At 39.3% G+C, this 72089-nt stretch overlaps 1 protein-coding gene and 1 pseudogene across 9 annotated transcripts; one reads left to right on the forward strand and one right to left on the reverse strand.

Moving 5' to 3' along the window:
• Positions 1–22033: 22033 nt before the first annotated feature.
• On the forward strand, positions 22034–24827 carry LOC133832608 (calcium-dependent protein kinase 1-like; annotated as a pseudogene).
• Positions 24828–48659: 23832 nt separating this feature from the next.
• LOC133830911 (uncharacterized) lies at positions 48660–54560 on the reverse strand. 9 transcript variants are annotated; one of them, XR_009892286.1, is made up of 6 exons: positions 53859–54531; positions 53360–53594; positions 52055–52131; positions 50143–51053; positions 49517–49599; positions 48660–48939 (listed from the first exon to the last, which is right to left on the reverse strand). XR_009892286.1 is itself a non-coding variant. In XM_062261027.1 (5 exons), the coding sequence occupies exons 1-5, from the start codon at positions 53955–53957 to the stop codon at positions 48908–48910; spliced, it is 336 nt and encodes a 111-aa protein (XP_062117011.1). In that variant the 5' UTR covers positions 53958–54550; the 3' UTR covers positions 48660–48907. The 9 variants fall into 9 exon arrangements, 3 of the variants coding, with proteins under 3 accessions (XP_062117011.1, XP_062117012.1, XP_062117013.1); XR_009892287.1 differs by having other exon boundaries at positions 49509–49579; positions 53859–54525; XR_009892285.1 differs by having other exon boundaries at positions 49517–49579; positions 53360–53651; positions 53859–54522.
• Between the last annotated feature and the right edge of the window lie 17529 nt (positions 54561–72089).

A 72089-nucleotide genomic window follows, 5' to 3' on the forward strand; every position in this document is an offset into this window, starting at 1 on the left:
CGCAGGCTCCAACTCCGGATCTCACAAAATAATGCATGGCGAGCTCCTCGACCATTGCAAGTTTCAGCTCCAGGAGCAGACATGGTCGATCCCCCACTCACAGCAGGCCTTGCTTCGCAAAGCCCCTGCTCCGGGATCACACCTGGTGGGCGTGGCGATTTCCCCGACAGCAACGAGCCTTGCCTCGCAGGGCTCCATGCCAGGTCCCTAAAGTCAGCCACCATGAGGTTCGCAACAACAGTTAGTTTTGCTTCGCAAAGATCTAACCTTAAGTCTAGCAACGCTCACCAAAAGAACTCCCATTCCAAACCATGGAACGGCTCACCTTAGCAATCCCAGCGAACAGTATAATTACAAGTCCCGGGATTGGCTATTTGCCTTAGGAAAGCTAAAATACGGTGAAAGGAGCCTGACCGTTGGAACCAGGAAACCTTCGTAACCTAGAAACTACGTGGGAAAAGACATCATCCATTAGAGCTTCAAGTGGGAAGTGCATAGGTTTTGGCCGTTGGAACCAAAACCTCATACGCCCCTACAACAGTTTCTACCGTATAAAAGTCTACCCTAAGCGCAAAGATAAATAAAGAACTCGGCAGAAAAGAAAGGAGAATGATATAATTATGGCAAATATGTCCGCAATGAAAAACTCAAAATGAAAAATAATTAAAGATAAAACCCCTTCAAGCATTGGGGGTAACTGCAGCTTCCACGACCGTGGCTTCGGGGGCATCGGCTTCAGTTGAGGCTGGCGGAGTCGGCTCATTGGAAGGCGGAACTTTGTCATGAGAAGGTTCAGAGGTCCCCGCCTCTCCAGGATCTCCCACCTCAGGAGCTCCAGCACGTTCGTCAATATTGTAAGTTTGGACGTACGCCTCTGGGCCTTGATCCCACACGAGTAGCTTCTCCCTCATGGCTTCGGCATCATCTCCCAGATAGCCTAATACCTCCGGGTTCACTTTCCAGAGTTGATGCATGAGGACCACATGCGATATATTAATCGTCCTGTTCAGTATCACCTCAGCATCCTCCTTCTCCTTCAAGCGCTCCGCCTCGGAGGTTGCCAGCTGTGCCTCCGCGACAGTTAGTTGAGCCCTCAATTTTTCCATTTCGGCCTTGGAGGCATCTCGCTCCCCCTTAAGAGAATCAATCTCCTTGCGCTGCTCCCTATTTTGGCTCAGCACGGATTGCTTCTCGGTCACATGCCCCCTGGCAGTGAATTGCAAGGCCCCGATCTCTTTATCCTTCTCGGCGAGCCCCAACTGCAGCATAGACACGAGATCCCTGCTCCTCTTATGGAGTTGCTCCTCCTCGTGCAGCTTACTCTGAAGAGTGGAATATTCCTCTTGCTGCTTAAGGAGGAGATCATTTTTTGATTGCAAGCGAGCTTCCAAGGTATCCTTCTCCACCCTGGCTTGGGACAGCTCTTCCCGGTGCTTGGAGTTTTCGGCCTTCATCCCATCCGACCGCTGTCTAAACTCATTCTCTGCCTTGGCCCGGTACTCTTGATATTTGGCAAGATATTTCTTGTCCGCCTCTTCCTCAGCCGTGCGCCGGGCCTGATCAATCTTCTCCGAAGCCTCCAAGGCCTGTTGGGTCAGTTTCTGCTTCTCCGCCTCCAAGGCCTGGCGAGCCAGCTGGCTCTCCTCCAGTTGAACCAGAACTGCACCAACCTCCCGGAACGAGCGTTCCGCGATCATAGAGGCCTGCAAGGAAAGACAACAGAATGAGCTAAAGCCGGACAAAAAGACAGATGATCCCAAAAAACAACAACTGACGGCTTACCCCGGACAGTTGCTGCTTCACAGCGTGTGTCAGCAACAGCGGATCCTTACTGCTACTGATGGCCCATTTCTCAGAATTGAGCTCGCACAAGCTCAGGGCCATGTCCTCCATCATCTCAGCTCCAAACGGCACCAATGCACGTCCGAGCCTAGGCACCAGCCTCTTCTCCAAGGCTGGACCATCCAAAACCGTTCCGGCCGGGTGAAGGGATCTCACCCCCTCGGCTAGCTCAGCTCTCTTCACGGCAGACAAGTTATCTGCCCTTCCCTGAGTAACAGCCTTCTCCGCCTCTTCAAAAAACTATCGGCCCGTCTTACACCCTCCAGGAGGGCAGCGGGGAAACTGGTTGGCTTCCGCGGGAAGTGGAACTTCAGGCCAGGCAGAGGAAGGTTGGTTGTCTGAGAAGAAGGAGACCCCGGAAGGGTGGACCCCCTTTGGGTTGGAGGAGGAGGCAGACGGGGTATTAAGGCCCCGGTCTGTTGCTTTTGCTGCTGCGGCAGCAGAAGTAATTGCCCTTGTTGCTGCTGCTGGTTTGGATGTTGTTGTTGCTGCTGCTGTGACGTTGGTGATTGTCTCTGTTGTTCTTGTTGCTGCTGTTGTTGTAGTTGTGGTTGCTGTCGTTGCTGTTGTTGTTGCCTTCGACCAGGAGAAGAGTGTCTAAGGCGTTTCTTCTTAGCGCCCTCAGCATCTTCTCCGGGACACTTGCTCACCCCAGTTGTCTTCACGGGGAACACAAGCCCTTCCCCGTCGCTGCTGCTACTCGAGACCATCATAGTCTCGGAAGGCCCGTCAGCAGGAGACTTCTCTACCCTCGGAGACGCTTGCGCCTCGCCACTTGTCTTCTTGGGGGAGGCAGCTTTACCTCCCCTACCAGCCTTGGTCTTCCGTCCTTTCCCCGTGGACGGGTCTTGGCTGGTGGCAGCCTTCTTAATGAGCAAAGTAACCCTCCCCAACATCTTGGCTTCTGGATACTCTGCAAGAAACGTACAAAGCAAGGTTAACGAACCAACAAGCAATGAGAAAGAAGATAAGCGGAAGACAAGACAATCAACAACATAAAAGCACAAGCAAGCCCGCCAGCAGGGAACAAGAAACAAGAAAAAGAAAAGTTTGAAAGGGACGACCATGCACGAGAAACGTGGATGGCCTTCCCCGAGCAAAACAAAACACCGCTTCCTGCTCCAGGAAGCTCCCGTACTCCTTGAAGTCCGGGAATGACATGCTGAGGGAAGAAGGGTCAACCATGATGACACCTTCTGGCAGACTACCGTCACTCAGACACCCGAGGAGCTCATCTACCCTATCGCAATATCTGTCGAAGGGTATCCTACGCGGATCTAGCCTAAGGAAACGGGGATCAAACCCCATCTGAGAGGTCCGGGGAAACCTCAGACAGGCTGGGGGTGTGGATCAATCGAAAACTAGTCTTACCTCTCCCGGAGGTACTAGCCCCCGGAGCCCCTTCGTTAGGGTAAGCCGCGGCGTGGCGAGCCTCGATCTCCTCTTCCTCCGGCTGGGGGTCGGGGAACCTCTCCGCCCAACTAGGAGATAAAGTATTTTCGTCCCGGGCTGCTTGGGTGATCACCTTGGACAGCTCCAGGGAAATCTGCTCCCGGATGTCAGCTGACACCTGACTTTGCCCCCTGCCACTCACTGGCTCGATGTTTTGGAAAGAGGCGAGTAGCCCATACTCCCTCAACGATTCGGAGGTCACAAGTCCCTCAACTTTCAACTCTTCCTCAGAAAGCCCTTCGTAGAACTTGGACCTCCTTATCATCTCCGCGCAGCGAGGTGTCCGCGGAACGACTTCTGCAAAATTCAAATACAAGCATTAGAGATCCTCCCAAAAGGCAAATCAAACGCAAAGAAACAAAGTTGAAAAGGAGAGGAAGGAGCACTTACCAGGGATTTTGAAGTCCAAAGATAAGGCTGGCACCCTCTTCAGCGGAAAGCCAGTCGTCAGGAACCAGTATTCCCGGAGGTCTGGAACCCTCGCGGTATGACAGGTGGGGCACATCACGTCCGGGTGCCTTTCCAGCCTGTAAAACCCCACCTTGTCTGAATGACCCCTCATAGGCTGAGACTTCAACCCGTAGAAGTACAGCACCTCCTCCGGGGTAGGAGCTTCCAGTTTCCGGGACTTGCAAAAGATGAACCACCCTGCTAGGAGCTTGTAGCTGGGAGGAATCAACTGGAAGGGGGCAATCCCCGCCTTCACACAGAAATTGGCAAAGTAACTCCTTAGGGGCAAGTGCGCCCCACACACTATGTGTGCCCAGCTCCAGGCACCAAAGCCCTCGTGACTCTGGCTAGCCGACTCGCCCAGCACCGACAGACGGTGCCACATCAGACCTGGGATGTTCTTCAGGCCTGCCTCGGAGGAATACAGCTCCAGCATGCCATAATTCCTGAAAAGGTTCGGCTTTTGGTCCATCTCCCAGATTGAACTATTGGAAGTCGGTGGGCTAGCCGCGACCACTTTCCCCTTTCCTTTCGCCTTTGCACCAGCGACAGGGGAACCCTTCTCCTGGGCAGAATCAGCCTCCCCCACAGCAAGGAGTTGTTCCTTTGAGATGTTCGTCACTGGACAAAAGAAAGAAAGAAGAAAACACTCTAAGCAGTCAGCACCCTTGTCATACCCTAGTGGTATCAAAGGCGTCGGGGAGACCCTCCCCGAAAACTGCTTGGAGAGGCTCCCACCGAGCTTACCGAGGGATCGGCACCATGCCACCCGAAGGGCAGCAAGGAACCAGACTCAGACTCCGAGCCTAAGCCCACCAAAAGAAGTGTTTTTCCAGAGAAAGACACCCTAAAGGCGTTCATGCTTATGCCCTAAAACAGCAAAACAAGGAACGACTTTCCAGACGCAAATCGCCAAAGCATGCAAAAAAGGCTACTTATCGACTCACATCAATCACATGCCTACCAAAGCCCTATTCACGCATGCACATGAGCGATAATGGCAGAAACCTCTACTCTAACAACTACCAACAACCTAAGGTTTGGGAGGAAAGAGCAAAGTAGAAATACTTACTGATATTCGGGTAGTTGGAGGTTGAAGGAGTAACTGGATCACTGCACAGCACGATCGCGAGAAGTAAAAGCTGCAAAGACGAACGGCGATTCAAACCAGGAACTTCGGCGAATAAACCCACTGCCAAATCAAAAGAAAAGTTTCCAGATACTTACCAAAAGAAGTGGCAAGTTCGGAGGAACGGAAGCTGGGAAGCCTGAGAGTTCGAAGGTTTGGAAATCTGAAAATCTGAAAGATAGAGAATTTGAAAGCGTAAAGAGGAAGAAAGGTCCTTTCCCTCGTTTTTATAGCAGGGAAGAAGTCGTTTCGAATTCCTCAAATGGACGGTCCCGATCTTCCCATTCCGTGTGCATCAGATCCAACGGCTGGAGATGAAGCGACGATCTTATTTATGACTCCTCGAATGGGAATAAAGTATTTATTTCCCATCATTACACCACCTCGGGCCCGGAGTACCATTAAAAACCATCAAATCATTACTCAGATGACTGACGCACGCATACTCAACCAGTTGCCTCACGCACACGTCTTGGTCGCAGAACCATTCCCAGCATGACACGTGGTCCTTGCCGCACTTGAGTACTTGAGTTCAAACAGAAGAAATTCCCTTTCTTTTTCATACTAACACTCAGGCGGGAAAAAGGAACCCTTCCGGGAACACAGAAGGTGGCCCCTCGCCTAATCTAAGAGACCGAAATACCCGGAGGACTGTACAAGCTCCCGGATCTCTCAAAGCTCCGTGACCTTGGGGGGTAAATGTTATCCAGATTTCCGGATAGCGTTTAGATTGATGTCCTCGGGGAAGCAGAATTATCGATGTCTTTCACGGTAGGTGATCAGAGCTCGCGGATGGACAGAAAGGCTTCGCCTCTCCTGTTTAGTGTCCGGATTACTCTTCCAAGCAAACACAACACGGAAACTCGTCAACTCTCCCGGACTCCCGAGGGGGTATCCTTCGAGGAAGCCCCTTCCAGGAGAAGCTCTTCGAGTGGTCTCCGCGGAAACAGTTCCGTGCCTCGCACGGAACAAAACCAAACGGTCGAGTCCTGGAGGAGGCATATTTGGAATGATATCCGCCTGACACAGGATCCCGCCTGACACGCCCGTCAGGTCAAAGCCGCACACATCCCAGCACGCCTAAGGGTACCTTTTCGCCTACTGTTCCGCTGACAACTTGGAAAAGACGGCTGACTTTGTGTGTTCCCCATACTTTCACGTAAATATACCCACATAGAGTCTTGTAGCCATGCTACTACAGTAATTGTATCCCCTATTTATGGCTGGTGTAATTAAGACTCAGGTACGTAGAGAAAAACCCTAATCTGAAACCCTAGCTATAAAGACCCCTTCATTTTACAAGAAGGAGGAGGGCCAACAGATCACATAGCAAAAGCTCTACTAAAATCTCTCTAGCTTCATCTTCTTCAAGAGAACCCGAGAGAAACACTGTGAGTGTGTGAAGTTCTTGTACACCAGCCATCTTACTGTAACCTTTTCCAAGTATAATAACATCGATTTGTGGACTAGGGCTTGTTAACGCCTGAACCACGTAAAAACACTGTTTGTTTAGTTACATTTCAGCACTTCTACAGTTCTTATTTTTTTTATTATTCTGTTTGTATTCGTTTCCGAAAAACTCGGTAAACAAGAACCAATATTCGATATGTTAGGAAAGTATGGATTCCATTATTGTAAGTCATGTTCCCAACCATTCATGATATTGAATCTCCAAAATAAAAGTCAATAGAAATAATCAATGAGTGAATCAAAAGATCCAATAAACACAAACAGAAGTTCCTGAATACTCAGGATTTAGATTGATCTACAAATAATCATCTATTACGATAAAAACTTAAATCTTTATGTCAAACGACAAGTTTATAAAGATAATTAATTCTCATCGGTCCTATCATATATAATCTCTATTATATACAACACCTTTCCTAAGATGTCAATCAAAATCAGTAATCCAAATCTAGATCACTTGCATCTCGTATGCTTAATTTAAATAATATTTAAAAAAAGAATAATTAAATATATATATGTAATTGTTGCCGGTGAAAACTTGTCAACGATATTAAGTCGAAAAACTCAAAGATGTATCTAAGAAAATGATGAACTTAGAGAAAACTTGAGGAATAAAAGCTTTGAACAAAAATGGAGAAAAGATGCTTGTATATTACTCAATAGCCTTAGGACACTGTGAATTTTCCAACCCCTTAGTCTGAGGGGTGGAGGTCTATCTATAGCTAGGCTCTAATGGCCCATGATACATGGTGGTCCCAAGGGACAAGAACGTATGTAGGTACATTGTCAGGTTAATGGTGTGGGGTGTAGTGGCACATGCTGTAGTGGTTCAGAGGGTCGTACTATCGACCATATTACGTTGTAAGAGGTTCTAATGTAGTCCCTCCACTCTTCGTACGGGTTCATACCACCACTACATGTTGGATACGAATGTCAGGGTCACGCCTTTATCCTCCTCAGGGTCGTACACCTTGTACTCATACACGTGCCTTGCACCTAATGGTCGCTCTTACCTTTCCAGCATAAATCTTTTCTCCAAACGTCTTCATATTTTACCAAGTGTTGAGTAACTTATTGATTCCTCAATGAAGATAGCATGGGTCTCCATGATGCGTAGAAGGGTATCGGGCCTTGCATAACAAGACCTTTATTCGCAACAACATATTTTTGGGCTTAGCAGAAGCTCCATAACTCCGCAACTTGGGCGACCCCTCGGCATACCCTTAGGCCTCGAATAGCGAGATCCATAACGGGTTCTTGGCGCGAGGTCTACTTCTAGGGGTATGGAAGGCTCACCTTTGGAGTGATATCTTGGGGTGAATGAAGAAACACAAAATGCACCTTGGTGGCATGTTTCTTTGTAGTTTATAAAGAAACACAAAATCCATCTAGCTAAGGTTGTGATCCAAGTACACCCTTGAGATTGATTGAATGGGAGCCAAACATTTCCAAGCACGGATCCCAAAGTTGCCAATGCTTTCGATTCCCATCATTCACTTTAAATTTGATCCAAGGGCTAGGAAGTGTTGACTCATCCTAAAATACCCAAGGTTTGGACGTGTCTCCTCACATTAAAAAGTACTTAGCCTAGTGGTAATTTTTTGAGGTCGCTTTAAGAGCTCCAAGGTTCCATCCCTTATAGAAGCATTTTGTGAGGTAATTTTTGCCTCTTTGATTTTATTTTATTTCTCTCTATCTCTCTCTCTTTTAAGCCCATGCTCTCATTGTAGGGAGAAAAGGTGCTTTCACTTAGAAGGTTGTTCTCGCAACTCCAAAGGTCCATTTCGCGCATATCCAAGGGCCAGTTTCCACGCACTCTAGGGCATTCCCTCGTATACCCAAGGTCTCATTCATATGCACCAAGGTACGCTTCCCTTTGCAATTGATACAAGCATTTCCTTCTTATCTTCTATATGAGGGTAGGGGTCATAGGACAGTATGTGTCATTTCCTTAAGAATTCCTCGCTTCCATGGCGTGTTAGGCATGTATACATAGGGCCTTATCTTACCTTAATTTCATGTTGTAGATATAGGATTATTTTCACGCACACACATCCGTCAAGTCTCAACTTTCCCATGGCATCTGGACGGTCCTTTAAAGTCCCTCCTAGTGTTGAACCTATCGAGTTGTCATCGCCTGACTCTGAAATTGATGCCCAAAAATGCTCCGCAAATGTGGGTGTGCAAATGCTCACCTGTAGCGGCTGTCCGAACTTAGGCAGAAGGTATAGGGCCTTAAGAATGATCTCGAATTCGTCACTAGTGGCGAGGGTTTAGGTTTCTCCCCATGGCATGAGACATACATGGCCAACTAAAATCAACCCTTCAGGATTGTATAGTTGAGATTGCTTACCTAAAAGAATACCTTCCACCTAAACCTCCATCTCCCTATAGTACTAGAGCTCCAGACGCAGGGGACCTACCCATGGGAGTGTCGATAGTGATCCCCTCGAACCTGAGTTTCTCTCCATGGTCTTTCACTCGTTTCTTTTTGTCCATGGTGAGATGTCATAGGGTCAACCAGTATGCGGGTAGAGGTAGGACATGTGGAGGGCCTTCTAGGGGGTTGATGAAGTCAGTCACTCACAAACCTCCTGTTGTTTCCATCAAAGTATTAGACGTGTCGAGGGAGATCCCTGATGATTTCGAGAATGCAGACATCGAGTCCACTTTGTCCCAGAACAAGCTTTCTAACATGCTAAAGGCCCATCGACTATCACTGGACATCAGCTTCTTCATTCTGTCTCGTAATGACTGTGCATCTGAGCCGCCAGAGGGGCTTTAGCTTTCAGTGACTCGGTGATCAAGTCTGGGGGGGCCTTGCCTGTAACAACCCAAAATATACAAGACCTAAATTATGCTTTACTTTAGTTCATCTTATCGAAAACCAATATAAAAAAACTTTTAAAAGATCGTGGGCGCACACTTTTAGTTTAGCAAACTAAAATACAAGTAATTATCCAAAGAGTTATAATATATTAGTTATCCCAAAAGTCATATTGAGTTTTAAACATTATCTTTTCAAAATAGTGATCCATCAAAACCATCCCCAGGTCGGGCCACATGTACATATCCGCAAGCAAACTTTGGCACTCACCGTTCCATCTTCCTCTTACCTACACATGAATAACTAGGTAAGCCACAAAGCTTAGTAAGAAGTATTGGATATGTTCCAACCCTAAGGTAGTTACCACTACCAGTCACTAGGGTATTAGATAAGTTACAACCCTATCACACAATTTTTTCAAATAATAGCCATATCAGAAAATAACACTTTGGTTGTACCTAACAACCAATTTCAGACATATCATAAAACCTGCACTAAAAATATCCCACAACATTCAAGATATAAAATTACACAATTTAATCACTTCAAACAAACACAAAGGATCATGGCTCCAACCCAGATTCACTCTTAACGTCTTGGCTCTAACCCGGACTATGTCTTACTCTTACCATTGTCCTGGAACCAACCCAGACTTTATCTTACCATTTCCTGGCTCTAACCCAGACTATATTTTACCATGTCCTGGCTCCAACCTGGACAGTATTACACTAAGGTTCTGGCTCCAACCCGAACCAACTTACCATTAAGACGCAGTATGTATAAGAATTGCAAAGGTGGGTATCAAGCATACCCGAGTCTTAATGATCCAAGTAAAACTAGTGTAATCTACTACTACAAGCACACACTAGTATATTCATGTTATAGCCAAGAAATTGAAAGGCTAACTTATCTGGATTCCTTAGCTTCCTGCTGAATCCTTAATACTGCTAATCGTTTTCCCCTTGACAGTTACAGTAATTAATACATTGTACTCGGATTAAACTATGACATATACTTATAGCTAATATTCTATAATAGTTGCACTCAATCAATACTCATAGACTCTATACAGTAGTCTCCTACATACTCCATAATGTATTAAGGTTGAATTTTCATTTCGGTCTTTAAATTATTGTAGGAATCGGTCCCAAAGTAACATGCTCTCCATACCCTGTGATTTAATATTTCTCCATGAAGAAACTATTCTATTTTATACTTATGTACTCTTGTTTAGAATCAAAAGAGTTAACAAAGTCTCATTTTAGAAAAATACCATAATTTTCCCCTCTTTTATGGTTTTTTTGAAAAGAAAGGCAATTGGACCCTTAATTTATTAAAATGGTAAAAATCATATTTTATTTATCTCAAACTAATTTAGATTCATTTAATATCCAAGTCCTTAATTAGTTTCATAAAAAGAAAAAATTTCCATTTTTCACATTTTTTTATCTTTTAACTTTTAATTTAAGGGATAAAAGTCTATATTCAAACATTTGCCATATCTCGAGTTCTTGGCCAAAGCCCCTGAATTTTTTCCCACTTATTCCTTGCAATAAGGATAGAAACTCGGCGAAAACTTCATGTCAAAACTCGTTTTAGGTTGGGCGAACCAACCTCCCTAAAACCACATTTCATTATGGTCAGTATTTTACATTTTCCAGATTTTAGAGCAAAATTTAAAAAATTATTTCTCTTTAACCGTAATGTATTTTTCTCTGATATTTTACAGGGACCTTTATACATATATATGCTATCATCCTATCAAATTTCATAAATTTTAGGATAGTAAAACCAATCAAATATTTAATGAAATCTGCGCAGTGCATGCTGCCTAGTATTTTTGTTTTTTGTTTTTTGCATCACAATGCCAAAAAGTGCTTAACTTTAGCTTAAAAATACATTTTTGTGATTTTTCAAAGCCTAAAATCAACACAACTACATAATTTATTTTAAAAAATAGAGGTATAAAGGTGTAGTTTTTCCCGATAGAACTCAAACCACAAAAATGGCAGCAAGCCTCTTCACCTAAAATCTTAAATAACTACTCTTAAACATTACACTACCATGGAAGCATCAATCATTCACATTAAACACATTACTACATGCCAAATGTAGGATTAACAATAAAAACCACACATGCAACTCAGATTTACCAATCATACACAAAGTTAACCAAAAAATCACATGATTTTTACACTTTGTGGTTCTAGGTTTTGGGTTGGTGTTCTCCTAAGTTTTGAATCCCACCACTAGCTTCCAAAACCTTCAAACTTTCTCCAAACACCACAAGATCAGATTGTACCACAAGAAACGGAGGAAATAATAGAGAGGGATTGACATTTCAACCCTAAAGAAATTACCTCTTTTGGTGCTCAAGGTTGCATGCATGCACTTAAATGGGCTTGCACGACTTGGTGTTTCTCTTCGAACCTCTAGACCTTAAAACTATGGACACAAGTGAGTAAACTTAGAGAAGAAAATGGAGATAGAGGTGCCATAAGTTCGACATGCAGAAGGAAAGGAAGAGAGGGTGAAAGGTGTTACCTTGAATTCAATTTTGCTTAGGTTTGTTCATAAGCTTCCATGGAGTTTCTCATTGAGAGAGAAAGAGAGAGAGCCAAAGTGAGAGGGAGAGAGAGGGACTCTAAATTTTCAGAGTTGGAAAATGAAAAGAAATGAGAGGGAAGGTGGAGTGTCTCGGTTCTTGGGAGGTAAGGAAGGAAGAGGAAATGTCTTTGTTGTTTGATTGGTTCTTGACTAATTAAGAGTAGGGTTTTGCTACTTGCATGCATGAGTGACACCTCATGCTTTTCAAATCCCCTCATTGGCTGAACCCTATGCTTATTGATATTACCCAAAACTAGCTATTATCCAAAAGTTGTATTGATGCCACTAAACCACTAACCCTTAATACTTGGGGTAAGATACTAACAAATTGTAAAATTAAAATGATAGAATAAATGAGATACCAATATTTACATGTATCACATTTAATTAATTTTTCCCAAATAAATTTGTGAGATTATTTATTAGTTAATTTTCACCATTATGATAAATAGACATTTTCCTTCTTTTAACTTAAAGTTTTTAAATTTTCATACATGAATTAATTTGAATATTTTGTGACCAAAAATAATATTTGTCACACTATTAAAAATAATTTGTCAATTTATCTCATATTGACCAAAATGCCCTTCAAGGCCAAAGCAAGAATTTTTAACCCTTAAGCATAATTGATTGGAATTCAAACCTCAACCAATTTCTTAAAATTTATTGGATCAACAATAAATTCTCCAATTGTCTAAAAATATTATTATGCCATATTATTTTTCCTATTTTATTTAATCAGAGACTTTTCTCCCATTAGGGTTAATCCCTTGGTCCAAGACCAAGTTTTTCTTTGCAAAAATAATAGATCATCACAACGGCTATAAAAAATCATGAACTGTCTCAAATTCATAAAATATTATTAAACATAAAATTTCATAAAATCTTTTACTGGCCCGAACCGGCTACTAATGTGTGTTCAAAACACGGGATGTCACAATACTTACATTTTATAGATGTTTCATCCTCGAAACTCAAAATTGGTGGGGATACAGCTCCCGCATCTCGGCTTCCATCTCCTAGGTTGCCTCTTCAATGCCGTGGTTACACCACTGCACCTTCATCAAAGGTATCGTTTTGTTCCTTAACGCCTTGTCTTTCAATTCCAGAATTGCTATCGGTTTTTCCTCATAACTCAGCTGAGGGTCCACGCTCTGTTCCTCGTAACTTAGCACATGGGTGGGGTCATTTACATACTTCCTTAATGTTGACACATGGAACACATCGTGAACTCTAGATAATTTGGGCAGAAGGACTAGTTGATATGCCACCTCCCCAATGCGTTCCAAAATTTCAAACAGTCCGATGTACCTAGGGCTCAGCTTGCCCTTTCTTCCGAACCTCATGGCCCCTCACAATGGATATATTTTTAACAGAGATTTGTCCCCTACTTCAAATTCTAAAGGTCTCCGTTGACGATAGACATATTTACGCTGCCGATCTATAGAGGTCTGTAACCTCTGGTGGATGGACCTAATGTCCTCCGTAGCTTGGTCTACTTCTTCTGATCCCAAGAATTTTCTCTCACCGGCCTCATGCCAGTTGATTTGAGATTGGAAATTTCTCCCGTATAGTGCCTCATGTGGATCCATCTTTATTGAGTCATGGTATCTATTATTGTAGGCGAACTCAATTAATTGAACTTTTACACTCCACGAACCCTAAACATACAACATGCAAGCTCTCAGCATGTCTTCCAAGGTTTGGATTGTTCGTTAACTCTGGTCATCCGTCTGTGGATGGAAGGCAGTACTTAACTTGAGTTTAGTTCCCAATCCCGATCAGACACTAGAATGCCGATGTAAATCGTCCATCACGATCAGACACTATAGGGATGGGAACTTCATGTAATCGCACTTTCTCAACAATGTATAAGTCTGCCATCTTATATGCACTGCCCATTATCTTAAAGGGTAAGAAATGAGCGGATTTTGTTAATTTGTCCACAATAACCCAGATCGCATTGTGCCCTTTTGGGGTGTGTGGTAACCCGGTGACAAAGTCCATGGTGACCATCTCCCATTTCCACTCAGGGATCTCTAGCGGCTGTAGTATCCCTGCTGGTCACTGATGCTCCACCTTGGTTTTACTCACACGTCAAATAGTGTGCCACATATTCCACTACATCTTTCTTCATTCCCATCAACCAAAAGTATCTTTTTAGATCTTGATACATCTTAATGTTTCTCGGATGCATAGCGTAAGGAGTAATATGAGCCTCGTAAAAGATTTGTCTCTTGATCTCCATATCATCAGGCACACATATTCTACCCTTGTAACCCAACACTCCATCTTTTGAGATGTGAAACCCTGGTTGCATGTCTTTCTTAGTCTCATGCACCAACAGTTGGATCCACGAATCTACCAGTTGTCCCCCTTGGATTGCTTCCATGATCGCAGGTTGGATGGATAAATTTGCTAATCTACCCACTACTATTTCCAAATCCCATTTGGAGATATCGATTTATAGTTCTTGGGGTATTTCCTTCACCATCATTACATACGCCATTGGCTGCCGACTCAACACATCAGCTACTTTGTTAGCCTTGCCTGGGTGATATAGTATATCGGAGTCGTAATCGTTAAACAATTCCAACCATCTCTGTTGTCTCATGTTTAACTCTTTCTGGGTGAAGAAATATTTCAGACTCTTGTGGTGCGTGTATATGTCGTAGTGGATCCCATATAGATAATGTCTCCTGATTTTTAATGCGAACTCTACCACTGATAACTCCAAGTCATGTGTTAGATAGTTTTTCTCGTAATTTTTTCAGCTGTCGAGACACATATGCAATCACCTTCCCGTGTTGCATTAATACGGCACTGAGTCCCTAACATGATGCTCATTGTAAATGGCATAACCCTATGTGTCTTTTGGGACAGTGAGCATTGGAGCATTCGTTAATCTGATTTTTAGCACTAGGAAAATCTGTTCGCAGTTGTCTGTCCACTCAAACTTGATGTTCTTCCGGGTTAGTGCGGTCATAGGCATCACTATTTTGGAGAAACCCTCCACAAAGAGCCTATAATACCCCGCCAAACCTAAGAAACTACGATGTTCCTGTGCATTCTTTGGGGCCTTCCATTCTCTTACCGCTTCGATCTTGGCCGAGTCGGCTGCAATTCCGTCTCCTGACTTGAGTCAGACAAAATTCGCCCTGGGAGAATTTGGCTTACAACTTCTTCTCACGTTATCATTGTAAGATCAGTTCTAGGTGCTTGGCGTGTTCTTCCTGGTTTTGCGAGTATACAAGTATATCATCTATAAATAAGATCATGAATTTTTCTAGATACTCATCCAGTACCCTGTGCATAAAATCCATGAATGCCGCGGGTGCATTGGTGAGTCCAAAAGACATTACCACAAACTTGTGGTGGCCATACCGAGTTCGGAATGCGGTCTTGGGAATATTCAATTCTTTTACCTTCAACTGGTTGTAGCCGAATCTTAAATCGATCTTCAAGAATACTAATGCTCCCTGCAGTTGGTCAAATAGATCATCGATTCTGGGCAATGGGTATCGGTTCTTGATCATTACCTTGTTAAGTTCGCGGTAGTCTATTCACATCCTCATGGATTCGTCTTTCTTTTTCACGAATAATACTTGGGCTCCCCATGGAGAATGTATTGACTCTATAAATATTTTATCCAAGTTGTCTTGTATTTACACTTGCAGTTCTTTGAGCTCTACCGATGCCATCTGGTATGGTGCCTTTGAAATAGGTGCGGTACCTGGAATCAACTCGATCTCGAACTCAACTCCTCGGTCCAGGGTTATCCCTGGAAGATCCTTAGGAAACACTTCTGGAAATTTTCACTCCACTGCTACCTCAGTGCATTCAAAAATTTTCACTCCACTGCTACCTCAGTGCATTCAAAGTGGAGATCATAGGAAAACTTCTTTTCTCGAGTTGTGCCTTGAAACACAAATGGTTCTTCCCCTGGTAGATTTAAAGTCACCCTCCTTCATTTCCAATTCATCACCGCTTTGTATTTGGCTAGACAATCCATACCAAAGATAATATCGTATTCATGTAAATCTAATACTAACAAGTCCACCATTAACTCTCGGCCTTCTGGGTACCCAGACTGGTACAACACTAACCCAAGACCATACCAGCATGTCATCTCCTGAAGATAAGGATACACCGCATACAATTGTCACAGGCTCAGGTTTTCTATCTATCTTTTCAAAAATGGATTCAGTAATAAAAGAATGAGATGCATTAGGGTCCATCAATGCATATGTTGAGTTATTAGCCATAGGAAGTTGACCTGACACCATGTTGGAAGTCCTAGCACCTTTATCACCATGGGTGAGTGTGTAACCTCACGATGCAGCTCCAATTGGCATTGGTTGGTCGTTCCCTTCCTTCTGACCAAGATTCGAGCAATGCCTAGAGAAATGTCTAGGTTTTCCATAAGTGAACCAATTACTGTTGTTACACTCGCCTAGGTGGCATCGGTTGCATTTGTTACATTTTGGCCAATAATTATTCTCTCACCTTGGTTGTTTATTGAAGTTTGAACTTCAGTTTTGCGGATCCATTCTCCATTTGTTATTCCCTCCATTGGAAAACCTTGAGCTCCCTTGAGTATTGGTCTTCCCCATACTTCAATTGCCTCTGAATGCAAACCTCCCAGAAGGTCCGCTCTGGTTATTAGAGTATCTTCCTTGGTCATTTGAAACATATGCTCATTTTTCAGCTCTGTAGGGCTCTTTCTTCACTGGTACTAACCATAATTCTTGGTGAATTTCTTGCTTTACAGCTTCATCATAAGTATCCGGGATGGTCTTCCCGATATCCACAAACTGAGTTATCTCTCTTTTTAACCCACTACAACAAAAACCCATTTCCATAACACAAAAATTTAACACTTTTAAAAAAGTATTATAATAGATAAATAAGTATATAAGTGTATGTGGGACTTAATTTTGGCGCCTAATTTTTCCCCACCCCCAAAAATTTCACAATGTCCCAAATATAATCAAATTTTATTTATAAAATAAGTAAATAAAAAAAAATAATCTCTTTCTCCAAAATGATCCCCAAATCTCTTTCTCTCTCCCTCCATAACCGATCCCTTTCTCCCTTTCTCTCTTTCTCTTTCGTTTGCTCTCTGCCAACCCCGAACTGATACCCACCGATTGTCGCCGCCGTTCAAGCACCGTTCCCATTTCTCTGTAGCTTGGTGCCAACCTTCTACCATGCCCTTTCCTCGTTGCTTGGTGCCAAGAAATTTGGGGCATTTGATAAATAAAATGGGTAAACTTAGTATTGGTAGTGTGCAACTAGTTTATAATTTTTTAGGTACAAATATACCACAAAAAAAAACGTTCTTGAAAAGCATAAGAAGTGAATAAAATCAGAGAAAAAAATAGGAGGCAGAGCAGAGCAACACATGGAAGATTTTGAAAAAAAATTATCAATAGGTGAACCCATGGCCGAAGATGGTAGCCATGGCACCTCCGCCTCTGATTCCTCAACAACCATCGTTAATTTGCTTCATAAATTTCTCGTCGTTCAGCAGCGTCGGGCCGAAGCCTATTCCAACCTCAAAAGGTTTCTCTTTCCTTCTGCGCTTACCATTTTTTTTCTTTCTGCATCTCATTTTTTGTTCCTTTTTTTGAAGAAGAGATTTCTTTGATACAGGGGATTTTCATAGTATATGATTTCAGGAAATGAATTGGCCTATCAACAGCTTTGCAGTGACATTACACTAGAGTTCAATAACTGCTCTAAACAAGTTGGTATCCATATTCACATCCCAAATTTTGAAATTCACATATAAATATATGTTTATATTCTGTATTTAAGTTTGTGAAGCGGGTTTCTGTGTTTTTTCGAGTTCAGGTCATTGAAATGGAGTCCCTATTTCAGAATTCTGAGTACGATCGAGTTGATTTAGCTAAGCTTTTGAGATCTATTCAAGAACAGGAAAAGCAGAAACTGAATTTGGTAACCAATGCCTATTTTATTTTTCTATTTTGCCATTATTATAATACACTCTAAAAATTGCTTGGCTATTTTCTTTGAGGGTTTATATCTTAGAACTCTAATACAAGCCTTCCCTTTTCTTATTCTGCCATTTTGAATGTTTTGAAGTTTCGTTTAGAGAGCCATATCGTTTTGCATTATGGTTTTGCCTTTGTATAGGTCCCTTTTCGTTATTATTTATTCCCAGTGTATGTGTGACACCAAGGCTCCGTTTACTAATGAAAATGAAAATAATTATTGAAGATGATAATCATTGGAAAGAATAGTTTGAGTAAAAACCCTTCTTGGACAAGAGCAAGGTGCATGCATATTTGATCTTTTTAAAAAGCCTTCTTGTGGATGAAAATAATTTAAAACTAATAGTCTCGAGTCAAGTGCCAATTAGAAATTTTTGTATGATTCTCTAATGAGATGTATAGTTGATTTACCTGATAGATCATTAGAAATGGACATTTGTTAAGACTCTTATTTTTTCTTTTTCCCAAAAAGCATGATGAATAGTAAAATTCAATCTGCCAATTATGAGTTATGTGGATGATTTTGTGACAGAAAGGATTCTTTAGAAAGGCTGTTGATTTAAAAGCTGAAAGCTTGTTTATTAGTTACTATAGAGAGATTACTGATAAGCTTCTGATCATTCTATGTGCTTGAGAAGCAAATTATGGAGCAACTCTAGCATTTAAGAAATCTTGTTCCGATGTTATTGTTGAAATTAAGTCAATCTAGTTGTCCATACGTGAAGAATTTTTTTGCATTGAATAGTTTATTGAGGAAAAACGAGAGTAACAAAAGACCAATATAATAAGCATGAAGGTGTTTTCTTATTTCTACTCGTGAGGGGTACCTTTGGTTTGTATTGTTCAATCCAATATCTAGTAAATCAAATCAGTAAAAAGATTGTTTACTTTTGTTGATATTGGATAGTCAAAAGTCCTTTCCCTTAGTTTGAATCATTTAGCTGAGTTTCCTTGGGGACCGTAAGTTCATGTAAGATAATGATTTGGAAGCAACATGGAAAAATTGTGTAACAATAGAGATGACTGACCATAAACGATCTCTAAACTAGTTAGATTGTATGTAACTCTTTATGACAACAGTATTCAATTTGACAATATCAGTGGATATACCAGTATATATGACATAATCATTTTTTTAAAACACAAACACACTCTTATACTATGCTTATTTTAGTTTTATGCGTAGTCTCTACTAAAAATTTATAATATTTGTAAGATATAACACTTAATAATGTCATCATTGGCACATACAATAAGCGAGTAACACTATAAATAAAGCTATTCTGTGATAATATTAATTAGTAATGATATATGCACTGTAGTAGTAATTTTAATATAACAATTATCATTTTAAATAAATAAATGTGATTGGTAGTGGTTGTAAGCTAAGCATTTATTTTCGTCAATTTTCTTTTCCAAAACCCCTCATTTATATGGGTGGGTTGTTCTATACAGAGACAATATCATATTTATAATTTTTTTCATTATATTTTGGATTTGTTTTTTGCTCAATCTCAAGATGAAGCTTAGCTCAAAGCCTCACTTTGAATCTCTCTAAATTTGTCTTATTTAGTCCAATAAACAAACTCGTGACACATCCTTGGCACTAAAGTGATGGACAAAAATAAGCAGTTGATTATTTTCTCTTTGGGTAAGCTATAATTCTCTCTCACTGTCTATAATTTTGTGGATTTTAATTATTAGCATATTTATTCAATTGATCTTTCTTGTTTACATAATGCAATCGATGTGTTTGTGAAAAATTCCCTGAGGGTAGCTAGCATAGTGAAATCTACATATATGTTTGTTTCCATAATGCACTCGATGTGTTGAATGTTAAAAAGCTATGTTTTTTAATTTTTTATTTATTTTGTCTTATATAATTTTTTCAGCAATTTGATGCTGGTGGAAAACTATTGCATAAATTGGATACTAAGCTTGCAGTTAGCTCTTATGGGGAGGGTGAATTCGCCAGCCTTATTCAAATGTAAGGTTATATCAAACCTCGTTAGTTTATTAATAATCAAAACAAACTATGTGAAGTTTTGAAGAAAGAGAAAGAGAAAGAGAAAATTGATTAGACAAATGGCCATCCTTGTAGAGATAAAAGGATATGAGTGTTCTTTGGACACAATACTAGTTTCATTTTTGGAGAACAAAAGCTTTCTGCAAAGGTTTTCTTTCCCCAAATACCAACAAGAAACCGTAAATATTAATGATTGAATGTCATATTTGTCTATTTATTTTTCATATAATGAGCTTACTTTTTTCACGTTATTTATAGATTATACATTAAACAACCTCCATCAACAGTCTCTGGATATGATGATGAGGTGGAATGGGCAGAATACAAAATCAAAGAAACTAATATGTTTACTGTAGACAAATATCAACAGGTGAGGTTTTCCAACACTTCAGAGCTGTAGATTTCACTTTATAATTTGGTGCTTTTCCATGGAGATATAGCTTATAGCATATTTATTTTATCGCTAGCATAGTATAAGAGTTTGAGTTTCTGCATTTTCCCTCTTGTCATGTATGGTTTTAACCCATGATGAGGGTAGCTCCATAGTTTGCTGCCTTGAGGTTTGGAGTTTTAACCCATCAATTCCTTCTAAAGATTTCATTGTCTAGAAAATGTGTAGATTGTCTTGAACTTCTTAATTTTACTTTGATATGCAAAAGCATGATGGTTATCCATCAGGGTCAATGGTTGACTTTGCAAGAGACATAGATGGGTCTCCGATTTTAGCTGTTAGTAGCTTGGCGTTTCATTCAAAGGTTTCACTTCTCACTTTGAATGTTTGATTATTTTATTTCTTTAAATTTGAGTAATTTTAAAGCGGCACTCTACGATGATTAGTTTTTTATGAAATTTCAAGAGCATGTTTTGTACAGTCACCTGAAGCGTATGTGGATTCTAATTAGAGGAAATAGTCTAAATGCAATAGTTTATTATTCAAAATGTAATAAGTGCAAATAACTGTGACCAAAATTATTTATAGAACATAACTGTAAAATTCTCTTTTTGGATATTGTGTAGTCTTGGTATCTGCCATTTTGGTTTCATTTTTTTGTGCTAGTGAATTCATCCAAGACTAGCTTCCACATACTACCATGGTATAAAGCAGTTTAAATAGACAGGGCAAATGTATGGCTAATTATTTTTGCAAAATCATAATAAGGTTAGAAAGTTTAGATATCACATTGCAAGTAGGAGGTTTAGAGTATGGCCAATTATTTTAGCAAAATCATAACAATTTTTATTCTTTGTTTTACATGCATTCCTGGTTTGATTTAAAGTTTAAAAAATGCGAGTTTTATTGATATTCTCATTACTCAAGAATGAGAAAAAAAAAATCATAAATGGTTGACTTACAATTCCCTTACCCTGATTAATATTTTCATGGCTTTGTGAGAAAGCTTTCTGCCTCATAGGTATTTCTTAGAAGTAACTATCCTTTACTTATTCCTCTCGAGACAAGTTTATATCAAAGACCAATCAATTTGACATTTGGTTCTTATTTTTTTTTTGGAAGTTTCTATGTTGTGGTGGCTTCTGTTTTGGGCAATTGGGAAAGTGAAATTTAGCATCCCTCATTTGAATACAGTTATTTTTCTACTTGTGTAGAGTGTGGAGAGTAGATTTTGATTTCTGGCATATCAGGTTATTACTACCATACCATCAACTTGGCAGATGTTGATAATTTTGGGACAATGGTTTAATTTTTAAAATGATATATGTGAGCTATACAATGGTAAATGTAGTTTGATTTTCAAAATATGTGTATGTGTCTGTATGTGTTACTGCTGATGAGGCTACTATTGCTGAAATATCTTGTCCAAATGTTTCTTGTGTGTAGTTAATTTAGTAATACTTTGAATTGAGATGTCATGTTTTATTATGTATAGTGGGGGAGGAGATTAAAGAATGTTTCATTGTAGAAATACCCAGCTAGCTTTAGAAGATTTTTTAGTCTTTTAACAAGCACCATTTTGAAGAGTAGTTGGACATGAGCTTGTGCTTAGATGAGTTTTTGTTGACCCTCTAATGTTATCTGTGGTCTTTAAGCATTCCTCTATGAATTGTATATTTGATCAATTTCCCACTTTAAAACTCAGTGCCCTTTTTCACTTTGATAAGTTTGACTCTTTTATTTTTATTTTTATGGATGACTTTGAATATCTTCTAAGTAACTGGTAAGTATATTTTGAATATCTTCGAATGAGTAAAGGAGTATGGTTTGTGAGAAACTAGATGTGCTTAGATAATACTATTCCCACCATGTTTGGAGTGCTGGAGTGATTCTTTACATTATGTTAAGTGGAGTGCCTCCATTTTGGGCTGGTAGGATTTTTTAAGATGCTTCTTGTTAGTCATTGTTGTATTTAGTATCTGTGTTTTCTATTTGTGTCTCTATATGTGTATTTTGTGACCTTTTTTCTTTCCCCTTGGTTTCAATAGAGAACGAGCAAGGGATATTTGAAGAAGTATTACATGGTGACCTAGACTTTTCAACAGACCCATGGCCTAGTATTTCTGAAGGTGCCAAAGATTTAGTAAGGAAAATGCTTATTCGAGATCCCAAAAGGCGGATATCTGCACATGATGTTTTGTGTGAGTTTCTGTCACTGGTTTGCTTTCATAATTACAATTTTTGTGTTTGACCTGTGTTGCTACTGAAATTAAAGGGTTGCAATTATTGTTGAGAAAAACTTTTTGGAAAAGCATATGTTATTCATTTCAGCTGCTTTATAAATAATTATTCTCATCATTTTTGTTCAACAATTGTCATAATTTTTTACTTATGTATAATTCTATATCAAGGTGTTCTTAGGCACATCATTCTGTTTGCACTGATGAGCTTTTGTTTATATGTCTTGCAGGCCATCCCTGGGTTCAAGTTGGTGGTGTGGCTCCTGAAAAGCCTCTTGATTCTGCAATATTAAGTCGATTGAAGCAATTCTCTGCAATGAATAAGCTCAAGAAAATGGCTATTAGAGTAAGTCACTTTCTGTATTGAATAAGTGAATGGTTTGAAGCCAAATAATTGATAGTCATATACATAAATTAAATTAATAGATGACTTGTAATTATTAAACTCATTTCTTTCCCCCTTTTTTTGGCAGGTAATTGCAGAGAGCTTATCTGAAGAAGAAATTGCTGGCCTAAAAGAAATGTTAAAAATGATAGAAACTGACAGTAGTGGTCAAATCACTTTTGAAGAACTTAAGGCTGGTTTGAAAAGATTTGGAGCTAATCTTAAGGAATCTGAAATTTATGATTTAATGCAAGTAGTAAGTTCATATATGTTTAAAGATGATTCTATGCACCTAAACTATTATAAATGGGATATCCTTGTTCTTTTTATTATGATTCCAAATGAAGAGGCTGAAAAAACTATGCTTCTCCCAGAGCTAAGTATATATTAAAAGATGATTCTAAACACCTAAACTATTGAGAAGCTCTCCTTTTGGTACCCTAAACGTCAGAATATATTGTTTTTGTCTTTAAAACTTTTCCACTTTAGCCCCTGAACACACATGTTGTTAGATTTAATTTAAGGGCGCAGCTGTAATTTCATACAGAACTTAATATTTAGTATTGATCTCTAAGCCTTTTAAAAGCGTCATTTTATATTTTACAATTAATGTTAATAAGGACTATTGGGAACACTTTTAAAAAATTTAGGATCAAAATGAAAAGATTTAAATCTAGGACTAAAAAAGATTTTCCCTGTAGTTTGGATCGATATGCTAGTATATCATGGCATAGATTTTTAAGATTAGATATACACTAGTATGGACTATGGGTTACCTTTTTAGTTCCTTTTTCCTTATAAATGTTTCCGGGCTTTGTATGGTTTCAACTTTAAACCAAGCATCAAGAGGTTGAAAATTTGTTCAATCTTGATTATATATGTTTTTTTTTTATATAAAAAATCCTTATATGTGACAATTTGCTTTACTCTTGTTCTATTTCTAAATTACTTCAAAAGATATTTCACCTTTGGTGACAAATCTCAGCAGGAAATCATTGAAATTGAAATATTATTCTTTCATCATAAGCAATGAGATTACTCACCTTTTAATATGCTATTCTCTTCTTTAATTATGGTGATCACTCAAGGATATGATAGAGAACTAATTCATAAATTTTTTGGAAAATAATACATTAGATATTCTTAGTTTAACTTATTTACTGATTTGCAGGCAGATGTAGATAACAGTTGAACAATTGATTATGGAGAGTTTGTAGCAGCCACTTTGCATTTAAACAAAATTGAGAGAGAAGATCATTTGTTCGCGGCATTTTCATACTTCGATAAAGATGGAAGTGGCTACATTACTCAAGACGAGCTTCAACATGCTTGCGAGGAGTTTTGTGTAGAGGATGTCCAGCTAGAAGAAATGATGCAAGAAGTTGATCAGGATAATGTGAGTATTTCTCTGATGATTATTCTATTACTGCACCAATTGAATGGATGTAAATTAAAATTCTGAGATTTAAAGAGTTGTTTTCCTTGCATAGGGCATATGATCATTCAAATTTTATTTTGAGCCATTAGTTGTTTTGTTTTGCAAATATCAAGATGGACTCATTAGAATTTAAGATCTTGTTTCTGTTGTTGAATTTACTTTTTCTTGAATTGCTACTGCTAGTGTGAATTTGGCTTAAACATCTTACTGTCTACTAAAATGAAACCTGCATTCTTTTAAGACTTGCATTTGTTTTCTGTGATTCATGGTTGAATTCAATATGGCTATCACTTCTATTTGTTTCATCTTCAAGACCTTACTGTTTCTCCCACATTTTTTTTCTCCGTGCAGGATGGGCGCATAGATTATAACGAGTTCGTGGAGATGATGCAGAAAGGAACTATTGGTGTTGAAAGTAGTAACTTTTCACTATGTTGAATATTTAAGACTCCTTGAATACTTAAAGAACATTTTGTTGTTGATGACAGTGTTGAATGTTTTAAACTAATTTGTGGATTGTTAATACAATGTTGAATGTTTTTACTTTTTGTTATTTGAAAATCAAGTTCATTTGATGATGCTAGTATATATTAGAAAGTTAATTTTAATTATATAAAAAAAAATTAAAATATAATGGAATAAATTAGTGTTATAATACGAAAATTGTGTTATAATATCTATTACAATAACACTTTTTATGCAAAGAATTATGTTATGCACACTTCATTATATAACACAAATAATGTGTTATACTAAAGTGTAGTATAACACAAAAAATGTGTTATACTAAACTATAGTATAACACAAAAAATGTGTTATACTAAAGTGTAGTATAACACAAAAAAAGTGTTATACTAAAGTGTAGTATAACACAAATTTATAAGTATAGAAATGTGTTATATAATTGACTATAAATAACATAATTAAATACTTATCTATTTATTAAAATAACACATAAATTGTGTTATCGTTGACAGTATAATAACACATCTGTATAACAATGATAAAGTGTTATGTAAAGTACCCTGACCTACGATAACATAGTCGGTCTTAACACATCAAAAAGTGTTATGGTATGTTTTGATAACACATTTTCGGTGTTATTAAAAGCATTTTTTCTTGTAGTGACCCTTTCATGAATTTTTGTACTCGGTTGGCTTCACTGTTTACTAGATCCAGAGAAAATCTTGAGAGTAGATCAAACTTGTGCACGTACTCCTGTACGCTAGATGACCCTTGTACCAAGTTGGAGAACTCAACCACTTTTTGATCTATCACTGTCTGGTTATAGTATTTAGCATTGAACAAGTTTAAAAATATGTCCATTCCATAAGTGCAGAATTATGCCCCTTCTTAGCGATGTCCCACCAGATGCGGGCATCCTTTCTCAACATGTACACTGCATAGATCACCTTCTCTCTTTCGGTGGCCTTGACAAAGTCAAATATTCTTTCCAACACACTGACCCATTTTTCTGCCATCAGGGGGTCTGAAGTCCCTTCGAAAGCGGGTAGGTTTTTTCTACCAAACTGTTCATAGGTCGGTATCGGTGGTTCTACTCTCTATGCATTCGCTGGTGGATTTTCTCCCGATGGTGGGTCTTCTTGTGTCGGTGCTTTCCTGTTGTTCTGGAATGTCTTCCTGGGGTGTTAGGGGTGCGAGGTTGTTTTGCACCTCCGGAAGTCTTCGCAACAATGTCTCAAACATTTGAGAATTCATGGCATTTTGCTCACGTTCAATCCTTTTTAGGTCCTCCATCTAAGCAGCCGAATCTTATTCTAGATGTATTCCTTGTCCACGACCTCTTCCTCGGCTTCGACCCCTTCCCCTGCCTCAGCCATGACCTACATCTTGGTCAGCTAATGCCCTCTTGGCTGGGTCTTGTGGATTAATAGCTCGACCTCCCCTGGCTCGAGTGTTAGGAGCCATCTCAAGCCCTTATAAAACATCTATAGTAGGGAAGATTACTAACATAACAATAACTGAGCATACATGTTTTTCTCACACACAAAAAACAACAAACGATGTACAACTCAAAACAGTTAGTCATAACATTCAGGGGTACAACCTAGAAATATAAAATGATCATGACAGATTATGCCACGAAGTTTTATTTAGCAGAACTAGAAATATAAAAGAGATCCCTAACTACACATTGGGTTTCTACGTACGCTTGCTACAACGATCCAAAAGTTCTACAAATTAGTAGGTTGGCAAAGTCTTTACAAATGTATCAACAAGACTTTCACAACACAAACTTAATCTATCATATCCATAAGCACATTGAGCTCTATATCGGTATCCTTGTCAGTCTGCTCGGGATCTATTGCCTCACCTCAAGATATGCCCTCAACCAAGGAGATAGACCTATCCATGGTCCAAACACTATCTCAATTTGCATATGGAATTCATCCCAACTGTCATGAATTAGTCTCCAATGTCTGTGCTGAAACCATATATGCATTGAGCTTCTCAGGCAAGTGATGACATATCTCACCCTCAGTCGTGCAGGTGTTTTTTCCCTACCAAAGATGAATGTCATGTGATGCTCCCATCACCAAATGGCACGTCGATGCTCCTGATCGTACTCAAAGTGTTGAGGATTCTCATCGTTAAAGAGTCTATAGTAATCGATCCTGGCCATAGGGATCATGGGTAGGTCCTCTATCATAGGGTCACCTATCTCAGGTATCTTAGATATAACCTACAATTTATATAATCTTTGTAAGGTAAAACAAATAAAGTCAAAGATTCTAAAAGAAAATACTTAGAGTGAGTGTCGGTCTATCTTGTAGAATATACATGTGGTTTTGTTTACAGAATCGGCTCAACTTGAGCTCTAATACCACTTGTAAAAGCCTGAAATATACAAGACCAAAATTATCTTACCATGTTCTAGCTCCAACCCGAACTATATTTTACCATGTCCTGGCTCCAACCCAAATCCACTTACCATTAAGTCACATAATGCATAAGCATTGCAAAGGTGTGTATCAAGCATACTCGGGTCTTAATGACCCTAACAAAACTAGTGTAATCTACTACTACAAGCACACACTAGTTTATTCATGTTATAGCCAAGAAAGGGAAAGGCTAACTTACTCGGATTCCTTAGCTTCCAGCTGAATCCTTAATATCGCTAATTATTTCCCCTTGGCAGTTACTGTAATTAAGGCAGTGTACTCGGATTAAACTATGGCATATACTTATAGCTAATATTCTATAATAGTTGCACTCAATCAATACTCATAGACTCTATACATTAGTCTCCTACACACTTCATAATGTATAAAGGTCAGATTTTTCGTTTCGGTCTTTAAATTATCGTATGAATCGATTCCAAAGTAACATGTTCTCCATACTGTGTGATTCAATATTTCTTCATGAAGAAACTATTCAATTTTATACTTGTGTGGTCTTGTTTAGAATAAAGAAAGTTAACAAAATATCTTTTTGGAAAAAGACCATAATTTTTCCCTCTTTTATAGTATTTTGGAAAAAAGTGCAATTGGAACCTTAATTTATTATAATGGTAAAAGTCATATTTTATTTATCTCAAACTAACCTAGATTGATTTAATATCCTATGTGCTCAATTAATTTCATAAAAATAGCAAATTTCCTTTTTTCACATTTTTAACTTTGAACTTTTAATTAAGCGATAAAGGTCTATTTTCAAACATTTGCCATATGTCAAGTTTTTGGCCAAAGCCCCTGAAATTTTGTCCACGTACTCCCTGCCATAAGGACAGGAACTCAATGAAAAGCTCTCATCAAAAAGCATTTTAGGTTAGGAGTACCAACCTCCCAAAAATCTCATTGCGTTATGGTCAGTATTTTACATTTTCCAGATTTTAGGGCAAACTTTAAAACTTTATTTCTCCTAATAAAATGGAATGTATTTTTCTCTAACATTTTACAGAGACCTTTATACATATATAAAATATCATCCTACAAAATTTCATAATTTTGTGGATAGTAAAACCTACTATAATATTTAATAAAATCTAGGCAGTGCATGGTTTGACCCATTGGAAATCATACCACGAAAATGGCAGAAAGCAACTTCACCTAAAATCAATTATAATTACTCTTAAATACTACACTATCACGCAAGCATCAATCATTCACATTAAACACATTACTACATTCCCAATGAAGGATTAACCACAACAATTACACATGAAACTTAGATTTACCACAAGGAAAGGAGGAAATAATATAAAGGGATTGACATATCAAACAGTAAAGAAATTACCTCTTTTGGTGCTCAAGGTTGTATGCATGCACTTAAATTGGCTTGCACAACGTGGGGTTTCTCTTTGAACCTCAATACCTTAGAACAATGGACACGAGTGGTTAAACTCAGAGAAGAAAATGGAGATAGAGGTGCCATAGGTTCGGCATGTTGAAGGAAAAGAAGAAAGAGTGAAAGGTGTTACCTTGAACTCAGTTTTACTTAGGTTTGTTCACAAGGTTCAATGGAGTTTATCCTTGAGAGAGAAAGAGAGAGAGATGAAGTGAGAGAGAGAGAGAGGGGCTCTGAATTTTCAGAGTTTGAAAATGAAAAGAAATGAGAGGGAAGGTGGAGTGTCTCAGATCTTGGGAGGGAAGGACGGAAGAGGAAAAGTCTTTGTTGTTTGATTGGTTCTTGACTAATTAAGAGTAGGGTTTTGTTACTTGCATGCCTGAGTGAAACCTAATGCTTTTCAAATCTCCTCATTGGATGAACCCAACACTTATTTATTTATTTTTATATATATTTTTCTAAAATAAAATTAATACCTCCAATAATGTCCAAAACTAGCTATTACCCAAAGTGGTATTGGTGCCACTAAACCAGTAACCCTTAATACTTGGGGTATGATACTAACATATGTTAAAATTAAAATGATAGAATAAATCTAACACCAATATTTACATGTATCACTTTTTTTTTTTTTTAATTTTACCCATATAAATTTATGGAATTATTTATTAGTTAATTTTCACCATTATGCTAAATAGGCATTTTCCAACTTTTAACCTATAGTTTTTAAATTTTCTTACATGAATTAATTTGAATATTTTGTGATAAAAAATAATATTTGTCACACTATTAAAAACAATTTGTCAGTTTATCTCATATTTACCAAAATGCCCTTCAAGGCCAAAACAAGCATTTTGTTGATGGCAGAAACTCGTCAATGAAAAATGGATGGAAAACTCAAAGACTTAATTAGAGACTTATGAAGTCAAAATAACTTATAGAAATTTTAAGAGAAGTTGGAAGTGAACAATAGAAAAGAACTTGTATATTGCTCTTAGAATGGTCCTCTGTTACAAGATTGTTCCAACCCCCTTCAATGATGAAGCAAGGATCTATATATAGGTGAGCTCTAATGGCTCTTAGTACATTGTGGTCCTGAAGAGACAAGGAGCCACATATCCAGGTTGTAGTGTTGTTGGAGGAGTGGTGGTTGTCTCCAGTATGTGTCAGGGGTCTGCAAAAGTGCTCCTGCCATGGTACCGTGTTGTACCTCCACTAATTGTCAGATACGAACTTCATAGGCGTGCTAAGGGGGTACTTGCTATGAACCATTCTTGTACTGCCACTACTTGTCTGGCGTGGACATCGTGTCCGTACTCTAATTCCTCTTGGTTTGTAGGTGCATTCCGCACTTGTACAAGATACTCGGGCCGTACATAGGCTTTCACCCTCACAAGGTACCTTATTCTTCAAGTATTGAAATCCTTATATGTTATCATGGATGACATGGTTCCAATATGCCTGGGAGGCAAGGTCCTCGCGTGATGCCAATGTGAAAAGGAGACGCAAAGGGGGCTTCTCATGACTTAGGCGCGATATCCTTGGCGCTAGGTACGGCATTGTAGGTGATGTGTGTGTCTCGCGAGACTTTCAGCGCGAGATGTGACCCACCATGTGAAGTTGTGCCTCACGAGGCCTGCGAGGGGTGAGATGGTGAGGCGCGAGATGCCCTCGTGACACCATAGGTGCGAGACAAGGCTCTGGATGCAAGGTTGTCCCTCGCGAGGCCTACAATAGACGAGATGGCGAGCCACGAGATGGCCTCATGACACCCTTGGCACAAGGAGAGGCTTCGGATGCGAGGTTGTCCCTTGCGAGGCCTGCAAGGTGCGAGATGGCAAGGCGAGGCTTCAGTTGCGTGGCTGTCCCTCGCAAGGCCTGGAAGGTACGAGGTGGCGAGGCACGATATGGCCTCGTGACACCCTTGGCGTGAGGCGAGGCTTCAGATGCATGACTGTCCCTCGCGAGGCCTGCAAGGTGCAAGATGGCCTCTCGACACCCTTGGTGCGAGGCGAGGCTACGGATGCATGGCTGTCCCTCGGGAGGCCTACAAGGTATGAGATGGTGAGGTGTGAGATGGCCTCGTGACACCCTTAGTGTGAGGCGAGGCTCTAGATGCATGGCTGTCCCTCGCGAGGCCTGAAGGTGTGAGATGGCGAGATGCGAGATGGCCTCGTGACACCCTTGGCGCGAGGCAAGGCTCCGGATGTGAGGCTGTCCCTCGCGAGACATGCAAGGTGCGAGATGGCGGCCTGATGCGTGCGCGAAGCGTTGAGGCGAGGCAGGGGCCTGTGGCCCGAGACCATGCCTTGCTTGGTGCTATCGCGATGCTTTTAGCGCAAGGCGCAAGGTCGGGCTTCGCCGTTTCCATCCCAAGCCTATGGTTTGATGGGAAAAAGGCGGGAGCCTCATACAACTAGAATTTTGACCATCTCGATTCACAGACCCTTATTTATGTCACCATGGGACCATATAATTTTCCTTGTGGATTTCTGGCATCCACACTTGCCCCTCAGTCTATGAGGTTGTCTTTAGGCGTCCTTGTAGACTTACTATGATGCCATACTTATTTTTCACGAATGCGATACTTGCACTATTCGTGGAGGCATATAAGGCAATGAAGGATGTCATTCAACATTATTTGGTGATGAAGGACTTGTTATGCGAGATGGTCTTGCACAGCGAGACCCTCTCACATGGTGAAGCTTGCCTCCTTTTCTTCGTGATTCATATGTAGATATCCTGGGACCTTCATCGACCTTCCTTACAAGGATAAGGCTTATACCACTACACCAAAAACTACTTTCCACAACACATAATTATAAGTCTTTGGAAAATGTATTATAATATATACTAGGTGAAAAGTGGTAAAGTAATAGAAATAAAATATAAAAAAAAACCAGCCTACCCGATACCTTTTTTCCCCTTCTCCTTCTCGTCTCTCTCTTCCCTTCGCCCTAGCCGCTCTCCCGTAACCACCATCATCCTAAGCTCCGACCACCTAACCACCATCCTCACAACTGTTTTTCTCCGAGCCAAGCTCCAAATCTTAGGCACACGTGAACCCAAACCCCGAACCAAGTGACCCCAGGTGCAAGCCCACCTCTGCGTGCCTTCGACCAGTGCAACTTCCATTCGCGAGCCACCACCAAGCCTACGCCGTTGAGGAGAAGATGAAAGGTTCTTTTCATTTTCCTTACGACATTTTGTTTGTGATTCATCGCTATCCCTCGTTTCCTTGAACTATGTTATATGATCATAGTGAAGTAATTTAAACTTTCTTAATAATAATAATAATTTAGGGATCTGTCCAAAATTTTGCAAGCTTTTAAGCTAAAGCCCTTTGTCCATAGCCGAGAAAAAGAAGAAGAAAAGATGCAGCAAAGAAAATCCACATACGGAAGGCCTACTAGAACAGACGGTTCCGATTTCTCCTACCGCATGGTCGTTGAATCTAGTGAGTTTCATCTCCTATTTCGATTCAATTCAATTTTCATTTCAGTTTACTGTCTGATTTAATCTCTTTTGTTCTACATCATTAGACACGACTTTGGTTCTAATGTAAGTTTTTTTTTTATTTGAATTTGAATTTTAGGGTATCAAAGAGTAGCTAAAGGAAAGTCCCACCTCTTTAAGCTAATTTTTGTTCAGGTATATTTGAGTTGCTTTCTTGTAATTTCTACAAATCATTACAGAAATTTCATTAAGTAGCTGCTTCATTTTACTCTGTGTAATTTGTATTTTAGATTTCATAAGCCATTCATTTCTGTAAGTTTATTGACGATTTTATTCCGCTTAAAACTCACGTCTTGTTAATGAGGAATGGGGTTTCTGTATGTAAATTTGGGTTTTCCTAAATGGTATAAGGCTTACGTCGTTGAGGGGAAGATGAAAGGTTCTTTTCGAAAAAGCTTCAGGTGGATCAAAAGTACTTACACTTAAGTCATCTATGGCTGGCATTGGTCATTGGGTATTTTTCATTTTCTTTTCTTCTATAATATATATATATATATATCCTTCTGTTCTGGGTCTGAGTTCTAGTTCATGTTAATTGTTATAAACTGTCTAGTTCAATCTAATAGGTTTTTTTTTTCTTTTGATTTTCAATTTGACAGAACTATTGAAAATCATATATTAGTTGTTGGATCCTAAAGCCAACTGATGAAGATCTTAACAAATAATAATAATAATCATAGCAATTATATCACTCTTGATGTTTGTCCAATTCAATTTTTTGACCATTCTCTACTTTTTGTTTTGACCACAAAAATGCATAAAAAAAAATAACATTCTTGAAAAGCCAAGTTTGGCAAAAACAGGTTTTGGTTTATTTATTATTCTTTTTAAAGGCATACAATGTGTAGCTCCTCAATCCATATCTCTTTCTCTTTCTCTTGTTGTTTTTGTGATAGTCATGATGACTTATGCTCTGGTTTCGAACACCGTTGGGGTTAGGAGATTGAGTTCGTATGAGGCCTTGGCCACTGCTACTCCACTTGACCATAATCACATTCAGATGAAGTCCATGGTTGGCACCCAAGCTTAGCCTTGGCCCCAGAAGTTGAAGAAGAAAGCTTAGAACTTTTTGTTCATTTCAAGTAAGTAAATAAGCTTCTTTTCCAAACTCTTTTCCTTTAGAACTCAAATTTTGTATATAATATAGATTTAGCATTGCCTATGTTTTTGTCTTAATTCTGAGTTTTTTGTTTTTGGATGATGATAGAAAATTGGCTGAGATTTCTGAACTTTCCATTTGCTATAGAACTCAATTTTTGTATATATATTTATATATTGGCTAAGATTTCTAAACATTCCTTTTACTTTTGATTCGAGCCATTGATCTATGATAAATAAAGTTATAAAGGGCCATCGATTGTAAGAACAAATCTGAGTTTATAAAAATTTCTCAATGCTATGAACTAATGAACAATTTATACATTATATATAGATTACAGTTTATGCAATCAGGGTGTTTGAATGAATGCCTCAATAGCGAATGACTCAGTAGATTTGTGTTGTTTATTATGTGTGTGATATATTGTTTTTTTTCTCCATTATTTATATATTTGCATAAATTTATTTGTAAGACATGATGTTTATTAATGAAATCAAAGCAATTAAGTCTTGGGTGTAGGCTATACGCAATTAAATTCAAGTTAAATTTATGTCTCATGTCATATATAGGCTATTCCATATACTCTGTAGTTTCATTGAGTGAGGTATTTGCTCTTCAAGTTTGTTGATTTTGTTTACTTTTGAAACCTGCATCTTGCTTTCAATCTCCAAAATCAATATATTCATCATATTCAATTAATGTCAATGTTTCTGTAACTTTCATGGTTTTCATCACTTGTTTTAATATGCTTTATGTGTATTGAGCTCCACTAAATACAATTCCAGATAATGATGTAGCAGAGTTGCAAAGAAAACCCCTATTTTTGGTGGGAAAACTGGAGTTTATTCACAAGTTGATTGCCCAATTTGCACAAGCTTGATGTACCCCAATTCATCAGGTGTGTTGACAATTTGTAGTTTTGGCTCACAATGCTTAAATATTGTTTATTTTTCTTTTACTAGTGATCTGAATAGAGATAGTTATTTTATCAGTTTATTGGAATTTAATAAAGCACTAATACATATTAGGAAGCTTTTCTTGGTTGCAGAATACTTAAGCACAACAACCATGAGAGCTTGGACAGATGAGAGTCGTATCAGTTCAGAATGGGAACCCAGGTTAGCAAGAATATATACAGAAAATTTAGATTGTATTTTACTGTTCAGAACATATATATTTCACATGGAAAAAGTAAACTATTACTTACTTTTGAACTTGGGAGTGGTAAAAAAATACACACATATGTTTAGATTGAGATGTCTGAGTATCAATGAGAGCATTTTCTGTTTTTTTTCAATATTGAGAAGCCCCTCTCCGGAGACTACTTTTTCACATATGCTTGTCCACCAGGTATTTTTCTCATTCCTTATAGTTTGCATTTTATGGTTAATGTCTATACTTGATCTATCATGGCCCAAACTAGTACTATTTGTGACATGGTACTTTAATTCAAGAGAAGTAAAAATTTAATACTTTTCCATGAAAACATGAATAAGTGCCATCAACAGTGAAGAAGAAGAGGTTTAGTCGATAGTTAATTAATATTGTACCTGTTTTATTTGTCTCTGCTGAAATAGAAGCAGGTTCTTCATATTCTCTGGTTCCATTGGAGTCTATAGCACAATTTATAGAGACGTTGATATGTTGCATTGAGTTTTTTTATGCACTTGGGTTGCTAGAGTTTGTTCTGCATTATGCCAATAATATGCTATTGGGGTTGCTTTTCTGTGAAAATACATTAAATATGTGGGATTGTGGCCTCTGTTTCAATGTGCAACATAAAGCTTCCTGCTCATATGTGCTAGAGATTATGAGCTCTTGATAATTGTTACTATAGTAGTAGATGAGTATTTTTCTTTATTTTGTCGCTGTTAAAAAAATTGAGAGGCAACCAGAATATTTGTATTTTAATACCATGTGAATAATAGTTTTATTATACAGAGAATAACTAAAAATTAATCATTTTCCTCTTGTTCAATTTGCTAGAATGGTTCGTGCAATGGGCTACAACATTATGCTGCCCTGGGAAGGTACAAGGTACCCAACATCTCTTTTATTCGAGTTAAATAAAAATGCAGAGTGCAAAAGCTGTAATATAAAGGCTGTTTTCTTGGAATTTGTGAATCCTTCTTATCTACCTAATTTGCAGCATGTTCTTTTTATTTTTTATTTTTGTACGAAAAATTATATTGAATATAATGCATCAAAGGAATCTGTACTCACTAAAATCGCATCTTATAAAAAAAATTTCCTATTAACTAAAAGTTGTCTTTTATTTGTCATTTTTCAGTTGGGAGCAGCTGCAATAAATCTTGTTGCAGGAGACAAACCTGCTGATGTCTACTCAGGAATAGCTGCCAGGTACCTGCTACTTTATCTAATTGTAATAACTATTTACAAGTTAGAGCTAATGATCTCCAACTTATAGTTGTCCATATGATAAAGGCAAGTGATCCTCCAAGAACAATCATGAGCTGAAGGACAAACAAGCAAACATATATAAGAATTTAACTTAGATCATTGTGTTTGATTTAAATTAGATTATATTTTTGTTGCTGTTTGTCTTCTTTGAGTCTCGTTAACGAAGATGTAGATAGATTTTTTTTCTTTCAAATCACGACTTATTGTTGTCAATCACAACTGAATTGATATGTTGCTCCTTTTAAACATAAAACTTTCTTTCTACAGTTTGGTTGCTGAGAGATGTGTTTAAAATGAAGTGAAAATTTTATTCACTGTTGTTGTGATATTTTAGGGAATCACATATTTTGGATACCCTTTTGGTTAATATCAATGTTATAGTTGGTAACTAACTATTTGAAATGATAAATCATTTTGGAGATTTGGGTTGAGCATTTTATTTTATTTTTTTATAGTAAACACTGAATTTGATCAATAACACTCTTGATATTTGAGTCTCATAACTTAAATCATACCAATGTATAATTTGACTCTGATTCTAGTAGTGTCATCATGCCAATGCATGATTTTATTTTGATTATAGCTTTATAGAACTAGTAGTAGCCATTTTCATGGCTCATATTCTGAGGGATATTTTTTAAGAGCTTTGCTTTCCTTTTAGTCATTACAGAGATAGCAAAACTAGGAAAGTTCAAAGATTGATGAGATGTGCAAAGTATTTCCAAAACAGGGGAAATAAAACTTGTATTACTAGGCAATAGAGCCATCATTACTTAGTATGCGTGGCTCATATATATATATATATATATATATATACACACATAGAATTTCATGGGTATGTATAGATTAGGATGCTTTACAACTTATGTAGCTGAATTAGTACATACTTATGGGAGGAAACTCTGGTGTTTCCATAGCTAGAACTGTATATTAATCTATTACAACAGATATTTTTTAATTACCAAAAGTTCTCATGTTTAAGCTTAACTAAACTAGAAAACATAGGTATTTGAAAACTCTTGCTTATTAAATGATTAGGACTTTCAAGTAGTTAATAGATCATATATATTTACACAGTCACAACAGTAACTTAAAATTGCCGGGAATGGGTTTTTTTCTTTCTTATATAAATGATTTCTAAACATGAGCTAGCTAGCTTTGGTAGAGAAACCAGTTATGATCAGATCAGACCACCAAAGAGATAATCAAATAAGGAGATGGAATCATTGTAGAAGTTACATTACATGTTTATATATAACATAGAGGATGTGACTTCAGTATATGAATAGTGTCAAATATCATTTTCTTGTATGTTTCTTTGAAAAATTCAGTTCAATCACATAACATACACATGTATAGATATATAGGAAAAAGAAATAAAATATGTAATTGTAATCACTAGTTACCAATTAGAGCTAATGATCTCCAACTTATAGTTGTCCCTATGATAAAGGTAAGTGATCCTTCAAGAACAATCATGAGCTGAAGAACAAACAAGCAAACATATATAAGAATTTAATTTTCTATGATAACCTCATCTAGTATTCAGAATTAAGATGAAATTAATCATCTGTTGTACCTGATTTAGTGTTGTAAGACCTCCACGGAGATGCTCTCTGCTATATATATTGGGACCTGTTCATGTTTTCATTCATTAGTAATCTTATTAGTATAAATAATATGAATATATTATTATTAGAAATATAAACAATTAAGTGGTAGTCAAAAAAGTTACCACATAAGAGAAAATTCCAATGCCATATCATGTGAATAGTCTTCCCATGTCAAGGAACAAACAATTGTGCCTTTTGTTAGTGGGCAGGCATGTGTCACAAATTGGTTTATCCTTATGGTTAGTAGATTATGATAAATATTTGGAATTTAAATTTTATATCTTGACTTTTTGCAGTTGAACAACTTGGAGCTTGCTGTCAATCTGGCAAAAAGAGGAAATCTTCCTGGTGCTAAGAATCAGGTGTGTTTTTGTTTCTATTAAATCTTTAACTTGACTGATGATTACTGAGCGGGCTGTACAGAAAATATATCACAATAAATCCAGTCCATTTATGAGAAATGAATCCATTCACGCACTATTTAAGTGAAAGATGCTAAACACAAACTAATCAAAATTATGCCACATCACTTAGGGTTGGATCTTACTCAGCCTGTTCTTACATGACATGATCAAGCCTGATCATAGCCATAGGAACAAAGACGAATCATGATTAGTCTGCAAATAGATAGTTTATACATCCTTTTGTTGGTTCATCACAAATTAATATTCTGTGAAAGATTTTACGTTGTCCAGCGATTCCAAGAACTATTTGTGCAAACGAAGTATAAAGAAGCTGCTGAACTTGTTGTTGAGTCTCCACAAGGAATTCTTCGTACTCTTGATACAGCTGCCAAATTTCAGGTTTTTCCACTTTGCTTTTGTTGTCATGTTGGTGTCAAGTTATTCTATAACTTTTTACTATGTAAATTTAAAGTAATTCTCAAATTTAGGTTGTGTAGACTGTAGAATAGACAAACTCTCTGTCAATGATACAGAACGTGGCATTCCATATTGTGGTAGTTTATATTTAGGTTGGTGGTAAAGCGACACCAAGCGAAGGACAGTCTCGCAATGTACTACAGTCAAACAATATTCATTCCCCTAAGGTAAATTATCAAAGTTGTTATTGTTTTAATGATTCATTTTAGAAGAACAAATACAAAAACTAATATATTGTCTTTAAAATCGATTTGGTAGAGTATTGCACTAGAAAAAACACATAACTTTACAGAAGCGAAGAATGCTTGCTACTTGCTTGACTGGGTAGATGTAATTGTTGCTGAAGGTCGTTGGGATTCTAGTGATCCAAAGTTAACTGTACTTGGAAAGCCTCTTGGACCAGACTTTATGCGAGTATGGGTTGATGCTGATATTGTACCAGAATCATACTTATTTTTTCCTAATAATGCGATGCTTACAATACAAGAAGCAGTTGGTTCCATAGTTGCATGACCTTCTAAAAAAGTTATTCCAAGAGGTACATTTTCATACTAAAAAAAGAACCAATGTCTTATGATTTAGTGTTTGGTTTCTTTGTTTGCTTTGGTGCAGTTGTGAATTCGTTATTTTGTATGTGGTGTCCTCTCCTGGAAATAATTTCCATAAAAAATTTCTTGAAGTAATTTGTGATGCTAGATAATAACAATAACATATTTCTTTGTTTATTTTGCAGATGCGACAAGCGAAATAGAAAAGGATACTTAATTTTGAAGGCTTTGTGTTGGGCAGCTATAGAATATTTTGTGCTGAGAGGCTTTGTCATCTCTGTGCCTCCCAAGTGCAGTGATAATCTTGCCTTGAGGGCTTTGCATTTCGGTGTCTAGTTCCTTCTTCTTTTTTCTTAAGGAATCATGCGGGTTCTCATACTGAACCCTTGCTTTAGTTGTGTCCCTCGGGGGAGCTGCGGAGGGTGTGGTTTTTACCCCAGTCCCTCTCTGGTCAAATTTCCCCCCTCAAGTCAAATGAGGCTTTTGTGGGGGTAATCTTGGGTCCACTCCTCCTGTAGGTGGGGTTCACGCCTTGCTTCGTCACTGGTTTATTATATTCCTCGCGTTCTAGGCGAGGGGTATAACAAGTGGAGGGTCACGTTTTGTCACCGTCCACGGGTGTGGTGGTTTCTCCTCGAGCATGCTTTTCTGTCCTATGTTGGGGAAGGGGTATGCTTGACCTTCCTTGCAGCAGGTCATTCAACACCTCCTGCATGTTCCCTATTACGGCTTCCAGCCTCCTATTTTTTTATGTGCAACTCGCGTATCTCATTCTTGTAAAAGCGAGTTCTGGAGCTGGGATTCACAGAGTGCACCTGCAAACTGTTGTCAGGCCTGTGCAAAGAGGAGCACGGGTCCCGCCTACCGAAGCGTGGTGCAATCGGTGGTTGAGGAGGAGGGTGCATACTCAGGCCACCAATAGGGGCTGTAGAGGGTTCACAATGACCTCCCATAGGTTGGACTGCTGGGAGTATTGCCTCCTTCTCCTCTCCAGGGGATGAATGTTCTGCTAGCATGTCACCATTCTCAAATGGCAGAGGGTATCTTCTGGAGGCTTTCAGTTGGCCGCTGTCAAGATGGATCTTAGCATCCTGAGATCCCCGTAGGCATTTTGAACGCCTTGGCTTTTTATCTTTGTCAAAATTGACGGAAGAACAACGGCTTGATAATCGTCCTTCCCACAGACAGCGCCAAACTGTTGACGGCAGAAACTCGTCAACGAAAAATGGACGAAAAACTCGAAGACTTAATTAGAGACTTATGAACTCAAAAGAACTTATAGAAATTTTAAGAGAAGTTGGAAGTGAACAATAGAAAAGAACTTGTATATTTCTCTTAGAATGGTCCTCTGTTACAAGATTTTTCCAGCCCCCTTCAATGATGAAGCAGGGCTCTATATTTAGGTGAGCTCTAATGGCTCTTAGTACATTGTGGTCCCGAAGAGACAAGGAGTCGCATATCCAGGTTGCAGGTTGTAGTGTTTTCGGAGGAGTGGTGGTTGGCTCCAATATGTGTCAGGGGTCTGCAAAAGTGCTCCTGCCATGGTACCATGCTGAACCTCCATTACTTGTCGGATACAAACTTCATAGGTGTTCTAAGGGGGTACTTGCTATGAACCATTCTTGTACTGCCACTACTTGTCTGACGTGGACATTGCGTCCGTACTCTAATTCCTCTTGGTTTGTAGGTGCATTCCGCACCTGTATGAGCTACTCGGGCCATACATAGGCTTTCACCCTCACAAGGTACCTTATTCTTCAAGTATTGAAATCCTTATACGTTATCATGGATGACATGGTTCCAATATGCCTGGGAGGCAAGGTCCTCGCGTGATGGCAATGTGGAAAAGAGACACAAATGGGGATTCTCATGACTTAGGTGCGATATCCTTGGCGTTAGGTACGACATTGTAGGTGAGGTGTGTGTCTCGCGAGACTTTTGGCATGAGATGTGACCCACCATGTGAGGCTGTGCCTCACGAGGCCTGCGAGGGGCGAGATGGCCTCGCGACACCCTAGGTACGAGACGAGGCTCCGGATGTTAGGCTGTCCCTCGCGAGGCTTGCAAGGTGTGAGATGGCGAGGCGCGAGATGGCCTCGTGACACCCTTGGCGTGAGGCAAGGCTCCGGATGCGACGTTGTCCCTCGAGTGGCCTGCAAGGTGCGAGATGGCGAGGTGCGAGATGGCCTCGCAACACCCTTGGCACGAGGTGAGGCTTCGGATTCGTGGCTGTCCCTCGCGTGGCCTGCAAGGTACAAAATGGCGAGGCGCGAGATGGCCTCGCAACACCTTTGGTGCGAGGCGAGGCTACAGATGCGTGGCTGTCCCTCACGAGGCCTGCAAGGTGCGAGATGTCTAGACGCGAGATGGCCTCGCGACACCCTTGGTACGAGGCGAGGCTCTGGATGTGTGGCTATCCCTCGCGAGGCGTGAAAGGTGCGAGATGATGAGGTGTGAGATGGCCTCGCTACACCCTTGGCGCGATTCGAGGCTCTGGATGCATGGCAGTCCCTCGCTAGGCCTGCAAGGTGCAAGATGGCGAGGCGCAAAATGGCCTTGCACGAGGCGAGACTCCGGATGCGTGGCTGTCCCTCGCGAGGCCAGGAAGGTGCGACATGGTGAGGTGCGACATGGCCTCGCAACACCCTTGGCGCGAGGCGAGGCTCTGGATGCCTGGCTGTCCCTCACGAGGCTTGCAAGGTGCAAGATGGCAAGACGCGAGATGGCCAAGCGACACACTTGGCCCAAGGCGGGGCTCCGGATGTGAGGCTGTCCCTCGCGAGACCTGCATGGTGCGAGATGGTGGCCTGATTCGGGCGCGAAGCGTTGAGGCGAGGCAGGGGCCAGTGGCCCGAGACCATGCCTCGCTTGGTGCTATTGCGAGGCTTTTAGCGCAAGGCGCAAGGTCGGGCTTCGTCGTTTCCATCCCAAGCCTATGATTTGAAGGGCACAAGGCGGGAGCCTCGTGCAACTAGAATTTTGAGCATCCCGATTCACAGACCCTTATTTATGTCACCACGGGACCATATATTTTTCCTTGTGGATTTCTAGCATCCACACATTTTCACCCTTAAGCATAATTGATTGGAATTCAAACCTCAATGTGCTAACAATAAATTCCTCAATTGTCTAAAAATATTATTATGCCATGGTATTTTTCATATTTTATTTAATCCAAGACTTTTCTCTCATTAGGGTTTACCCCTTGGTCCAAGACCTTGTTTTTATTTGCAAAAAGAGTAGATCATTCACCAGATCATCACAGCAGCTAAAAAAAATCACGAATTGTCTCAAATTCATATAATATTATTAAAATTAATATTTCACAAAATCTTTTACCGACCCAAATCGGCTTCTAAAGTGTGTTTAAAACACGGGACGTCACATTTCCAATCCACTCCTTTGTTAGGGTACTTAACTATTTTGAGCTTGCACTTCTTCAGTTGTCACCCCACTCTTGGGTTGTGTTGAGTTGTATATATGTGTTATATAAGCTAGTGCACCTCCAAGGTCCCTCCATGAATGAGGACCATCATCTATTCACTTTGAGGGTGAACCCATTAGCCCCTGGCTTCTATCAGTTCCAAAAGTCTGTGGCTCTCAAAGGGTACGTGGAATAGTGATTTTTTCCTCACCAACAGCGTATCTACCCAGCATACGCGTTTCCACACATCAAGTAAGCATTTTCTATTTTCCACACATCAAGTAAGCATTTTTTATTTTTACTCTTTAACCCTCTTCTCATGTTTGCCTTACTATATCTATTTATTTTCCTTGGCCTTAGGTGTTGAAGGGGTTGTTGGCCCCGCGTTGAGTTGTGTAGCCCGTGACCATGTGGTGAAGGTCCTAGGTATGCCGGCTTCATGTAAACATGACTGCTGCCTTTTCACTTGGTGAAATCTCTATTCATCCAAGTTGTTGTATCTCGACCAAGCCATTTCCTTATGCTCAATCTTATCCAAGTCCACCAACCTGAAGAACATAGATGATGATGATGATGATGATGAAGACTATCACTATTATGAGGATGACTTGATGGACACCGAAGATGAGTTTAAGATGGAGTTTAAGAACTAGTCTTGTTTAAGATCCCTGGATAGCGGGGTCAAGGAGGTTGTAGATGATGGATGCACTGAAGACGTCACTTCCCGGATCCCGTCGTCGATAGTAGGTAGCGAGTTTGAATTCACCGCTTCTCCTCCTGCTTCTTCTATTCTGAAGAGGAATTTTGTTCTGCCCTACTTCGATGATTATCTTCTGCCTTTGGGGACACATTTGGGATAGGCGTCCTTGGGTGACTCACTTCCTAAAGAGGTGACTCCACACTCCTCTGTTCTCCGTGCCTCTGTTGATGGATCAGGACCTTCTTGGTCCCCTTCCTTGTATAAGCATGAGTCAACAGGTATACATGCTCCCCCCCCCCCCCCCCCCCCATCGAGCCCAAACCTCCACTCCTTGGGGGCATTCTTTAGAAACCCATTATGGAGAGACCATGAGCCATTACATGGGGAAAATTCCTGAAGGCGAATGGGGGTCTATGTATGACATTCTGGATATCGAGTTGGGTGAGGCTTATATGCGAGCCTCTATGTAGGTGCGTGTCAAAACACTTAATGTATTTTTTCAGTTTTGATATTGCCCGACCAATGATGTTTTTTTTATTTCTTTCTTTTTTCTTAGGTCTCCATCTTGGGTAACCGTTTTGTCCTCTCGTCTTCGTTATCAATGCAATGATTACAGTCCGAGCTTGAGGTGGCGATGAAGGGCCTCTCCTTGGCTAAGGTAGAGAAAAATGAGTTTAGCGATTGCTAATGCGGTCTACAATAGGGATGCTACAATAGCCAAGGTCAGGTCGACCTCTCGGTCTAACACCAGGCTCAACGCTACCCTTCAAATCCTCAATGAGAAGATTAGTGCTCTTGAATTTGAGCTGGTGGATGCTGAGAATAACATTGTTGAGCGCATGTTGCATGTGGTGTGGAGAACCAATCCTGACGTCAACCTGTCCCTCTTTAGAGACTATGCAACTGAGAAGATTGCTGAGTCGAAAGGTCGGGGTGGGATCTCATACGCTCCTCTTCCAAGCTTATCATCATATATTTGTGTAACCCTCTATGTGTTTTCTTTTGTATGGAACTTCTTTAAGTCTTTAATTATATGTAGAACTCTTTATGTTTGAGGTCTTTTTAAGTAGAACTTTTATATATAGGACCCTTTCTTATCTTTGTATTGACTGCGAGGATGTATTGGCCTTCTGGGCCTTTGTCATCCTCTTTTGGCTATCATTCGTAAAGGGCTTTGCTAAGTCCCTCTTCTTTGATGAATTACTTATGTCTTCCTTGGACTGATGATGATAGTCTTTTTGGTGCACCTTGACTATACTTGTAAGGAAATGTTAACTCTTTGGTTTTTTGGCATCCTTTTATATTTTTTTTACGCGCACTTCTTATTTTGTGCAAGATGCGTCCTTCTCGTCCTTAGCCTTACAAGGGTCTCTTTTAGAACCCTTTTTGGCTAGACTACTCCGTGACCACTCTAGGCTTATTGGTGGATGTCCTCCTAGAGGCTTACCCCTTTTGGAGGTATTATTCTGTCATGAGGTTGTCCTTGTAGGACCTTTTGGCTCTATCTACATCCATTAGGGTAGCTAATCCTTATGAATTCAAGAAATGCCCTAGGCTTATTAGCGGATGTCCTCATTGAGACCTTACCCCTCGTGGAGGTATTTAGCCTTTGTCGCTAGGTTATTCCTGTAGAAACTTTTGGCTCCCTTGATATCCATAAGGGTAGTTAACCCTCGTGAATTCAAGAAATGCCTTGCAAGGTTTTTTTATTTTTTTGCAATATATGTGCCTCCTATCTTGCCCCCCAAGTGCTTGGTGGGATTCATTCTATCGAGCACTTTGATAATTTCGCTCCCAACATAGACTTTGACAATGTGTGTATATTTGTTATACAAGTGCTTGCATATAGAGGGGATGTAATATGCGAGATAGGAAAAAATTTCCTTGATAGCAAGCAAATTACAAAGGCACGTATGACAACATTGCATCTGCTATGAGGTTATCTAGGCCACCTCTTTGATTTTTAACTATTGAATTTAACATAAGGCAAACAAACAAGGTACGAATATTCCTACATTGGATGTGAAAGTCTTACTAGTAATATTTATTGAGATGTTCTGCATTCCATGCTTGAGTACGATAGTGTCATCCACCAACAAGTGCAAATGTGGGTATGCGCCTCCATGTATCACCATCGCCATGGGTTCTCCTAGCTTGGCAGTTGTGCGGAGAGAGGTATTATAACACTCTCTTGCTTTCTTTTGTTCTTCTTTTATGCTTTCCATCCCCCGAGGAGTTGGGAATTTAACAGACAAGTGATACCGCATTGAAAGCCAAAGCACAATCTATTAGAACAAAGCTTTCCACGATAGTGGTTTGTCTGGGTTGCTCTCCCATGGTGAGGGTGTAACGCCTTGGATAGCCATGACGGTTAAACTGTGTGTTTTAAAATGTGTTAGACTCTCTAAACGAGTCTCTTGGCCATAAACGTGTAACTAAATGTGATTAACAGTTTAGAGTTAAAAAATTTGGTCAAAAGGAATGATCATTTCATTAAAATGTTTACGTTCATACATGGGATCCCATAATAACTTTTAAAAGGCTAATTACAATTCAAAAGTTACAATCAGCCGACCTAAGTGGAAAAATAGGGTTTCACCCTAGTTGCTCTGAGAAACCTCGGCCGTGGAGGTCGAGCAACTGCATATGTACATGTCGCCACCGAAGCTCTCCAACTCATGGCTGGTCCAACTTCCCTTTCCCCTTACCTGCCCCACATATCACCCGTGAGCCAAGGCTCAACAAAAAAACTTAAACATGCTCATAAGCAGTTAAGGACATATAACAAAATCATAGTAAGCATGCCTAGCAGTAATAACCCTACTCATGCATGCATTCTATTCAAATAAGTGACTGCAGCGTCACATCGAGCCCAATTCCCTAAATACGTGGCCATAGAGTCACCCCAGGCCTGCTGCCCTAAATAAATGACTAATAAGCCATACCAGTGCTTGTTTCCCTAGGATATGGGACTATAGAGTCATCGCAGGGCCCACTGCCCTATCCTCTGTATAACTAGCCTTAGAGCTTCGGTCAAGCGTATATCACGATCCTGATTAAGCCTAACCATATTGCCGCTCTTTACTTATAAGTCAATGCTTTCGGATAGCGCTCAGCGTGCTATTGGCATCCTTGACTTATAACTCAATGCTTTTCAATCACATAATGCAAAACAAGCATACATCATTTAAAAATTATCCACATACATAGTATTCAAGTGTTATCCATATTTTCCACCTATGACACGTGGCACGAAAAAACGGGTACATGGGCCCATTGAAGAAGCCTGGGCCCTACTTGGGCCCAGTGAACAATGAACAAGCAAGCCCCGACGGCCTGGACCATACCAAACTCAGATTATTGGCAAGTAGCGCAAGCATAGCAAAGGGGCCAAAACTAAGGTGTAGGCCCAAATCCCCTTCCTAACCATACTCAATCTATATCTGCCGGGATGTAAATTATGATGGCAGATGATCCATTCCAGGAGACGGATCCCATCAAGTGGGATCCAAGAGAATTCATCACCATCAAGATGTCTGCCTTGGTAAAGAACCCGCGTCATGGTAAACGAAACAGGACTTAGGTAAACGAACCCAGATGACCTAGCCGGATAGAACAAGCCCAGTCTTTCCTACAGCTAACGTGTCCTCGAGAAATCCAGCAGTTGGTCTCCCTAACTAACTTGCAGAATGGGGTACACACAGAACATACACTATTTTTAGGAAATGGTACTGCCGCTACTTTGACAAATCCTGTCCTCAGGATCTCCTTGGTAACCCACGCAGATTAGTCCGTGCTAACGTACAAAGGACAATTGTAAGGCTTCACCATGCCTAATCCTTCTGAATGGGCCCATATTACCAACCCTTAATTATGTTACATTTCTTGTATTATGGCTTTGTTAGCGATCAATTGCAATTATATCCTTATTGGGACCGGATTAGTCTGGCCCAAGTGACATGACTCCATATAAATAGGGTCAGTCCTGCACTGTAGTGAGGATTCTAGATTTTCTCTTGTATGCTAAATGTTGCTGAACTTGCAGAAAACCTCCATTGTCAAAAATCTCTAAAGCCTAATACTAGAGACTCGTGGACTAAGGCTCATTAACACCCCAACCATGTAAAAACCACGATCTTATTTATTTCTTAGCCTTTCTTTCTAGATCTTATCTTTCAATATATTTCTAGTTTCTAAAATATTTGATAAACATTTCGTTGCTTTCATTGAGAGCTGAAGAAATCTTGAATCAACCTTTGTTATCTACGAAAATGGTGAACACTAGACATACTATGTTTGATGCTGCTCATCAGCAACAACAAGACAATGGAGAACCATTGCAAAGCCTACCACTTCTTCAAGATCAACCAGAGGATGTGCTGTACCATGGGCCTCTACCTGAAGACTCCCAGAACTTCGAGGAAGGGGGTGAATACGATGAAGACTATTACGAGGAAGACAGAGGGGAATATGAAGAACACGAGGTTGAGAATCCCGTTGATCCCGACGAGAAAGAGGTGGAACCTGAACAGGAGGATCAAGAAGTGGTTCGTTTGAGATAATAGGTCCTCGACCAAGAAGACATGATGGCTGAACAACTGGAGACAACCCGCTAGATGTAAGAGTCTCTCCTGGCTCTTCAAGCTTTTATTGTTGCGCGAGGATATGACGGCCCCAGATAAGATGATCAGGGAAGACGCTTTTATCCCAGCGCCTCCATGAACAACGATCACAGAGGGAGAAAACACGGATAAGAGCCAGAAATGGTTAGTTTGGGAGACGACACATCCCGAGTGGATTTGCGAGATATCCTCAATGCTCAAAAGGAGCAGGCCCGAAAAGAAAAGATTCACCCTCATTGAGGCGACTTGAGAAACAACCTCAACGACAGGGGGAACGAAAGAGTTCCCCTTGACGATGGAATGGTCAGAAATTTCATGGAATAGCCGGCCACTCTCAATAAGGTAACTGACCGCTTGTTCTGGAAACAAGAAGGCAGAGGTTCCAATTCTAAAGATGAGGAAAAGGAGTCATGCGCCAAGCACATCCTGGACGTCGTGTTACCCAAAGGGTTCAAGATGTCGGACATACATTCCTATACCTAAAACACTGATCCCAGAGATCATTTGTCCTGCGACAATCGCTTGATGACTGTAGCCCATGTCTGCGACAATGGTAGATGCCTGTGCTTTTCGATCACTTCAGTCGGACCTACCTAGAAGTGGTGAAAAATGCTCAAGATGGGATCAATCCAGTCTTGGTCCGGATTGCAGTCAGCTTTAAGTAAACAATTTTTGGCTGCCCAAAAACTGGACATGGAAGTCAGTGCACTGGCCAACATCAAGAAACATCCTACTGAAACCCTTAGGGCTTACATTCAACCACTACAAGAAAAAATACTTTCAATAAGACCGAAAAAGTATTATCAAATATATACCATAACACTTTTGGATGTGTTAAGGAAAGCAGTGTTATAGTAGGTCGGAGCACTTTGCATCACACTATTCCATGTTTATAGACATGTGTTATGGTATAGCTTACGATAACACTTTTGTTGTGTTATTTTAATAGTTAGATAAGTATTTCGTTATGCTATTTATAAATAGATTATATAACATTTTTTTGTACTTATAAAGTAGTATTATGATACACTTTATAATAACACAGTTTCTGCATTATAGAAAATAGTTTCCATAACATAATTTTATGCTTATAAACAAGTGTTATTGTAAAAGATACAATAACACATTTTTTGTATTATTATAATATTTGAATACGCTTGAATTATTATTATATAAACATGTACATTATAATTATTTTTTTATTGCTTTAATTCAAACCCACTTCTTTTAATATAATTAAGACACCCTTAACATTGTACAAATATATTTTTGAGTACCAATTATATGTTTCATAACACATATAACTAAATAATTGTGTCAAAATACATTCAAGATTATCTAAAAAACAATCCAAAAGTCTTAATATATTCAACACTACCTAATTAACATAAACAAAACATTCTCACAGTAGTCAACAAAATAGTCTTAAACAGTTTCATATTCAAAAGCACAGGTAGGAATTCATGATCTTCCAAATGTCAGCACACCAAAGCCGTCCAAATCAGATTTTCTTTTGCACTTCACTTGTTGAATCTGGTAAATAAAACATAAAAGAAAAACTAATGAGGTCTGGAAATATCATATCATTAATCCAAAATAGTTAAGATGGATCCAAGTTTTATCCATCTGCATATCATAAGCATAGATATAAAAAAGTTAATCACAACTCATATGTATAATGTTTTATTATTCAAACCCTAAGGTTGGGGACGTGAAAACTACCCTTATTCACAGCCAAGGCGAGATATCTATCAATATAATCAAACCAATTCAAGCAAACACAATTTATTTGTAAGAAGATAATACATAATTCTAGATAAAATCTAACATCATTTCCCATATAAAGGTTACCTTACCATCTATCAATACCAAGTAAAAAAATTCAAAAAACACACAATAAGTTTTCTCCTTTATATTGCCGCAACACACAAACAAATTTTCCAGAACCAACTTCTCAAAGATACACAAGTTTTCAACCTTCCGTTATCACCGCAGCACACAATTTTAATCTCAGAACCTACTTCTCTACGAATGAATATTTAAGATATTCAAACTCCTCTAACATTTGTATGATATTAATAAAAAAAGTTAAGAGAACATACTTCCGTACCTCTTGCAATTAATAATCAAGTTAATTAACTTTGCAATGCTCCTTGCCAAGTTGATCCATAACCTAAAGAATATAATCAATACCTAAAAGATTAATACAAAATTAAAATTAAATGATACAATAAGTAAAAAAATTACTTTATATATTAATTTTTGGGTATATATGATTATCGTATTATTACAGGGACTAAGGAAAAGACTAATCAAAACAAACAGTGTTGAATAAAGATGAAGAATCGTCATTCAGAATGTGTTTTTGTCAGCATAAACAAAAGCCCTAGATTGTTAACCAAGTAGTCCCAATTTTTTGTTGAAAAGAGTAGAGAATATTTACTGTCCTGATACCATTAAAACCAAACACATAAAACATTGTCTCTCAACCCTCTTCCACCTCTATTGATAACACAATTGCAGTAAAACAAAAACAATATATATATATATTTATACACAGAAAAATATTTAATAAACCATGACAAATTTCTTAATTTCTTACTGAAAGGGATCACTAAAAAAATACACATACACCCAAAGAACTTCACAAGCAAGCCTATATCATACAAGAACAATACAAGAGAAGACTGTAAAAGCTAAATCCTTTGATAAGAGAAGGCAAATAAACAAGCGCACCTGTGGTTAAGAAGTTGATAACTGAGCATTACAATGAGATCCTTGATGTTATAGCATAACTTCGGCTCACATGATCGGCAGGAACAAGTACATCATCAAAGTTCAGCAAGGAGTAGATTTTTGTTACAAGATTGTATAAAATAAAATACGTTATGTCAAATACAAATCTATAATTGAGCTTTCCAAAGTTACTTCATTCCATAGTAAGAATGCCTTAATAAGTTCTTTCATGTTCAAAGCAACAACAATTACCTAAATATTTTCATGATAAAGCAATAAAAATAAAAAATATATGAATTAAATGCATATCAAAATCAATGCTGGGAAATACATAGCACAAGATATCCTAAAATAATAATAATGATGATAATAATGAATAAGATTGAACACAAACAAACAACAACCACTTCAAATGGACTCGTTTAACAAAATTATAAGGAGCCAAAAAGACTTAAAATATCAGAGAAACATAAACACTGTAAATTGTATATGCTGCATCAGCATATTGCCAATATAAATATGTACATATATCTGCAGATAGACAAGCAAAAGGGCTAATTGGAGTACCCCAGAAAGGATTGACCTCTAACTAACCGTGCACTCATTCTTGAGTCTACCTGTATTAGAAACATTTATAGAAACATTTAAATCTCTTGTGAAAATTTGTCCTTACAAAAACCAGATCCCAAAAGACTGACAGTTGATGTTGCCATCTTTCAACGAGAAAGTTCCCCATGTTTCTAATACACTCAACATATATATATAATTCAAATATTCAACAAAGAAATTAACAAAAATAAGATAGAGAGTACTTATGATTAGACTAAGTATTAAAATAAAAGTTAGAGGCATACCTCTTGCAAACTGTTGCCAAAAAAGTTTCTTTGAAGTTTGTCTCAGCACATAAACACCTTTACAATGTAATAAGATATAATAAAAGTGAGTCAAATTGTGAGTCTACGCATAGAAAGTTGATAAAGCATTATTCAAATCATAAACTGCGAGTTTTACTACCGAGAAACAAATAATTAACATCAATTTGTAATAAACATAATTGAAGTTCTTATAAATAAAAGGGTGGGCTTACCAAGGAGAAAAAGCATCATAAGATTATCATATGCTAAAAAAAATCCTAAGACGGTATCACAATATAGCTTTGTTATGTGTTTTTTTTCTGCCCCTAACTGGCCAAGTGAAAGCCAACACTGCAGACCTTTTCAACACCAATAATAAAAATAAATAACTAAATAAATAAAAGATAATATTTGATTTTGTCTATTTATCAAGTTTATGGATTTTCTTCAACTTTCTCATCATCCACAATTATTCATTTATGAGTTTTGGCTTTCTGGGTTGTCTAATCTACACATTGTTATTATTTATTGCATGGTTTTTGGTTTACTGACTTTGTTTATTTGCTTGTGTATGGTTTTATTAGGTGGAGCATAAGCTTTTGAGGGCTCTACTTATGTATTAGATATATTCTTAGTATTTATCTTATTGGTATTTGATGAGTGCCTGAGATAAATTCTCTCTTGCCTTTATTACTATCTCAAAATCCATTGAGCAAAATTTGAAGAAAATAAGTAATCGGGTGTGATACCATGTCTGGACCTCTTGAACACCTCGTTAAGACAGGTATGATTTTTTATAACTTGTTTTCAGGTTCTTATTCCTTAATTCTGAATTTTTCTTCATATCTGATTATACACACACATATATATATATAGATCATCATAGCTATATACAATGAGAAACACAGTTAAATCCTTGAAACACAATCAACTATATATAATGTCAATCTTACTCAATATAACAAGGAATGAGACCATTTTCAACATTCTAAAAAAAATAAAAAATAAATCAACTTTTCTCATTGGAATTTGTGGGTGAGTAATGTTGAAACACTTACATAAACTTCTTATATCCTTTAAATAATTTCTGGTAGCGATCTTTCAACTCATCAGCTGACTGCTCTATAGAACACACCTGTCAAAGAAGGCAATTGAATCATTTCATTATCAGTTCTACAACCAGCACTTAATTAACTCTACAGGTTCCACTGAACTGCGTTGAAGTACTTTATAATCTCAATAATTAAACATACTACAAGATGTATAAATCTTGTCCTAGAGAGACTACATATGGCTTAATTTGACATATCTATATCTATTGTCCTCGTGTCTTAAATTATAGTGTATGACTTCAAACAACTTAATTATCTAACTTTGTCTAGACTAAATTGGACTGGTCCCTCTTCCTATAGCTATTGCTACTCCATATAATTATGCATACATATATATACGCAAAAGAATATATTGCTAATATTTTTATGTGCTAATAAATATATGTCTCGTTTACAGTACATATGCATGGATATTCTCTATCTAGTAAGCTATATAGCTAGTCATGATAAGATTATGTAAAGTAAGCCATAATAATATGCATGAATGTATATACATTGGCCTAATTTGTCTTTCTTAAACTACAATTCAGGGAAGCAAATTATGATATATATGTATATATAAATCCGCAATGATGATCATCAGAATTACACATATATATAATGTAGTATATTCTGATAACATGCATGCATGTATCTCAACTTTGATTATGTATGCTTATATTTGCGCGTAGTAAGGAAACTTTTGTTACAGAAAACAGAGTACATTATATTATATGATAGATTCTTTCCTTGTACAACCCTGCAGCCAATGGACATGTCAATACATGAGGATAACTCTTACTAGTTTAACACATTCACTCGTATGCGCTTTTCTATCTTTTTAGAACAAACCATTTTGGATAAGAACTAGTTTGGTCAAGGAGTTTGTTTCAATATTTATGGAAATATCTATCCACTATTTCAATATTACATCTACATGTATACATATATACATATATACATGGACTCATAAAAATCTCTCTTGTTTGTTCTTCTTTTTGCTTTCAGGGAATGCAAGCTCTGTTGGATCAATTTTTGCAGTTAATGGTTCGATAGTCGATGCAGCTAAGTATTTGGGGTATGCAATTCTATACTTGTAATCTATAGGTCCATTTTGTATGCTAACAATCAAATACAGGACAAAAGTTCTGTTTGACATATCATATCTGTAAAAATGTGATTAAATACCTAGATTGGATGTGAGTTTGTTCCAAGACTTATGCTAAATAGAGCCAAAAGATACAGAAAAATTAATTGGTTTTGGTGACTTACCTGATTAGTAAACTCAGTGTGTTATGTGCTGTCATTTCAGTTTAAGCACACGGGCACTATCACGGTTGATACTATCAGATGATTCTCTTCGATTGGCAGTGAATGAATGCTTAGTCGACAATCTTTTGAATTATATACTATTTAATTTACTCTCTCCTCTTGCCATCATCTGCTGACTGTTCTTTACAGTGTGATTTTTCTTTAAACATATATAATATAGATCCTCCCGCTGAACCTACAATATTTGCAACAAATCCTACAGTGAAACTTGCTTTTCCTCTAAGTCGTCTACCTAAAAGATTGCAAGTCTGTGCATTACCATTAGTCAATGCCCTCTTCAGTTACTTAAAACATGTTTTAATTTAATCGAAATGATCTCACAGCAATATCCAACGAAAAAGATAAACATAACCAAATCAAAAGTCAAAAAATAACCAAATCAAAAGCCGAAAAAGATAAACATAACCAAATCAAAAGTCGAAAAAGATTCAGGACTCACTTCTAAAGGAGAGACTTCACGAGAGAATTGACTGGAGCAGAAAGAAGGCCGGGTTAGGTTGCTTGTGCCAAAGCCTCTCATCAAGAATTTATGAGTCATTGAGAAAGAATGATGAGCAATTCAATCAAATCACGGGGGAGATGAAGAGAAATTGAAGAAAGAGATCGAGGGTTTCGGAGAAACGGAAAGAGTGATTGAAGAGAGAGAAAGAAATGATGTATTTAAAATATAATGTTACTCATTGACATTTCTGTAAATCAGAAAAAAAACACTCTTCTCACCCCTTCTCATAAACACATTTTCTCTAGAACCCTAAATTCAAAGTGAGATGATTGATTCAAAATATTATGGTTAAGGAATGGTATTTATTAATTTTTTTACGGTATGCTACTATATGATTCTTATAAGTTATAAATGCATATAATATATGAACAATAAATACTTAAAGACAATGCTGCCCTAACCCCTAATTTGGGACAAAAAAACAAAATTGGAAATAAAACTTAAGAAAAGAAAAAAAAGACATGGCCAAAAAGAAAGAGATCCATGGGGCATAGAAGACAAAAAAGAGTTAGTTCATAGATATCTATAGATTATTGAAATTTTTTTCATGAAAGAGGTGAGAAGAAGAAAGTGGAGAGGACACATGGAAAAAAGCAACAAGAAAAAAAGATAGGTGTGGTCAGAAGAGTAGATAGAAAACTAGACTAATGGGCACTTTTAGGGAAAATTTGTAGTAATAAAAATTAAACTTACTTTAAAATTTTAATGAAAGTGTAATATCCTTCAACTTAATTATACTTAATCTAATATTCTCAATGTAAAAATTTCTGGGACGAATCCTATGAAATATAATCCATGAGTATCTAATTTCACTAAACCATTATGGGCAACGGGTACTTACTCGGTACAACTCCGGTCTCCTTTCTTTATTTCAAACTCGCTTTTGCCAACATTTTTAGGACCATCATGCTTGCATTTTAGGCAATGTAAATTTTTTGAGAAGTTCATAATATTGCAACTAAAAAATAAAAAGGAAGGCATTAGCCAATTGACTTAAACTTGATGGAATTGCTTGCTATAAATAAGTATGTGGATTCAAAGAGTAAACGGAAAAAGCCAAAAGGCAGAAACAAACAAAAACAAAAAAACCTTGTCCATTTGACAGGAGTACCCTTTATCCTTGTCCCCGTTGCCATAATAATACTGATAAAAGTTAAGATCCAAGGAATTTAGTAATAAATCATTCAATACTTTTTTATTTTAATCTAGAGCAAGGAAAAAATTATTAAAGAAACAGAAAATTAAAAGAATTTCACTTTATGAACTTACGTAGGACATATCCAATCTCCTCTCTTCATTTCAACATTATTCGACATATCATCATCTGTCAAACTCAACTACTTTTCTTTCTGCTTCGGAACTTTGGCAGCAGGCTTTGGAAGAGAAGGATCAACCGGTATTTCACTGAGCTCACGCAACTCCACAAGTAGTTTTCTTGCAGATGATTCAACAAGCTCTCTACCAACATGTTTTTCACCCCCGAGATAACAATTGGATCTAGAGCATAAAAGTGCAATATACGCACTATATCCACTATCCGGGCATCTTCTTCAAATTCCTTCAATATTGTATAAGCTCTATCACAGGAACCTCATAGATTGCAAGCACTACAAATCTGAATCCAAGAAAATACTAAATAATTCAGAAAGAGATATTGCAATTTTCCTGACTTTTACCTCTCCAAGTCAAAACCATGAAACTTCCACTCAAAAATTAAATGTATATTAAGGCTGGCCATACATAATACTAGTGTATCAACACGTTTTTTCATCACATAAACTTGAGCACATGGCTTCTTTTCTCAAAATTTAAATGCTGAAAAATTACAAAGGGGAAAATCACATACATCCCCTTCATCGAGTCTGACATAGGCTCTCAATCTTTTAGCCGAATTAAAAGCTTTCCTTAGCAGATTAGGACATCCACTTCCAACAATCACCTCAATATCTTTTGTCGACAATGATCTAGATATGTAACATTAGCCCACAAAAAAAAAGTTAATCCTTTATATATTTATAATGTTAAACCATCAAAATGCTCCCAAGATAACTAGTGAAACCCCATGAAAGTGTGCTTGTGTTGGTGTTCATCTCAAACAAACAACCACACGAGATGAAGAAAACATATTTCACATTTGGCTGACTCAGTTTCACACACTTTTATGTATATACAAACATTGACCAAATATATGGAAAATTGAGACAAAGTATGAATAAAGTTGGCATTAGAATGCTTTGTTTGCTCTATTGTTTCCCAAAAATAAATCCAAGAAAAGGTGCTCACACTTGTTGAGTCATTTTCTCAAACTTGATACCTTATTGCTAATATAGATTAGTCTATACAAATTGAGCAAAAAAAGCAGAGTAAATATCATATGAATATATATCTTCCTCTTCAAAGAGTTTTACTAAAGCATGTTTAAAATACAAATCTATCTTGAATACTTTCTACTCAAGCATTCTGTAACCAAGAAAAGTTTCTTGATTTGTATTATTGCTTCATTAAAATTCCAATAACTAACATATATTTTACAGGATATGTCTAACAAAATAGGAAAAACGACATCTCTATATATCATTAGTAAAAAATACTGCATACAAACACATAAAATTGAAGCATGGTGATTGTAAACTACCATAAACAAGACCAATAAATACCCTGAACTATTAAAAAAGAAAGTAATCGCTATAGATTACTTGGACAAAAGAAAGATGAAACAATTAAAAAATTATCTATTATTAAAAACAGTCAACAATATTCATAAGAACTCATTAGCCTAAAAAGATAATAGAGGTATGTTGACTTACAAGACCAGGGAATTTTCCCTTGAGAAACTGGATCAGGGGCACTAAACCATTCTTATTGAAACTTCATCTCCTATTGGAGATTGTTAAAGACAACCCAATTATATTATGTCATAATATAGAACAATATATTAAGATATAGAATCAAAGAAAGAACCTTTAAACCATTTGGAAATTTGGGGAAAAGCACAAACTTTTAACACCAACAACTTGGGCCTTCGGAACCTGATCAACAACATAGTGTAGAGTCCAAAGAACTTTACTTAGCTAGTTAGATAGTAGTATAATAGTAATAGTAGTATTATTGTTATGACTGTGGATTTTTGGAAAGTATTTTGAGGATTAAATTTATTAAGGTTAAAATTTGAATATCCTAGGGTCAGTCAGCAGCTTTGAAAACGTTAGAGGGCTTAGTCAAGGCTGTTTACTCAATTCAAATTAAGCTAAAAATGTGTAATTTCATGTTTAAATATTCAGCGTATGCCAATATATCGCAGCTATAGGGGCGATATATCGCAGCACGGAAAAAAAAAAAAAAAAAAAACGTCGCACGATTGCCTCGGGCATACTGGCCCAGGCGATATATCGCCTCCTTCAGGGCATTTTGAAACATTTTGAAAATGTTCTCCATTCAAATCTTCAACCTCTTGATAAGTCCCGCATCTTTCTGAACGAGTCTTCAGCCTCTGTTGAACGATAATTCAAATGTTTTTCACTTAAAAAGCCATTATTTTTATTCAAGTTAAATGAAGATATTTTTATTCCTAAACTCTATAAATAGGACCTAGTGCCCAGCCATTTATTCATTCTTCAAGCTAAATTCAGAGGCTGCAAGTTGCTAGGTTATTGTGAGAGTGTAAACACTTGGGTTGGGGATCATAAGCTTAATCACTATAAGCTTACCAAACACTTGGGAAGTAAGGTTTTTTCACATTTCGGTTCAAATTTTAGATTGGTCATATAAGTCTTCAAGGTATTTCCAAACTCTAGTTCAATTGGTATTATTTTCTTTAAGTTCTCATAGTCTTCTACTCAGCATTCTAACCTTATTCTTTATTCTTGGTTAGGAAATCTAAGTTCTTGAGCATAAGATTCTTGGTAAGTGTATTTTGATGGTATAGTTCCTTCATCACTTCCATCCCTTTTCTTCAATATACTCGCCCTGTTATAAATGGTTTTGTTGACGCGGTTCTTCGCCAACAGGTAATTAAGAGAAGAAGAGAAAAGGATTAGTGCTAGAGATGAACCGAAATAGATATATGGTCTTAGAGGATGAAAGAGGTGACTCAAGACACGTTTTTTAAGTGGTTCGAAGGTTAAAATCCTCCTACTCCACTAGTCAATATTATTGATCTATACTGAGTATTTGATTACAGAGTATTTCTTACAAGAGATTATTTTTCCAACCCTTATAAACTCCCAAGGTCTCTATATTTATCGGAGAAGGCACCTGGAAGTTGGTAAGAAGGTCATCCCGTGACCTTCTTAGCTGTCGTATCAATTCTGTGACATTCATGATTAATTCCTAAACCTGACACATAAGTGTGGTCAAATCAATAGGTAAGGAGGTAATGGGCCGCACGGCCCAACCCAGTCGTGGGTGTCTGAACACGCACGTTCCTGCTGCGTGTCCGAGAAGTCAGGGGGATATCAGACACGTGATGCCTGATATATGCACGTTTACCTTGCGTGTGTTGACTTCACAAAGGGTCACAGCCTTCATATCCAGCTCGTGGTACGAGCTTCACACTTAGCTCGGTCTTCGGCCTTCGGAATCCCTGCCCTGGTCTTGGACGGTGAAGGTGAGCTCTTGGGGCCTCCTCGAGCTAAGAAGGCACGACATTACGACAGAAGCTCCAGCCCTGGGGATGACCATGAGGTAATCATGGTTAGGCCGCAGCTCGGCTTGCTAATCAGCCCGTGGGAAAATCAGGGCGTACATCTGCCCCCCAAGCTCCTGCTCGTGGTATATTACGTCGTATCTAAGACCACAGTAGGGGCTTTTAGACTTCCCCATGAACTCTTCGTATTCCACTTTTTACGCAGGCGTCTGATACGTGGAACATCCTGGGTGGTGACGGTACATCTTACGAGAACCGCATTTAATGGCCTAGCCTATGCCCAGCCGTCGTTTCGTATTTCGAGTGGAGGGCCTCGGATCCCTCATCAGGGCCATCCAACGGCCCTCTACACGTGATCCTTTACGCATATAAAAAGGGGTGGCCACCCCACGCATGGGCCACCCTTTCATTCGAAATTTTTCAAACTTCTCTTCTTCTTCTCTCTTTATCTCAGAAGAACAAACCCTCTACTCTGTTACTGCTACTTTCAGCGTTCAAGAAGCTTAGGCGCACGGATTTCTTCAAAGCTTTGTAAGCCAATACATCGACGACGCTTTTACCAAGGTGACACCTCCATCCACCTCCCAGCCACACACTGTAAGTTTCTTGACCATGTGCGTTTTGAAAATATATGCCACTGTAGCATAGGTAAAAAATTTACTGTAGCCGCATGCTAGGTTTTACTGGGTTTTGTGGATACGGAGGGTGAAAGCCCTTTTTAGGTTAGGGTATCTTTGCTGTAGGAAACCATTTTAGAGTATGGGTTTTAGGACGCTTTCTCTGGGGAAAATTTTCTGGGTAGGATTTTTGGTAATTTTAGGTGCAAAACCGGGTAGCTTAGGGAACACGCCTCACAGACGGTTTTGCAATTTTCTGCCTACTGAAACTTTCCCCCCAAGGAAAATTCTATCCTAACCCTCCTGACACACGAATCCTGAGTACTCGGGGATCTGTTGGGAGCACAGGCGCGTGTTCATCGAACCGCGTGGTCCCACTCTCCACGGGCTGGGCTTACCTCAGCTCGTGCAAATAATAATTTCTTTTTCCTCATGCTTGGGTTGCCTTTTCTGAAATGTTTTCTTTGTTCGTTAGGCGACCGGATGGCTCCAAAGAGGAATCTCCCCCAGAAGAACGTCAGCAGCTCGGCCTCCCAGCAGGACAGAGGAAAGGCGGCGATGCCTAACTCCCCGATCCCCCGCTTCGGGCTGGCAGTGGAGAAGGAGGTCGAGGTGGCCCCTGATGCATTCTTTGAGGCGGAGAGGATCGTCTCAAAGATAACCGACCAGGTGAAGATTAACAAAATCTTCATTTCCCACAACATCTCTCTGGGGAAAGCATCCGTAGTGGACCGACCTGCTTCAGATGGCGAGCGGAGCTGTGCGCCGCTCAAGGAGTCGTTCGCGGCCTGGAGCAGTGAACACTTTAAGGCAGGGGCCTTCCTTCCCCTGGATCATTATTTTGCTGATTTCCCCAACTACGTGGGGTTGGACCCATTTCAGCTCCCCCCCAACTCCTACCGTCTACTGGAAGGGTTGAGGTATTTGTTCCAGAAGCACGAGTGGGAGGTCCCCACTCCTGCAGACATTTTATATTTCTTCTGCCTCAAAGCCAGCCTAGACCAGCGGGGGCGAGGCGACGGGTTGTCGGGGGTTGAATATAGCTAGCCGAGGGTCGGCAATGGCCCTATCTAAGTTCCTAAATATGTAAAGGTTACCTTGGCCCGAGGGACCCGTGGCTGCTCCAGACTGGATCCTCTCTTCGTCCGTTATCTGAGCGACCTCCAGCGCCCGCTTCCTGTCCCTCACAAGTGGAGTCTCGTCCTCCTCGTCCTCGTCCGTCGCGACCTGATTTTCCCACGGGCTGATTAGCAAGCCGAGCTGCGGCCTAACCATGATTACCTCATGGTCATCCCCAGGGCTGGAGCTTCTGTCGTAATGTCGTGCCTTCTTAGCTCGAGGAGGCCCCAAGAGCTCGCCTTCACCGTCCAAGACCGGGGTAGGGATTCCAAAGGCCGAAGACCGAGCTAAGTGTGAAGCTCGTACCACGAGCTGGATATGGAGGTTGTGACCCTTTGTGAAGTCAACATACGCAAGGTAAACGTGCATATATCAGGCATCACGTGTCTGATATCCCCCTGACTTCTCGGACACGCAGCAGGAACGTGCGTGTTCAGACACCCACGACTGGGTTGGGCCGTGCGGCCCATTATCTCCTTACCTATTGATTTGACCACACTTATGTGTCAGGTTTAGGAATTAATCATGAATGTCACAGAATTGATACGACAGCTAAGAAGGTCACGGGATGACCTTCTTACCAACTTCCAAGTGCCTTCTCCTATAAATATGGAGACCCTGGCAGTTGATAAGGGTTGGAAAAATAATCTCTTGTAAGAAATACTCTGTAATCAAATACTCAGTATAGATCAATAATATTGACTAGTGGAGTAGAAGGATTTTAACCTTCGAACCACTTAAAAAATGTGTCTTGAGTCACCTCTTTCATCCTCTAAGATCATATATCTATTTCGGTTCATCTCTAGCACTAATCCCTCTCTCTTCTTCTCTTAATTACCTGTTGGCGAAGAACCGCGTCAACAGGTTTTTAGGAGTGTTCCAAGGTCCCAAACCTGTTCTCATATCCCGGTAATTTTGGTAAGGAAAATAGGATAGGATTTATGTGTTATATGACTTTATATGTTATCCTATGATTTTATGTTATGTAATATGCTATGTTAAGTATGTTTGTAGACTTGGGCATATGACCTATACAACTAACAAGCCCCAAATAGATTATGGGCATATGACTTGCTTAGCTAGCAAGCCCCACTAATCTAATGGGTATATGACTTGTTTAGTTTATGGGACCCCAAGTAATAATGGCCATTATAGTATGTATGTGACATAAGTGTTATGATATGTTTTATGTTTCTTTATGAAATTTATGTATATGGTTTATGTGTTAGATTTTCCTTGCTGGGCATTAGGCTCACTCCTTTTTGTTTATATGTGCAGGAAAATAGTCTTAGTGGCGGGAAAGGTTCTTGGAAGCTTGGAGAATGTGTATTGAGGCGGAATGGATTCAAGAGCCGAGTGTTTCGATTCGAGGATGTAGTTTTGTTTCTTATGGTTTTTACATGTATTTTTCCGCATTTTATTATGTAAATCTCTTTTTTAATTATGTCATGTTTTGATTTTAAAACAATGGGATCCCATATCCTACTTGAGATTTTATGTAAGTTTAACATTTGTTTTTACAAGTTTTAATAAAGTTATGATCTTTTCACTTGTAAGTTTTGTTAAGGAATAGGGTCTATGTGTAGTTTTCATTAATGGTCCAAAGTCTAGAGTAGTTGGGTCATTACACATAGATAGTTATTTTATAATTGTTACATTTCATGATGGATGTGCTAAATACCTTTAAAATAAGAATTTCACTAACTAGAAAAATAGGACAAGTATTAGTGACATCAATTTTAACCTAGTAAAAGGCCAAATAAAAGATATGTACAACAAGTATATATTATTCCCTAAAGCTAAAAGGACAATCATTTCTGATTTTCTGATCACTCGGTTATTACACTCAACAAGTATTAAGAATCAGTCTTAAAGCCAATTAATTTGAAAAATTATCTTCAATATTCCAAACAAATAAACCTTTGGAGTACTACTAATAATCAATATGCAACAATTAAAAATCAAACAATAAAAGATGAATCATGCATCATGCATCCAAATCATCTTGAGGTAATAAGTAGCATTACAGTACCTCAATTTTAAAGATTATAATTGGGTTCTAGCCATTAAATCTCACAGAAGAACAAACACTCACAGAAATAGAGGAAAATGATTAATCCAATGATTTGAATCTATCTTCAACCCAGATATATACAGAGATCTCAAAACACAAAATAAATACACAAATATCATATTCAATATCTCTTTTTTCAATCGAGATATTAACAAAAAAAACAGGTGAGAAAAAATCTTACCCATTGTCACCCTTCAGTCCCAGGCATTTGCAATAGGCACAGTCGACCACCACCGATCTAGCCCTCACCACCAAAGCACCGCCTACATCCCATCATCGTCAACCTTTAGTCCCTGCCTACGTCCCATAGTCGTCGAGCCTTAGTCCACGCCTAAGGGAGAATGAGAGTGAGAGATTGAAAAGTCAATTTTTTTACTTGCATTATAATATAATTATTTAAGCATAACACTTAATCATAACAGAGAAATGCAACAAATTTTTCAGAAATTATCCTGAAAGAAACTACTAATATATGTAGAATCCAAGGCTAATATGAATGTGAATGATCTAGCCTTACTCCTCTTACTTATTCAAGCCAGCTATATTTAAATTTAGTTTCTTCTACCATGGTCATTTGTGTACTTGTAGAATATCAAGATATGGGTCTTTGCAGTAGTACATATGTTGTAACGACCCAAATTCGCTAATAAGGCTTAAGGGCCTTGATTAGTGTGCCTGGAGGGCATAATGGGAATTATATGTGATTTAATGATTTAAAGCATGTTATATGACTATTTGAATATTTGACAGGCATGACTATGTGTATTAGTATGCATGTAGGCCCTGACTAGGTTAGAAGGGCATAATCGTAATCTTGGCCTGTTGCGGGCATAACTGTATATATATGCGATAATTATTGAGACCACATTATTATGTGGATATATCTGTGATCTGTGATTTGAGACGATCCTAGTGAGCAGATTAGCGAAAAAGTCATGGCGAGGATTTATACTCGGCTCGGGGCGAGCCTGGGGGTATAAATGGGAATTTAGAGAATATATTGAGGTTAATTTTGATAATGAGGAATATAATTGGTGATTAATTAGGTATCGGGAGGTAAGCGGAAAATATTAGAGACACTCAAGGAATTAGTGGGAATTGGGTAAAATGACCAAAATGCCCGTAAGTGGATTAAAGGTTTAAAATTAAAAGGGAGGGCATTATGGGACAAGGAGTAAGAGTGTTGAGGCTTTATACTTAGTGGAAATTGTAGAGTAATGTAGAAGTCTGAGGAAGGAAAGAAAAGAAGGAAAAGGAAGAAAAAGAAAAGGGAGAAAATAGAGCAGTTTTTCCAAAGGGTCGGTTTGTGGTTCTCTCACCATTTCTCTTCAATTTTCTTGGAGCAAGACTTAGAAGGGAGCTAGGTTAGGCTGAGCAACAAGAGTACTAAGCTAAGCTTTAAGGGATGGTAAAGGATTAGCAAGAACACATCAATATTTGAGGTAAGTCTTTAAAGTTTTCAGTTTCTGGTTTGGCTTGTTTAAGCTATGGTGTCTAAGCTGAGTTGATGGGAACTTTAGGGGAATTCAAGCCAAGGTTTAAGAAGGAGCAAGATAAGGAGGTCTAGAAGCTAACTCAAAGTCAAATTTCCATCAAAGGTATAAAATTCTATGCTTTAAACTTTGAAGTTCTGACTATTTTGCTGAGTTTTTGAAGTCTATGAGCAACTATGGTGAATTTTGAGATTAGGGATGCATGTGATTGGGTTTTGAGTATTTGGGATGCTTGGGATGAGTGGAGTGTGTTAATAAGCTTGTTTTTGAGTTTGGTGAAGGTTTGGAGAAGTTTTGGTCAAGTTTGGCTCGAGAAAATCGCAGGAAGGGAAAATGAGGTGTTGCCTGTCTGTGACTAGCGCTACAGCGCTAGCCCTTGAGCGTTGTAGCGCTAGGCCATGCTTTCTGGGGGATTTTAGTTCTTCTTGTAGCACTGTAGCGCCCTCCTAAGAGCACTGTAGCGCTACCCTGTTTCCAGAAAGGGGTTTTAGGGTTATTTTCAAGGGTTCGGGGTTCGATTCCACCACCTTGTTTGATGGAATTAGAACTTCCCGGGGGCTCGGGATTGGTTCTGAGGCTAGGTTTTGGACTTGAGGTTTGGTGATGACTTTGACCTATGGTTGTGATTAGGTGAGCGCTAGGGGTCGAGAGGGATCGTGCTCAAGGAGTCAAGTGATCAAAGCTAGCGAATTTAAAGGTAAGAAAACTGCACCCGGTTTTATGTTTGTGATGGGACTAAGTTCTCCCGATATCTGTATAATGGCAATGATGGTATTATGCCATGGGACATGTGATAGCGGCCTAAGGGTGTCGTACACAATATTTGCGCACAGGGCGCGGCTTGGCCACTGGTAGCTGAGGACAGCTTAATATTCACTAAGCTCGGTTTAAGCGGGCCGGAGTCAGTGGGATAACGGAGGGTGCTGCTTGAGGGCGCTAACCCTAGTTATCATTTGTGAATTGGTGTATGATATGAGTTGATGTGTTTAGTATGCTGAATATCTGATTATTCTGAATGTTTATATGGTTGAGAATATGTTATGCAATATGAGATATTGGATTGTCTGTTGATTGCTTATGCTCTGTTGTTGTGTTTTCCTGCTGGGCCTTGGCACACGGGTGCTACGTGGTCCAGGTAAAGGCAAAGGCAAGTTAGACCAGTTCTGAGATGGAGAGCTGCGGGGATGAATGTACATGGCCAGCTGTTCGATCGCCTTGGCCAAGGAGTGGATCAGGAAAGGGATCGCTGAACTGTCTATTTTGCCTTAGTATGGCTAATATTGTATTTAGATTGTGAATCTTTTGTAAATGGTTTTAAACCTATTATTTTGGGATCCCGTGTATACAGGAAATGTTATATATAAGAAATGTGACTTTTAAGACCAAAATCTTTTAACCCTAGTACCATTATAGTTTCAGTAACACGATTTTAACTAAATGACTTGATTAGCAAGTCTAGCACTTTTATAAACACACAGTGTAACGGTCTTGGCTATCCAGGGCGTTACATATGTGTACATACATACAAACATATTATATAAAAAAAGTGAACAACAAAAAGTATACTTGATAGCGATGACGATGATAATGAAGGGTATAGAAATGGTTAAGTGGGTTGTGCGAAGGGAGAGAGAATTTAGGGGTTTAAGGGTTTCTGAGTGAAATTTTTTCGAGAAAGAAGAAATAGGGGAAGCAGAAGCAGTGTTTTGGGTAATACCTAATTAAGTGATTGTTGAAGAAGTTATTTGACGAAGACAAGAGTGAGTGAGAAGCCAGGGAATAGTGAGAACAAAATAAATGAAAGTGGCGAGCAATAGAGGTGGAGCTTTCGGAGCAGCTCTTGCGGTGGAGCAGAAGTGGAATCAGACAAAATTAGCCATTTGCCTTTTACATTTGCTAAAAAAAAAGGCTATGAGCGGGCTACCCAAAAGTACTCAGCCATTTTTCTTGTTTCCCTCCATTTTTACCAATTATAATACTTTTCCAGTTAGCTTATAATTATGTATTATAGAAAGAGGTATTTGGTGTAGTGAACGCTTCAAGGAAGAAGCCTCAAAGACTAAGGTGGATGATGGATAGCGACTAGTAGCTCTCCAAACTAGAATTAGAGCTGGATCCCATCTTTGGGATGACACACAATGCAGCAAGGTGGCCACCCTTGGAGAATTTATAAGGAGGGCACAAGGCTTCAACTGGGAACAGGCTTGAATCCAAGCCTTCGGATGACAGCCGGCACCCCAATCGACAACACAAACATTTCTCGGGTATGGAGCACAATACCCGGTAAGTCTCTATCCGGTGCCTCCAGCATTGTCTAGATTCTTTGGATCCCTCGGGATGTCGTTCATGGCCCTGACTATCTATGGAAACACTTCATCGGGATACGCTCCGGATCCTTCATCTCCTTTCTTTGGGTACGGAGTAGCACCAACCAGGTATAGTGCCACTCCTGGAGGTGCCCAACCATCACATACAAGAGTGGCTGAGGCGAGAATAAACCCTTCCCAGGGAAAGAGGTTTGGCAAAAGTCAGAACTGATCCGAGCCAACGAAGAAGGGAAAGAGCGGATACGAGCCCCAGTACACGGAGTGTACAACTTTGGTGGATACACGGGAAAACATCTACCTCGCAACAGGAAATGTAGTCCATTTCCAGAAACTAAGCCCCATGTTTAAAGGGGGAAAGAATTTGACGGACACCAGCAAAAGGTGTGCCTATCACAAGGACGTGGGCTACACAACCGAAGAATGTCTTCAACTGAAGGATGAGATTGAGAATTTGATCAAACTAGGACATCTCCACCAATGGGTAAGAATGCCAACGGGAGTTCCAGGACTACCAGCGACTCCTGGAAAATCTTTGGCTTAGGGTGCACAGATACCGTACCAAAAACCTCAGAAAGAATACGCTCCAAGTTCGGGAGAACAGCCCCCCCAGGGGGTCCCTAATAGTAATCACTTGGAGGTCCTATGGATCCAGGACCGGGATGCCATATCCCCCCGGGACTGCGCCTCCACGAGTGGATGGCCAAGTAGCCACCATATCGAGAGGACCTCACCTGAGAGGACCATCCCATAATGATTAAAAGAGATACCTTAGTGAACTCGATCACGACCATGAGGTGTGTGCGCTTGTCAAGACTCTAGCTCAGCGCCCAAAGCTGATGAACCTGCCCATAATGTTCATGGAGGAAGATGCCCAAAATGTTCATTTCCCACATCACAACCCTTTGGTCATTGATGCCCAAATCGCCAACAAAAGAGTATCCCACGTGTTGGTGGACGACAGGAGCTCCGTCGATATCCTATTCAATCCAGTCTTCATGGCGATTGGCCTAACAGAGGCAGACCTAGCCTCCTACCCTATGTAGATCTATGACTTCAATGGGGATTCATTGCTCATGATGGGAAAAATTCAACTACCTGTGACGTTGGGGAACGAGGTTCAGAGCTCTTTTAAGTACTGCACCTTCGTATTGGTGGATTTCCCCACTGCATACAACATGATTTTTGGGCGCCCCGCTCTAGTTGACTTCAGTGCCATCACGTCCATATTCCATCTATGCATGAAGTTCCTGTGTGATAACGGTGGAGTGGGAACTATACGAGGAGATTAGAAGAGCATCCAGAAATGTTATCACGTCTCAGCCTAACCAATCTTCATGGTCCGCGAAGAGCCTCTTGAAGGGAAAAATGCTGACCTAATCCCACCACCACAGCCAGCACGGAGGGTGGTCCGGGAAGACGACGAATGGGATCCACAAATAGAGGCGGATAGGGCACTATAACCCATGGAGGAGGTTGAAGAGATGTGCATCAGTGACACCGACTCGACCAAAGTAATCTGGGTAGGAAGGAACCTTAACCCGGAGGTTAGGGTTGCCATAATTTCCCTGGTAAAAGAAAACTAGGACGTCCTGGCCTAGTCCCACTTGGATGTGACAAGGATTGAACGCAACATCATTTGTCATGCCCTAAACATCGATGATAATGCAACTCCCGTCCAGCAGAAGTGATGGCCCCTGGGGGCGGAAAGGGCGGAGGCCCTCACTCTTGAAATCGAGAAGTTGTCCTCAATTAACTTTATCTGGGAAGCCTTGTATCCCATTTGGTTAGCAAATCCTGTGTTTTTTCCAAAGCCAAACGGAACATGGAGGACTTGCATCGACTTCATAGACCTCAACAAGGCATGCCCAAAAGATTGCTTCCCCCTGCCCTGGATTGACCAGATTGTTGATACTACTTTTGGGTACGAGTTGCTAAGCTTCATGGATGCTTACTCCGGCTATAACCAAATCTCAATGCATGTAGTAGATCAGGAACACACCAGCTTCCAACAGACAAAGGCGTATACTGGTATATTGTCATTCCCTTTGGGCTCAAGAATGCTGGGCCACTTATCAAGGATTGGTCAACATAATGTTCTGGAACCTACTCGGGGGGAACATGGAGATCTACATAGACGATATGTTGGTCAAATCCAAGACATTGGCCCAACTCACGAACGACCTAGCAAAAGCATTTTCCATTATCCGGAAGTACGAGATGAAGTTGAATCCTAAGAAGTGCACTTTTGGCGTGGCATCTGGAAGTTTCTGGGCTTCATAGAAAGCTTAAGAGGGATAGAAGCCAACCCGGACAAGATCAGAGCACTGATTGACATGCCATCGCTTTGAAAACACAAAGATGTTCAAAGTCAGATGCGAAGAATAGCAGCTTTGAGACGCTTTGTATTGAAGTCCACGGACAAGTGCATCCCTTTCTTCAACGTACTTCGCGAAAACTAGAGGTTCGATTGGAAGGCCGAATGCAAAGAGGCCTTCCAAAAATTGAAGGAGCACCTGGGCCAAGCGCAAATCTTGTCGAAACCAATGGATGGGGAACCACTATACCTATATTTGGAATTGTTAGAACATGCCATCAGTGCCGCATTGGTGCGAGAAGAGGGAAAGGTACAACTATTGATCTACGTAAGCAAAAGGCTGCTGATCGCGGAGTGCAGATAACCTTTGATCGAGAAATTGATATTTTGCTTACTGACCTCTTCCAGGAATTTAAGACCTTACTTTTAGGCCCATGCAATCAAGGTACTAATGAACCATCCCCTATGACAAGTATTACAAAAACCCGGATCATTGGGAAGAATTTTGAGTGGACCACAGAGCTGAGCCACTTCGATATCGATTATGTTCCTAGAGTCTCCATCAAGGGACAGGCCTTGGTCGACTTCATTATAGAATGCACCGGGATAACCAAGGACGAAGAACCTGTTGACCCCATAGTGCCCTTTCAGAAGATCTTTGTGGACGGAGCCTCCAATGAGAATGGGGTCGGGGCTGAGATCATCCTGATATCCCCTTAAGGTCACCAGCTACAAAGCGCCCTACGCTTCCAGTTTGAAGCGTCGAACAGTGAGGTTGAGCACGAGGCAATGCTGGCCAGACTATGCTTGGCCCAGGAAGTAGGGGCAGAAAATACCAAAGTCCACAGCGACTCCCAGCTGGTGGTCAGGCAGATTTCGAGAGAATACTAAACGAAGGGGGAGAAGATGGCCTACGTGGCGCGAACCCGGGATTTGCTCCAATCATTCAAAAGATACTTCATCCGCTAGATCCCCAAGGAATATAATGTGTTTGTAGACACGCTTGCAAAATTGGCCACATATGTTGAAGTAGAACTCTCTGGGGTAGTCCCCATCGACCATCTACTCGCACCCAGTATTCAAGCTCCTGAAATCATCAATGCCATCGATTACACTACATCCTGAATGTTACACTACATCCTGAATGGGCCCTCTCCTCCAGTATCTAAAAACTGGGGAACTGCCCACGAACAGGGCCGCCACCAGGAAGCTTCAGTAAAGGCTCCCTGATACATCATGATGGATGATAGATCCTATCGTAGGGGGTTATCCATGCCCAATCTCGGAAATGAGCACAATCATGCACGAAGTGCATGAAGGCTTTTGCAGAGATCACATAGCCGGACTCAGCTTGTCCAAGAAGATCTTAGGCAAGGATATTTGTGGCCAAAAATGAAGAAGGATTGCATAGATTATGTCCGCAAGTGCGAACAATGCCAAAGGTATGCGAAGATCTCGCAAGCTCCTCCAACGGAGATAACCCTGATGACTAGTCCCTGGCCTTTTGCAGTTTGGGGAATTGATTTGGTAGGATCCCTCCCAACCGGGAAGGGCAGAGTAAAATATGTCATTGTAGCCGTCGACTATTACACCAAGTGGGTTGAGACGGAACCAATGAGCATCATCACCTCCAAGAATCCCTTGGACTTTGTCATCAACAACATTGTGTGCTGATACGGCCTCCCTCACAAAATCGTATCCAACAACGGGAAGCAATGTGATAGCGTCCACTTCACTAACTTCTATGAAAGACATGGCATCATCAAAATCTTCTCTGCAGTCACAAGGCCTCAAGTAAATGGGAAAATAAAGGTCGTGATTTTTTTTTTGAAGGGGACATTAAACAAAAATCTACAACCCTGCAAGAGCAAGTGGCCGGAAGAGTTTCCCCGCAACCTATGGGCCTACTGGATGATGGAAAGAACATTGACCGAACATACTCCCTATTCAATGGTGTACGGATGCGAGGCGGTTATCTCAGTAGAAACTGTAGTCCCATCTCATAGACAAGATAAGTATGATCTCATTTGGAACCATGCCTTACTCTAAGAATCCCTGGATCTCATCAAAGAGATCTAGGAAGAATGACAAGTGCAGCTAAAGATGTATCAGGGAAAGATTGCAAGGAACTTTAACTTGAAAGTTAAGACCTGAAGGTTTGCAACCGGAGATCTAGTCCTGAGAAGAGTCTTCCCTACTTCTCAAGATCCGGGAGTGGGGATTCTAGGACCAAACTGGGAAGGCCTTATGAGATCCAAAACAAAGTATGTCCGGGAACATATCGCCTAATGCAGTTAGACGAAACATAGGTCCCATGGGCCTGGAACGCAGAACACCTCCATCGGTACTATCAGTAGTCGGGGGCATTTAATTCTGCTCTTTCTAACATTTTTAATTTCAAGTAATGTATGGCCTAGGGCCACTTCTTAGTTAATGAAAATGGTGTGGAAAAAACACCATAAAAAATGATGTAAGAAAAGAAAAAGTTCATGTTCATCTTTACTTTTTATACGAACAAGTGACCTAAGACTACATTCTTTGGTCACTTGGGGGGTAGGAGGATCATCTATGCAAATCCAAGATTAAAAACAAAGAAGGGATGCAAGGCTCAAAGCCCAGTCCTAATCCAGATATGTATGGTCCAAAAATTTCAAAACCCAACTCCCAAACAAAAAGGATGTAAGGCTCAAAGCCCAGTCCTAATCCGGATCTGTATGGTCCGAAGGGTTCAAAACTCAACTCCCAAACAAAAAGGATGTAAGGCTCAAAGCTTAGTCCTAATCTGAATCCGTATGGTCCAGACCTAGCATGGTCTAGGATAGCCTAATCCCTATCCATGGTTCTCCTAGAACGTTCCTAGACTGTTGGAACTTAATCTTAGGTTTTAAATAGATTAAATTTAGTCTTGTATATGGTCCAGGCCATTAGAACCTAAAGCTTGGGTTCAAGAAAAGTTAACCAACTAATTTCTACCTAAGTTATTTTTTAATGGTCCAGTCCGTTAAAATTAAGTCATGTCTAAAATGTCCATAATGGTCCAAGTCGTTGGAACCTGAACATCAATGTCAGGACAAACCAAACAGATGACAGTTGGTAAATCCATAACGGTCCAGGCCATTGGAACTTGAACCGTAGAGTCTAGTTAAACCAGTGAAGTTATATTTGGTAAGTCCAAGATGGTCCATGCCATTAAGACTTGAACTTTGGTCTCAGGACAAGGTAATTATCGTCTACAATTTTTCACTAATGGTCCTAGCCATTGGAACCGGGACTCCACATTTAACCCTAATTCATGCATACTGATAAAACACTTAGTGAATTTCTGAGGAAAATTAAATGAATGTACTGCAGGAATCATTGTGCAAAGACAAAAAACCAGTATAATAACATTATGGGCAGATAAGCAATTGTCTCAGACGCACTTGCACCCATATAAAATAAAACATTTACAAAAAAAGAGAAATGGAAAGAAGGAGCCCCAAATTAAATTACAAAGGCTAAGGCGTAGGCTTCGTTCTAGTTTGGGACGTCTAGAGCATTCTCATCTATCTGATCCCCAGCAAGAAACGCTGCATCCTC

The sequence above is a fragment of the Humulus lupulus genome, chromosome 4 (assembly GCF_963169125.1).
Source record: "Humulus lupulus chromosome 4, drHumLupu1.1, whole genome shotgun sequence".
NCBI lineage: Eukaryota > Viridiplantae > Streptophyta > Magnoliopsida > Rosales > Cannabaceae > Humulus > Humulus lupulus.

Coding starts and splice junctions, on each gene's coding strand:
- LOC133830911 (XM_062261027.1), bottom strand. CDS start 53,957: ATGACTCATAAATTCTTGATGAGAGGCTTTGGCACAAGCAACCTAACC. Junction 52,132..53,858: donor GTGAAGTCTCTCCTTTAGAA/GTGAGTCCTGAA, acceptor CTTCTTTGACAG/GTGTGTTCTATAGAGCAGTC. Junction 48,940..49,508: donor TAATTGCAAGAGGTACGGAA/GTATGTTCTCTT, acceptor TTTATTTACCAG/ATTCAACAAGTGAAGTGCAA.